Below are 72089 nucleotides of genomic sequence, written 5' to 3' on the forward strand. Positions count from 1 at the left end.
TTTTGTCACTAGGTAGTGTAGGGTCAGGGTGAGGCGACCTGGACGTGTTCACCATTAGGACTATCTCCAGGAGGGACATTGGTGTGGGTGAAGATTAGGGAGTCCCACACCGTGCGTACCTGTGCACACTACTAGTATTGTAACATTATGCTAGAGCGAGAAGAGAGACCCCTGGTGGTAGTTTTGATCTACACGTATACATTGACATCATAGGATAGCCAAGGGGGGTACCTGACAAGTTTTAAAAATTAGAGACCAAGTTAAAACTAGATTCGAGTCCATTTTCCTGGTCATTATGGTAAATAAACGTTGACTGGATTAATTATGTTTATTATAATTAGCAGCGGTTTATAAATTATACTAGAGTTGCCTTATAGGGACTAGTCGACCAATAGGACCTACCTCGACTATGACTTTTCAAAATAGAATGACCTTAGATATGACTTTAGCTAAAAAGGGGAGTGTCTGTAAGATGATAGGGGAGACTTGTTGTACCTACATTCTAGACGACACGTGACCCGCGGGTAAAGACGCAGTTGCCATTAAGAAGCTGACCGCACTGACTAAAAAGAGCTAACTTTTGGGACCAGCACTCGCCATGGATGAGCGGGTGGTAAAGGATCCTGGCACAGACGGGCGTCGCTGTTGTATGTGAACTAATGGTTATCTTTTCTGTTCTAGTCTGCTGTGTTATCCCCTGTGTCAGAGAGACCTGTGAAACGGATGCTGGAAAAGCCGCTCCCATCATGAGTTTGCTGGATGCATCCCCAGAAGGAGTGGACAAGTCCTACACCCCCTTGAAGACTCTAAAACGAACCTTCAATGCGCTCCAGTTATAGGCTCATGCGCAGAGAACTGTGAAAATGAGATAGAGAGAGTTAGAGGATAGACATTTTAAGGGGGGATTGTGATAGACATGATGATTGCTATTATAAAATGTCTATCGATTTGTATAAACCAAATGTATTTTGCTATTGTAATGACTTTTAGCTCAGGAGTTTAAAGGACACACACACAATCTAATCATGGTATTTGCTAGACAATGGATGTATGATGTTAATGTTAGCTAAGTACATAGAAGTTACACAAGAAGCCTCTAAGAGTTAAGGGCCATAGTGTTGTTGTTACGGCACTCTGCCCCCCGAGCGCCAGTTGGGGTGCCCTGATCTTCCCGCACCCCACTGTCCCTGCCTACTTGCCTCGGCCCTGGCTAACCCCAGGCGGACAACTGGGCGGCGGTCCCTGCACTGGCTAGGGACCTGGCGACTGCCTAGATGGAACTACTAACAGGGGACAGAGTGCCGACAGAAGAGGCAGGTGTAACAAACCAACAAAACTTACAAGTACAAGCAGGGCTGGAGATGGAGCTCACAGGCAGATAGACAGGACCTGGATAGCAACTAGTGCTGACTGGGACAGACCAGACTAGGGGCTAACAGGACCAACAGAAACAGGCTGAGAAAGGATAGCAGGGCTGACAGACACCTAGGGACTGGCTGAGGTAAACTGCAGACAGACTAACTAGATGAAAGCAGAACCAATAACTGGCAGTGAGCTCACATCACTGCCAGTCTCTTAACCACAAGGTTCCGCCCCCGGGCGGAGAGTGGGAGGAGGCAACTCCACCCACTGCTGTATAAGAAGAGCGGGGGAGTGCGGGCGGCACCCTACGGGTGGACACGCCCATGCCGCCGCCCACCGGCCGTCCCAAGCTGCTGGGATAACCTCGACACAGGGCTCCAGGCTGCTGGAGCCGACGCCGGAGCGACGCGCGCCGACCGCGGGACCCCGTGCCGCGCTGTATGGTAACAGTTGTGTAGATCTGTGTTCAATACTGAGTGTTTACCTAGGCCCCCTTCCACTCCCCTTCCTGAAGCTAGTTAAACAATGATTCATCACTACACGGAGCTGACTTCAGCTAGGACAAAAGTCCATACTACATCAGCACTTGGAAGAGGGTGGGCAGAGAGGTGGGAGATTCTATATGATCCGACAAATGAGAATCTTATATGTTACTGATGTAATCTGTTGCACGCCCATAAAGGGCGGTTGTCATGTGTTATAATAAAAGGCTTGAGCCTCTACACATTGTAGAGACTCTCCCAGTTTTAGACCAGCATTTGTGTCTGATTCTGGTCGACGATGTGTGCACACGATATAATTCGGAAGCGGCAAAATACCCCAAAGCCTGCTGGAGAAATCATAATCCAGAACACGGCGATGCTGCAATCATTAGCGTCACCATTCCTCTGCTATGCCTGTTGACAAGTTCACTGCAAAGCATAAAGGCAGACGCTTGGCAGTCGGGACAGGAGACGGGGGAAGACAGTATGTCACTGGATAGTCAGAGCACCCTCATGTCTATATCTCAGCGTGTTTTGGAGGAGGAGGGGGAAGAGACAGGTGGGCCCACTGCAGAGGGTACCCATGCTGCTTGCCTCTCATCTGTTCAGCGTGTATGGCCTGTGGAGGAGGAGGAGGATCCTGAAAGTGATCTTCCTAGTGAGGACAGAGTTGTGTTGCGTACAGGTACCCTGGCACACATGGCTGACTTCATGTTAGAATGCCTTTCTCGTGACCATCGCGTTAGATGCATTCTGGCCACTACGGATTACTGGGTGTACACCCTTCTCAACCCACGGTATAAGGAGAACCTTTCCACTCTCATTCCCGCAGAGGAAAGGGGTTTGAGAACTATGCAATACCACAGGGCCCTGGTGGACAAACTGATGGTAAACTTCCCATCTGACAGCGCTAGCGGCAGAAGGCGCAGTTCCGAGGGCCAAATAGCAGGGGAGGCGCGGCGATCAGGCAGCATGTTCAGCGCAGGCAGGGGAACACTCTCCAAGGCCTTTGCTAGCTTTATGGCTCCCCAGCAAGACTGCGCCACCCCTTCCCAGTCAAGGTTGAGTCAGGGGGAGCACCGTAAAAAGATGGCGAGGGAGTACGTAGCCGATCGTACCACCGTCCTCCGTGATGCCTCTGCTCCATACAACTACTGGGTGTCAAAGCTGGACACGTGGCACGAACTAGCGCTATATGCCCTGGAAGTGCTGGCATGCCCTGCTGCTAGCATCTGGTCAGAGAGGGTGTTTAGTGCAGCTGGGGGAATCATCACGGATAAGCGTACCCACCTGTCAACTGACAGTGCCGACATGCTTACACTCATAAAGATGAACAAAGCCCTGATTTCCCCAGACTTCTCTTCTCCACCGGCGGAGAGCAGCGAAACCTAAAGATTATTTTCGCTGCAACCGCAGATAAAAGCACTCTTCTCTATCACAGGGAAAACGTGGCATTTATCTTTGTCAATCTGTCTCTGACATTACTACTCCTCCTGCAAATCCTCCTCCTCAAACAACAGGTCAGCCCGCTGAATAGCCAATTTTTCTGCGGCCCAAAAGGCTCATCTACATCTACCAATCTTTTTACATTTTCTCTAAGTTTCAAAAGTATTTAGACTGTAACATGAACCAATTTTTTCAACAGGGCTGCCTCCAGGCTGTAATAAATTAAGCAACAGTGAGCTGCATCTTTCAATAAATGTTTTTGGGTTTCACCTGCCCTCTCGGTTGATAAATTTTTTAGAGGTACACTTGTACTCTTGGTACACTAATTTTTGGTGCCCACGCCTACACTCTTATCCAAGTAACTTTTCCGGCCATCGCCTAAGCTCATGGTATCCCAATGTTTCAGAGGTTGGGCTATACTATTACTACAGAAGTTTTACTGTGGTCTGCCTGCCTGCCTATACTTCTGCTACAAGAAAGTTACAGGGGTCTGTCTATACTGCTGCCACTTGAATGTTACAGGGGTCTGCCTATACTTTTGCCACGTACATCTTACAGGGGTCTTCCTATACTGCTGCCACAAGGATGTTACTGGGGTCTGCCTATGCTGCTGCCACAAGGATGTTACTGGGGTCTTCCTATACTGCTGCCACAAGGATGTTACTGGGGTGTGCGTATACTTCTGCTACAGAAATGTTACTGGGATCTGCCTATACTGCTGCTACAGAAATGTTACTGGGATCTGTCTATAGTGTTACTACAGAAATGTTACAGGGGTCTGTGTATACTTCTGCTACAAAAATGTTACTGGGATCTGTCTATAGTGTTACTACAGAAATGTTACAGGGGTTTGCATCTACTTCTGCTACAAAAATGTTACTGGGATCTGTCTATAGTGTTACTACAGAAATGTTACAGGGGTTTGCATCTACTTCTGCTACAAAAATGTTACTGGGGTCTGCCTATACTGCTGCTACATAACTGTTACTGGGGTCTACCTATACTTCTGCTACATAAATGTTACATGGGTCTGCCTATACTGCTGCTACAGAATTGATACTGGGGTCTGCCTATACAGCTGCTACAGACCTGATACTGGGGTCTGCCTATACTGCTGCTACAGAAATGTTACTGGGATCTGTCTATAGTGTTACGACAGAAATGTTACAGGGGTCTGTGTATACTTCTGCTACAAAAATGTTACTGGATCTGTCTATAGTGTTACTACAGAAATGTTACAGGGGTCTGCGTATACTTCTGCTACAAAAATGTTACTGGATCTGTCTTAGTGTTACTACAGAAATGTTACAGGGGTCTGCGTATACTTCTGCTACAAAAATGTTACTGGGTCTACCTATACTTCTGCTACATAAATGTTACAGGGGTACGCCTATACTGCTGCTACAGAATTGATACTGGGGTCTGCCTATACTGCTGCTACAGAACTGATACTGGGGTCTGCCTATACTGCTGCTACAGAACTGATACTGGGGTCTGTCTATAGTGTTACTACAGAAATGTTACAGGGGTCTGTGTATACTTCTGCTACAAAAATGTTACTGGATCTGTCTATAGTTTTACTACAGAAATGTTACATGGGTCTGCGTATACTTCTGCCACAAGGATGTTACTGGGATCTGTCTATAGTGTTACTACAGAAATGTTACAGGGGTTTGCGTATACTTCTGCTACAAAAATGTTACTGGGATCTGTCTATAGTGTTACTACAGAAATGTTACAGGGGTCTGCGTATACTTCTGCTACAAAAATGTTACTGTGGTCTGCCTATACTGCTGCTACATAACTGTTACTGGGGTCTACCTATACTTCTGCTACATAAATGTTACAGGGGTCTGCCTATACTGCTGCTACAGAATTGATACTGGGGTCTGCCTATACAGCTGCTACAGAACTGATACTGGGGTCTGCGTATACTGCTGCTACAGAAATGTTACTGGGATCTGTCTATAGTGTTACTACAGAAATATTACAGGGGTCTGCGTATACTACTGCTACAAAAATGTTACTGGGCTGTGCCTATACTTTTGCTTCATAAATGTTACAGGGGTCTGCCTATACTGCTGCTACAGAACGGATACTGGGGTCTGCCTATACTGCTGCTACAGAACTGATACTGGGGTTTGCCTATACTGCTGCTACAGAACTGATACTGGGGTCTGCCTATACTGTTGCTACAGAACTGATACTGGGGTCTGCGTATACTGCTGCTACAAAACTGATACTGGGGTTTGCTTATACTGCTGCTACAGAACTGATACTGGGGTCTGCCTATACTGTTGCTACAGAACTGATACTGGGGTCTGCGTATACTGCTGCTACAAAACTGATACTGGGGTCTGCCTATACTGCTGCTACAGAACTGATACTGGGGTCTGACTTTACTGCTGCTACAGAACTGATACTGGGTTCTGCCTTTACTGCTGCTGCAGAACTGATACTGGGGTCTGCCTATCCTGCTGCTACAGAACTGATACTGGGGTCTGCCTATACTGCTGCTACAAGAATGTTACTGTGGTTTGCCTATACTGCTGCTACAAGAATGTTACTGTGGTCTGCCTATACCTCTGCCACGTAAATGTTACAGGGGGGTCTGCGTATACTTCTGCTACCAAAATGGTACTGCGGTCTGCCTATGCTTCTGCTAATGAAATGTTACAGGGGTCTGTCTGTACTGTTACTACAGAAATGTTACAGGGGTCTCCTTAGACTTCTGCAACATAACTGGTACTGGGGTCAGCTTATACCTTTGCTACAGGAATATTACAGGGGTCTGTGTATACTATGGGTGCACTAAGTCTTCCCATTGTAGTGTTCTACCTATCTGGGCCAAAGAAAAACCCCGACTGACTAGGGCATGGAGTGTGGGCCGCGGCCAACATGTATTTCCTCTCATGTCACCTCAGCAATCCGGGGCACTGCAATGGGATTTCTTTCTGTGCCGTCTGTGGGTTCCTGCTAGCCACCCATGCTGTGGGTGCCCACAGACTTGCCACAGCGCAGTTGTACCTGCCAGACACTTTAAAAAAAAATTGAATGTCAAGGGCATGGAGTGTTGGCTGCGGCCCACATCTATTTGCTCTCACGTCATCTCAGCTATCCAGGGCACTGCAATGGGATTTCTTTCTGTACCGTCTGTGGGTTCCTGCTAGCCACCCATGCTGTGGGTGCACACAGACTTGCCATTGAGGTGTTTTACCTGTCTGTCCCCAAAACACTGACAGACTTGGGTAGGGTGCAGAGTGCAGATGGTTTACCCCTTGCGTTGTCGATGAGTTATCCGACACCCAAACAGAATGAGTCGTGTGTGGATAGATGGAGTCCCCATTGCTATGTCACTCGCAGCACCTTGGGCCGCACAAGGTGTTTGCTGTGACAGAGGCTGTCCAAGGGCCCGTTCACATACTTTCCACACCAAGTATTGCTGCATTGTGGAGATGTGTAGAAGTGCTGGGCTGGCAGCTGAGTTCCCTTTATGCCCACGTTTGCAGCTCCTGACGGAGGTGGCACAGGATTGGAATGAAGATCGAACATCAATTTCTCATTGATTCTCTACAGCATTGTGGGCTATCGCCCCCCCTTCCCCTTCCTTTTAAAGAGAGTCGCTGCCTGGCCCTACCAACCCTCTGCAGTGTGTGCCTCCAGGTCCTCCTCATGGTAGATGCACTTATAAATAGACATGAGGGTGGTGTGGCTATGAGGGCAGCTGATGGTTGCGCAGGGGCACTTTTGTGTGCGCTGCGTACGCAGGGTCATGCCGGGGGGTTGGGCAGCATGTAACCCAGGAGAAGAGGCAGCGGTGTGTCCCGCAGGCAGTGATTGTGCTTGGTTGGAGGTAGTATGGTGCTTAGCAAAGGTGTGCCTTGCTACTGAGGGTTTGTCCAAAGTAAACATTGTTAGGGGGGGGGGGGGCACTCTTGCCGCTATTGTGGCTTAATAGTGAGACCTGGGAACCTGAGATGCAGCCCTGCATGTTGCCCCTCGCCTGCCCTATCCGTGTCGTTTCCATCACTTTCGTAGGTTTTGAAGATTTGCACAAATGAAAACCTTAGCGAGCATCGGCGATATACAAAAATGCTCGAGTCGCCCATTGACTTCAATGGGGTTCGTTACTCGAAACGAACTCTCGAACATCGCGGAAAGCTCGACTTTTGGTGCTCGCTCATCTCTAGTGTACAGCCCTGTTGCAGGAAGGGTTAATTGTAATATGTATTAATAGTTATCTTATTTCTCCTTTCGTATAATGTACCCAACATAAGATCATAATAGACCTTGAGGAAACATTATTATAGCATGTATTTGGATTTTCACTCAATTTCTTCAGAAGGGTCGGTGATCCAAGGAATTATTCCATTTTCCAGATTGGAGTCAGAACGGAATTTTTTTCCCCTTAAATGAGCAAAATTGGCTTCTACCTCATTGGGTTCTTTTTTGCCTTCCTCTGGATCAACATTGGGGGGGGGGGGGGAATAAGCTTACGATGATGGACAGATGTCTGTTGGCCTTACACAATATGCTTCTATTTTCCTTTTGCACATGGAGCTGTTGGAACAGGTGTGATATTTGCCACAATGAGGGTGGTTTTAAGACACAAGTCTTCCTGTTCTCTGGGTCTCTGGCAATTCTGTCCCTAAAGCTACTCACATACCTTAAATAGCTGTCAGCTCAGTCAACACCTATCAACCCTGACTCCCCCACCCAAGTTAAGCATGTATGTATCTTCCTTGGACGTATCACCATTGAAAAAAATGTTCCCCATCCTTCTTTGAGTGACAGTGAATATTGGGAAGAGTTGGACATTACTGTACACATTGACTAGTAAGCTAATCCTGCTGAACTTGATGGGTTCATTTAACTTTTTTTAATGTGTTTTCATCATCTTTCATTTTTTTTAGATAACCTCTACTAAATCATAGAAGCAAGCTGATTTGAGAGTTTACCCAAAGTAACCACTTTACTTTTTATTTGCAACATTTCTAGATAAATCTCCCCCAAGATGCATTGCGAGGTTTGGAAATTAGGTCCATTTTATTATCTACATTTCAGAAATAGACAATATCTTTATTTGTTGTACAAGTTTAGATTTACATTTCATATAAATTACTTCTTTACTTCTAAACATTGACTGATGACCGAGTTGAGGCCTTTGGCATACTTTCCCTCTACCACATATTTCTGGAGATTTGTACAATGACATATACTGACATCAAAAGTCTTGGGACAGGAACTAATATTATGTAGGGCTGTTTCTAGCCCAGCAAAGTGCAGCAACTCGATTCCACAAGTAGATAAAAGACATTTGGAGAAATGTTGAGCCGTCTGGCAGAGGTGATGTGGTGGGTCTTCTGCTCCCATATACCACAGTAGCTAAAGAACACAGCACTGACCTGTGGGATATGTCTGCGGGACCTCCAGCAATGAATGTGGATTTGATTTATGCAGAGACAATTGTAGCAAGATGCCACCAGTCTTGATCATTAAGCACTAGTTTCCACTTTGAAAAAATTAAACCCACAGTAGACAGCAATTAGGTTTTCACATGATACTGTGGATTGAGAAATGTTAACTGCCCATACAACTTCGGAAATTGAATGTCCCATCCTCCGGAACCCACTATCATATGTCACTTGTACTCAAAAAGTCGCCTCACCATGAGCACATTGGCCAGCGTTCAGTCTCACAAGATAACACCTAACAATTTATACAGATGGGGGTGATCCCAAGCCGTCATCTCAGATAATGCCACTTCATAATCAATTTACATACTACTATCCCATGACTTTCGGCATGTCAGTGTAAAACACTAAAAAGCATCCCTGGGCAGTGACACAGATATGACAAAAACATGGGAAACTCTGCATCTTCTAGGTGGGTCTTCTTCATAATTTCGATGAATTGCTTTGCAGGTATGGCTTCAGGTAAGTCTGAAATACTGGATTTGCCTGTAAGAAAATTAAAACAGGTATATTATCAACACCCCAATATTTTTTTTTTATCTACTTTAGCCATAAAATGCAACAAAAACATTTTTGAACATCTTTTAACACCTAAAAGTCAGGATGGTAGAGCTACAAGATTTTTTGCAAACAGCAAAGCCACAGGGTGAATGCCAGTGTGCCATACTCTTAGATGCGGTTCTCATTTTAACAGGAAATGATGGCACATGCCAAAAAACTTAAATGTGGATAGTGCTTAGCACCATCCCCCTACATATACAACCCCTTTAACACTGGCCTGAGGATTACAACTTATTTCTTATCCACAGGACAGGGCATAACTTGCTGATCAATGGGAGTCTTGCCGCTGAGACCCTCACCGATCTCGAGAATCGGGGTCCTAAGTCCCCCTATACCTGTCACTGAGGGATCACTTCATGCCCGACCGTGACGTCAGAATGAATGGAGCGCTGGCCAAGCATGCACAGTAGGGTGGCCCAAAAAACTCAAAACTCAGCTACAAAGCAAGACACCCTCTAATTGTTTTCTTTTTAACAAACCTTTATTTGGGGCAATTTCAGGTTCTTATGTCTACGGCAAGGTTGTGCTCAAAGACCATGAATTTTCAGACTTTTTACTAACGACGAAGAAGAAAAACAACCATTTCCTTAAGTTGTGGAAGCAAATCACAAGGTTGTTCCAACACAGATTACTAAGAAGTCTGCTGTCCAGTCCTTAGGCGCTGACTGACAAGGATTTGTGTTGTAATTTTGATTATTTTCATACATTTTGAGGTATTTTTGGAGGAACAGTACAAATGTGTAGACTGTCAGGACAAATGCCACTGTTAATGTTTTAAAGTATACTAGATCTTTTGCAAAAGCAAATTTGTTAGTATAAATGCTGTAGCTCGTGTGACTGGAAATCTGGCGCATAAGCGCTATTTCTCATAATATACATCAGTTTTGAGCATCATCTTGCAGTTGGAATTTAAAGCTAAAACTTTACCCCAACATTAATATTAGCAGATGTAACAGATTGGGAAGTTGTCTTGCTGTATAGCTGCCACTTTATTATTTGCCATATCTCTATGGGCCACCCGAGTACACAGCCGCCGCTCCATTCATTTCAATGCAGCTGACAGAAATACCCTAGTACTTATTGCTCGGCTATCTCCTGCAGTACCATTGAAAATCAATGGAGTGGCAGCATGCTTGTACGACCATCATGGCATTCAGTCTCCTCCTCGCTGCAGTGGGTGTAGTAAGCCCACAGTGAGGAGGACGGTGGACACACGACCCCAATCAGCAGGTTATTCCCCATCATGTGGGCAGGGGATAACATGTGATTCTGGTACAACCTCTTTAAAAGAAACTAGGTGTGGAATGTGAATGTTCATCTCACTCAGATCTCACCTTCTTGTTCTCAGGGTTTTTCTGAGCCCATTCCAGCAGGCTATGATACACATTCCCATCATAAATCCCAAGGGCCGATAACAACTGTTCATCTGTGAAATCAAAAGCGTCAACCAGTAGAACTGCATCTTTCCTACAAATAGAAGGAAACGCTTTAGAGTAAAGTTTTGAAAATTCTCCTAATTTCAGTCTATTAATATCAATAGGATGCAACTCTAGTCACTGCACTTCACATGCCAACCTGCACCAAACCTTATGGTTACTCACCGGAGCTCAGCCAGGAGGCCCAGGTAAGCTGTAGTGACCACGTCCAGCTGTTTCCCTGATAGGTACCCATGTTGTAAGAAGTCACCAGCACTTGTGACTATTCCATGTAAAGCATACAGGTCACAGAGCCGCTTCAGAACGGCTTTAACGTCAGGCTGATCGGGGAGTGAATTCAGAGCCAAGATGAAAACCTTCACTGTTAAGAAGTTTGAATGAGCCTAAAAGACACATAACCACATTGGCTGGATGCACTCAATGGGAAACTAAATGTATTGTGTTATTCATTGCTTGTTGTGTAAATGCTTTGGATTGTCGATACAGAAATCCTGCAGCATTTCCATCCCTATGTGAAAATCCCCTTAGGGCAGTCATGGAGACACGAGAAAAAAATACATTTCACAATCTGGATATTGAAAAACCACATACCATACATTTATTTCTAAACACTCCTAACTGCGGAATGTTAATTAAACAACAAGAAATTAACAAATTTGTCACAAAACTGTGTACGCTAAATAAATGTTTTATATGAATGCACAAGGCGGTGAGCCCACTATAGACTTGGCTCCAATTTCTTAATTTCTTCTGCCTGCTGAGGGGAGAGAAAGGTCAGTCAAACAACCTAGACGTAGCAACAAAAGGGGTTTCACCAGCAGCACTCTATAATAGCCAGTATGGATGGGACAAAGCACCATATGCAAGAGCCACAGTACACAGGAACCTGAACTTTTGTTCCCTTAATAAAAGTACCATATAGGGAACACACACACACACAGGCCCCCCCTAGGAATAGCGACCCCTGCAGCACTGACCCAGACAGGCTCTTCAGACATAGTGGGCAATGAGCAATAATGAGGGAAGAAGTAATCTGGCTTCCAATACAGTAAGACCAGCAATGGCAGCCGCAGTGCTTCACACCCCGCGGAGTGTCACTGACAGCAGGAGGAGCCGCCTGTCCTCCACCTCAGTACTGTCAGACCCCGAGGTCACGTGGTGCACGCTGCGGCGCTCTTCTCTCCACAACATTCCCCCCGCCACGGCATGCTTTACACCTGAAGTGGTGGGCGGGGCATAGGGTTGATAGTTTCGCCGGGAACCAGCCGTCAGAGCTCACCACGCGCTGAGGAGAAGCCCCGCCCCTGCAGTGTCCGCGCGCAGCCGGCACTGAGGAGGGGAGCCGGCTGTGGTGGGCAGCTGCAACTGGTGAGGTAAGTGCTCTTCTGTGGAGGGCTCTCTTCTGCACGGGGTGTGTCTGGTCCCCCCCCTCTCTCTTCTGCGTGTGACCCCCTCTCCCGGGGTGTGGTGTGACGGGGCCCCTTATGCAGATGTGAAGGTCATGTGGCTTTTACCACTAAGGGCAGCTGCACACGACTGGGTCGGCTACTGCATGCTAGAGCCCGCAGCGTCATCCGCCCCCGTGCCCTGCCGACGCCCGCGTGTACCTGCTTCTGCCCGCAGTGTCATCCACCCCCGTGCCTGGCCGGCGTCTACGTATACCTGCTTCTGCCCGCAGCGTCATCAGCACCCTTGCCCGGCGTCTGGGTGTGCCTGCTTCTGCCCGCAGCGTCATCCGTCCCCGTGTCCGCGTGTACCTGCTTTTGCCCGCAGTATCATCCGCCCCTGTGCCCGGCCAGTGTCCGCATGTACCTGCTTCTGCCCACAGCGTAATCCGCCCCCATGCCGGGCATCTGCATGTACCTGCTTCTGCCCGCAGTGTCATCCGCCCCTGTGCCCGAGATCCGCGTGTCCCTTCTTCTGCCCGCAGCGTCATCCGTGTCTCGTGTCCACGTGTCCCTGCTTCTGCCCGCAGCGTCATCCGTGTCTCGCGTCCACGTGTCCCTGCTTCTGCCCACAGCGTCATCCGTACCCGGCGTCTGCGTGTACCTGCTTCTGCCCACAGCGTCATCCGCCCCCGGCGTCCGCGTGTACCTGCTTCTGCCCGCAGCGTCATCCGGCGTCCGCGTGTACCTGCTTCTGTCCGCAGCGTCATCTGCCCCCGTGCCTGGCATCCGCATGTAACTGCTTCTGCCTGCAGCGTCATCTGCCCCCGTGCCCGGCGTCCGCATGTCCCTGCTTCTGCCCGCAGAGTCATCCGTGCCCGGCGTCCGCGTTTCCCTGCTTCTGCCTGCAGCGTCATCTGTGCCCGGCGTCCGCATGTCCCTGCTTCTGCCCACAGCGTTATCCGTGCCTGGCGTCAGCGTATACCTGCTTCTGCTTGCAGCGTCATCCGCCCCCGTGCCCGGCGTCTGCGTGTACCTGCTTCTGTCCGCAGCGTCATCCGTCCCCGTGCCCTGCCTCAGCATGTACCTGCTTCTGGCCGCAGCGGCATCCGCCCCCGTGCCCGGCCGGCGTCTTCGTATACCTGCTCTTGGCCGCAGCGTCATCCGCCCCCGTGCCCGGCGCCCGCGTGTACCTGCTTTTGGCCGCAGCGTCATCTGCCACTGTGCCCGGCCAGCGTCCACGTGTACCTGCTCTTGGCCGCAGCATCGTCCGCCCCCATACTAGGTGTCTGCGTGTACCTGCTTCTGGCCGCAGCGGCATCCGCCCCCCTGCCCGGCCGGCGTCTTCATATACCTGCTCTTGGCCGCAGCGTCATCCGCCCCCATACCCGACGTCTGCGTGTACCTGCTTCTATCCGCAGCGTCATCCGCCCCCGTGCCCGGGGTCCGTGTGTACCTGCTTCTGGCCGCAGCGTCATCCGCCCCCGTGCCCGGCGCCCGCGTGTACCTGCTTTTGGCCACAGCATCATCTGCCACTGTGCCCGGCCAGCGTCCACGTGTACCTGCTCTTGGCCGCAGCATCATCCGCCCCCATACTAGGTGTCTGCGTGTCCCTGCTTCTGCCCACAGCGTCATCCGTGCCCGGCATCCGCGTGTACCTGCTTCTGCCCACAGCGTCATCCGCCCCCGGCGTCTGAGTGTACCTGCTTCTGCCCGCAGCGTCATTTGCCCCCGTGCCCGGCGTCCGCATGTCCCTGCTTCTGCCCACAGCGTCATCCGCCCCCGGCATCCGCGTGTACCTGCTTCTGTCCGCAGCGTCATCTGCCCTCGTGCCCAGCATCCGCATGTAACTGCTTCTGCCTGCAGCGTCATCTGCCCCCGTGCCCGGCGTCCGCATGTCCCTGCTTCTGCCCGCAGAGTCATTCGTGCCCGGCGTCCGCGTTTCCCTGCTTCTGCCTGCAGCGTCATCTGTGCCCGGCGTCCGCGTGTCCCTGCTTCTGCCCACAGCGTTATCCGTGCCTGGCATCAGCGTATACCTGCTCCTGCTCGCAGCGTCATCTGCCCCCGTGCCCCTCGTGTGCGTATACCTGCTTCTGGCCGCAGCGGCATCCTCCCCCGTGCCCGGCCGGCGTCTTCGTATACCTGCTCTTGGCCGCAGCGTCATCCGCCCCCATACCCGACGTCTGCGTGTACCTGCTTCTGTCCGCAGCGTCATCCCCCCCCCGTGCCCGGGGGCCGTGTGTACCTGCTTCTGGCCACAGCGTCATCCGCCCCCGTGCCCGGCGCCCGCGTGTACCTGCTTTTGGCCCCAGCGTCATCTGCCACTGTGCCCGGCCAGCGTCCACGTGTACCTGCTCTTGGCCGCAGCATCATCCGCCCCCATACTAGGTGTCTGCGTGTACCTGCTTCTGTCCGCAGCGGCATCCGCACCCCCTGCCCGGCGTCCGCGTGTACCTGCTTCTGCCTGCAGCATCATCCCTCCCATGCCAAGCGTCAGCGTGTACCTGCTTCTGCCCGCAGCATCATCCGCCCCTGTGCCCGGCTGGCGTCCGTGTGTACCTGCTTCTGCCCGCAGCGTCATCCATCCCCATGTCCGGCCGGCGTCCGTGTGTACCTGCTTCTGCCCGCAGCATCAACCTCCCCCGTGCCTGGCGTCCGCGTGTCCCTGCTTCTGTCCGCAGCGTCATCCACCGCCGTGCCCGGCGGCTGCGTGTCCCTGCTTCTGCCCGCAGCGTCATCCACCGCGGTGCCCGGCGGCCGCGTGTCCCTGCTTATGCCCGCAGCGTCATCCACCGCCGTGCACAGCGTCCGCGTGTCCCTGCTTCTGCCCGCAGCGTCATCCGCCCCCGTGCCCAGCGTCCGCGTGTACCTGCTTCTGGCCGCAGTGTCATCCGCGCCCGGCCGCGTCCGCATGAACCTGCTCTTGGCCGCAGCGTCATCCGCCCCCGTACCCGGCGTCTGCGTGTACCTGCTTCTGTCTGCAGCATCATCCACGCCCGGCGTCTGCGTGTACCTGCTTCTGCCCGCAGCATCATCCGCCCCTGTGCCCGTCCGGCGTCTGCGTGTACCTGCTTCTGCCCGCAGCGTCATCTGGCCCTGTGCCCGGCGTCTGTGTGTACCTGCTTCTGCCCGCAGCGTCATCCTCCCCCGTGCACTGCATCTGCGTGTACCTGCTTCTGCCCGTAGCGTCATACACCCCCATGCCCGGCCCGCGTCCGCGTGTACCTGCTTCTGCCCGCAGCGTAATCCGCCCCTGTGCCCGGCATCTGCGTGTACCTGCTTCTGCTCGCAGCGTCATCCGTGGCCGGCGTCCACATGTCCCTGCTTCTGCCCACAGCGTCATCCGTGCCCGGCGTGCACGTGTGCCTGCTTCTGCCCACAGCGTCATCCGCCGCCGACGTCCGCGTGTACCTGCTTCTGTCCGCAGCGTCATCTGCCCCCGTGCCCGGCGTCCGCATGTACCTGCTTCTGCCCGCATGGTCATCTGCCCCCGTGCCCAGCGTCCGCATGTCCCTGCTTCTGCCCACAGAGTCACCCGTGCCCTGCGTCCGCGTTTCCCTGCTTCTGCCCGCAGCGTCATCTGTGCCCGGCATCCGCGTGTCCCTGCTTCTGCCCGCAGTATCATCCGTGCCCGGCGCCCGCGTGTACCTGCTTTTGGCCGCAGCGTCATCCGCCCCCGTGCCCGGCCGGCGTCCGCGTGTACCTGCTCATGGGCGCAGCATTATCCGCCCCTTTACCAGGTGTCTGCGTGTACCTGCTTCCGTCCGCAGTGTCATCCGCCCCCCTGCCCGGCGTCTGCGTTTACCTGCTTCTGCCCGCAGCATCATCCGCCCCTGTGCCCGTCCGGCGTCTGCGTGTACCTGCTTCTGCCCGCAGCGTCATCTGGCCCTGTGCCCGGCGTTTGCGTGTACCTGCTTCTGCCCGCAGCGTCATCCTCCCCCGTGCACTGCATCTGCGTGTACCTGCTTCTGGCCGTAGCGTCATACACCCCCATGCCCGGCCCGCGTCCGCGTGTACCTGCTTCTGCCCGCAGCGTAATCCGCCCCTGTGCCCGGCAGGCGCGTGTCCCTGCTTATGCCCGCAGCGTCATCCACCGCCGTGCACAGCGTCCGCGTGTCCCTGCTTCTGCCCGCAGCGTCATCCGCCCCCGTGCCCAGCGTCCGCGTGTACCTGCTTCTGGCCGCAGCGTCATCCGCGCCCGGCCGCGTCCGCATGTACCTGCTCTTGGCCGCAGCGTCATCCGCCCCCGTACCCGGCGTCTGCGTGTACCTGCTTCTGTCTGCAGCATCATCCGCCCCCCGTGCCCGGCGTCTGCGTGTACCTGCTTCTGCCCGCAGCATCATCCGCCCCTGTGCCCGTCCGGCGTCTGCGTGTACCTGCTTCTGCCCGCAGCGTCATCTGGCCCTGTGCCCGGCGTCTGCGTGTACCTGCTTCTGCCCGCAGCGTCATCCTCCCCCGTGTACTGCATCTGCGTGTACCTGCTTCTGCCCGTAGCGTCATACACCCCCATGCCCGGCCCGCGTCCGCGTGTACCTGCTTCTGCCCGCAGCGTAATCCGCCCCTGTGCCCGGCATCTGCGTGTACCTGCTTCTGCCCACAGCGTCATCCGTGGCCGGCGTCCACATGTCCCTGCTTCTGCCCACAGCGTCATCCGTGCCCGGCGTGCACGTGTGCCTGCTTCTGCCCACAGCGTCATCCGCCACCGGCGTCCGCGTGTACCTGCTTCTGTCCGCAGCGTCATCTGCCCCCGTGCCCGGCGTCCGCATGTACCTGCTTCTGCCCGCATGGTCATCTGCCCCCGTGCCCAGCGTCCGCATGTCCCTGCTTCTGCCCACAGAGTCACCCGTGCCCTGCGTCCGCGTTTCCCTGCTTCTGCCCGCAGCGTCATCTGTGCCCGGCATCCGCGTGTCCCTGCTTCTGCCCGCAGTATCATCCGTGCCCGGCGCCCGCGTGTACCTGCTTTTGGCCGCAGCGTCATCCGCCCCCGTGCCCGGCCGGCGTCCGCGTGTACCTGCTCATGGCCGCAGCATTATCCGCCCCCGTACCAGGTGTCTGCGTGTACCTGCTTCCATCCGCAGCGTCATCCGCCCCCGTGCCCGGCGTCTGCGTTTACCTGCTTCTGCCCGCAGCATCATCCGCCTCCGTGCCTGGCCGGCGTCTGCGCGTACCTGCTTCTGCCCGCAGCGTCATCCACCCCCATGCCCAGCCGGCGTCCGTGTGTACCTGCTTCTGCCCGCAGCGTCATCCTCCCCCGTGCCTGGCGTCCCCGTGTCCCTACTTCTGCCCTCAGCGTCATCCGCCCCCGTGTCCAGCGTCCGCGTGTCCCTGCTTCTGCCCGCAGCGTCATCCGCCGCCGTGCCCGGCGTCAGCGTGTACCTGCTTCTGCTCGCAGCGTCATCCGCCCCCGTGCGCGGAACCCTTGTGTACCTGCTTCTGGCCGCAGCGTCATCTGCCCCCGTGCCCGGCACCCGCGTGTACCTGCTTCTGGCCGCAGCGTCATCCGCCCCCGTGCCCGGCCGGCGTCCGCGTGTACCTTCTCTTGGCCGCAGCGTCATCCGCCCCCGCACCCGGCGTCTGCATGTACCTGCTTCTGTCCGCAGCGTTATCCGCCCCTGTGCCCGGCGTCCGCGTGTACCTGCTTCTGCCCGCAGCATCATCCGCCCCTGTGCCCGGCCGGCGTCTGCGTGTACCTGCTTCTGCCCGCAGCGTCATCTGGCCCTGTGCCCAGTGTCTGCGTGTACCTGCTTCTGCCCGCAGCGTCATCCTCCCCCGTGCCCTGCATCTGCGTGTGCCTGCGTCCGCGTGTACCTGCTTCTGCCCGCAGCGTCATCCACCCCCGTACCCGGCGTCCGCGTGTACCTGCTTCTTTCCGCAGCATTATCCGCCCCTGTGCCCGGCCGGCGTCCACTTGTACCTGCTTCTTTCCGCAGCATCATCCGCCCCTGTGCCGGCCGGCGTCCTCTTGTACCTGATTCTTTCCGCAGCATCATCCGCCCCTGTGCCCGGCCGGCGTCCACTTGTACCTGCTTCTTTCCGCAGCATCATCCGCCCCTGTGCCGGCCGGCGTCCTCTTGTACCTGATTCTTGCCATAGGAAAAATGCAACAGCATCAGCTGGTGTAGAGAAAACAAATCAACAAGCCTTTATTCTCCCCTGGTGAGACAATGGCAACGTTTTGATCCTAAATCATATCTTTGTCAAGCCTAATTTGCGCTACTGTACGGAATTGGTCTGGTCCATAAACGGCTGTTGCATCGTTCTTGGGGGATCCAACCACAGGAGTGGTGTTTTCTTCTGTGTGCTGCTGGAACGTATTGTTATAATGTACCTGCTTCTGCCCTCAGCGTCATCCGCCCCTGTGCCCGGCCGGCTTCCGCCTGTACCTGCTTCCTACCGTCAGATGTGCGCCGTCGCTGGGTGATGACACTGGTACCTGCGACTTTCTTGCAATGTCGTTGCAGACCGGGCCGCGGGTCAGATGGCTTCCATAGACTGTGACATGGCCAAGAAAATCGTGCGAGATCGGTGCATTGCGAGACAAATCTCACAAGAGTATAAACCCCATTCTTTTGAATGGAGTCGTATGCGAGAGAGCGTCCTGCGGTGTCGCCTCTGAAGTCGGCGCGCAGCACAAACGTCTGACCCTCCCCCCCCTCAGATTGCTGCACACGCACTCTCCTATATAAGTGTACTAGCTAATTTGGTCCTGGTGTTTATCTGGTGTTCACACGGACAATCTTATGAAGTCGAGGTTACTTTAGATAAATGCGTTTTGTTTTGCTGAGATGATAACTGTCTCATATATCGTGGGGTGCAGATATGTTATTAGTTACATTACATAGGAATGGTCATGCCAAATTTCAAGTTTGTGCTGTACAAATGTGTGTTGTTAGTTACATTACATAGGGGGTCACTTACTTTTATGCATAGGATTGAAAAATCAAGTTGCAACCCTTTAAATTTCCAATATTTAGTACATAAAGAATGGTTATGGCAAATTTCACATTTGTGCGGTAAAAATTTGTGTAATTATTTGTTGCATCGGGAAGTGAGAGAATTAGCCCCTTGAGTGGCACGCCCGGAAATTTTCCGGGACGAGCTCCATTGCTCATAGCGACATAGCCCGGAAGATTTCTGGGCTATGTATCACTATGGGAGCTGCAGAGCACAATGCCACAAGCTGTGGCATTGTGCTCTGCCTGCACAGACCCACAGAGAACAAAGCAAGGGCTTTGAAAAACCAGCAGAAGATATTGCCGACATGCCGGCAATCTCCTGCTTTGTTTACAGGTTGCCATAGAGACCATCGGCTTGTCAGAAGCAAGCCGATGGTCTCTGTGGCAGGGAGAGTTTGGTGCTTGGCTGTCAGAGGACAGCTAGGTACTAGCTCTTACAGCAGAGATCAGAGAAAACCTCCAATCTCTGCTGTGTTAACCCTTTACATGCTGCAGTCTATGTGACTGCAGCATGTAAAAGGCTGTCACTGCAGCATGTAAAGGGCTGTCACCATCGGACCCCCGGAATGTGATCAGGGGGTCCTGATGGGTCCCTGTGGAAGTCCCCTAAAGGAACAAAAAAATTAAAAAAATAAAAAAAAATAATAAAAAAAAAGGAAAAAAATTATAAAAACACTTGTCTCCCTTTACTTTGTAAAAAATCAAAAATACAATCACACATGTGGTATCCATGCGTCGTAATGACCCAGAGAAGGAAGTTAATGCATTATTTAACCCCTTAATGACATGGCCCCTTTTTTTCTTTTTTCCCCATTTATTTTTTTCTTCCCCCCTGTTTAAAAAATCACAACTTGTCCCGCAGAAAACAAGCCCTCATATGGCTGTGTCAATGGAAAAATGAAAAAGTTATGGCTCTTGAGACGCAACTGCAAAATTAGTTGAAATTCAATGATTAGACCATTTTAAAAAACCTGCCCTGGTGGGCACGACAGGGTGGTAGGAAACCCGCCACTCAAGGGGTTAGATTCCGTACATAAAATTTGGACGCTTGTTCTTTCTACGACATCGGGAAGTGAGAGAATTAGATTCTGTACGTCAGTTAGTGATGGCTTTCATCTTTTATATATATATATATATATATATATATATATATATATATATATATAGATGGCAGATACGCACACCGCACTCTAAAGTCAGATTTTCTGCCGCACGCAGACTGCAGAGGGCGACACCCTTGGATCGCGGGAGCAGGTGAGTACCAAGAGTATGGGGAACGGCTACCGAAGCAGCCGGCCAGAGCCTATGGGAGAGCCAAGTAGTATTTCCATAGTTCTCATTGAAGTGAATGGGAGCCACAGGATTCCGTGTAGCAGAGCGCACTGCGCCATTTATAGAATGTCCGACATCACAGAGGCTGCATGGCTCACTGCTGCACTTCTTGTTCTTGGCTCCTGGTCACTTTCCATGGCAGCTACGGGCGCTGTACTCTCGGCTCTTGCTGACAAGTGTCAGAATAGTCACCAGGTTTTCCCTTCTTGGCCATGAAAAGCTGTAATGGGAATCCCCCTCTGACGATGCGGCCCCTCTTAGGCCTCAGGGATCGGCCATTTACATTTATTGATTTTTCATCTCCACAGAAGGGAGATGAAGGGAGGAGCACAGTGTGCACCTAGGATCAGCAGCAGCGCTTCGGCGAGGAGTTAGGGGTAAGTATATGGGTCTTAGTGGGGCACTATTACTACTGGGGCTGATATAGAGGATACTATTAGTAATGGTGTCCCCTATACCGCCCCCAGTAGTAATAGCATTACAGTGGGGTGCCACTATTGCTACCGAGGCCGCTGTTGGGTGTCACTATGAATACCGGGGCCGCTGCAGGGGAAAGGTGGGGGTTCTGTATTTCAGTAAGAACATCTTAGTAAATGCTGGAAACACACAAGAGGGATGGAATTAGAGGTTTCTGATTGACACGTGAGGAGGAAACTAAATACGGAAACGATGATGGTGGAAAGAGTAAAGAAGTACATTTATGTATTGGCAAAACATGTGTTTACTGAGCATTTAGGCTCGGTTCACACTGGGCGGATTCCAGGCGGAAATCTCGTGGTTTGGCCGCAGCGAAAACCCGCAAGATTTTCACCGGGAATCCACTGCTACAAAACCCACAGGACTTAGCTGCGGGCTTTTCCGCTACAGCCGGCTCTCCCATAGAGGAGAGCGCGTCTGCAGCGGAAGAAAGAAAAATGAACATGCTGCGGACGGCAAATCCGCGCCGCAACGCCGGCTTTGCCATGGTAGATTCGCCGTCCTGTGTGGACGGGATTTTTGCGGCAAATCCGCCCAATGTGAACCGAGCCTTACTGCTTGGTGGCCTGTGTTCTTAAATAACCCCATTATAATTTCTATCCCTCATTAGTTATTTCTTGATACCCCTTTCTAAGTAGACTGTAAAACTATAAAAACTAATAGACTCAGGCACCGTCCTCCATGGTTGTGCCTTAACATGACTTATGATTTGGGGTTAAAGATGATTTATTTAGTAAAGAAGCAGTTGTTCTCCTGGGTCTACAAGGGGTGATCTGTGGGGTACAGCCAGGATGAAATGCTTAGCAGGAATTAATAGTTTTGTGTCAATGTAGAATCTTGCTCTTCTAATCATTCAGTGATCACTGCTTACATCTGATGAAGGCTAAGCATATGGCCTTCATCATGGATATCTATAGTGGTCTTCCTATTTCCGGCTCCCTTGCTTCCCTCATCATAGCCATAGAGTTAAGGGAGGTTCCAAGGAAATATTATTGATGACCTATCAATAATAGTTGATCGGCTGGGGTGCGCCACTCGAGATCCCAGCTGATTGGGCGCCCGCTTTCAGTACTGCAATACACAGGGGTCGGAGTTGGCTCTGACCCCCGTGGAGTGGCCAGTGCTTATAGTTGTAGGCGCAGGTGTCATTGATTTTAATGAGACCCCAGCTTGCAATTAGAAGTGCTGGCCACTACACAGGGGTCGGAGCCAACTGCTTCCACTCCAACCCTTGTGCTTTGCGGCGCACCCCAGCCAATTAAATATTCGTGGCCTAACCTGAGGATAGGTCATCAATAGTATGTGCGTGGAAAACCTTGTTCCTCAGATATGCTGTGCGTGAGAGATCAGAGCCTTTCAGGTTTTACAGGCACAGCTCCAAACTTGTCTGTGCATGGCGTCTGGTATTGCAGCTCAGCCACATTGAAGTGAGTGGAGCTGAGCTGCAAAAGCAGACGTGGTGCACAGATGAGAGTGGGACTGTGTCTTGTGATCATAGGGTCCCAGGGGTCAGATCATTGCAAACGACACATTGCTGACATATTGTAGGGATAGATCACCAATATGCAAAAGTATCAACACCTTTGCAGAGACTGAAGACAGCTGTATGTAAAGGCAGGTGAGCCTAAGGCTGCCTGCAGATGGCCGGGTCAAATCCCACAGCGAGAATTCTGCCGGGACCAATGCGGAACTCGCCTCTCCTGCGGCTCCGGCTCTTAGATGTGCCGGCTGCTGGCCAGCCGACGCATGCGCGGAGCAGAACCGGGGCGCCGAGAGAGACATTTCTGTGCGGGCCTCTGCGAGATCTGCTCGCAGAAATAGAGCATGCCACGATTTTTATTCCGCGTGTATTTTCACTCGGACAAATCGGGGCCGTCTGCATAGGATTCCGTTTTGCAATGTAATCCTATGCAGGTGTCCAGGGGCGGAAATTCTGCGGAAAAATCTTGACGCAGAATTTCGGCCCGTGTGCTGGGGGCCTAAAGAATACCGGTGTGATGGATGTTACTATCAGCAGCAGTGATACATTGGAGGTTTATTCCACGCTGCTGCAAGTGGTCTGCAGAGAGGTCTCCTTCCTGAAGATCACCCCATCGAGCTGCTCTGATTGGCAGCTGTATCGGCCTCCTGGTTGGACACTGCGGCTGTCAATCACTGTTCTTGAGAAGCCCAATGGACAGAGAGGACAGAACTTCAAGAAGACACTTGGGGCAACTGGCAGCGTGGACTAATAGCTGATGATGGCTGCTGCTGACAGTAACCTCCTCCATACAAGTAGCCCTACTTCCCTGCCCCACAGCCGGCACCAGGGGATACATAGTGAACATGTATGTATACAGCTGTCATTAAACTCAATGATACAATCCGCACCTGCTCTTTCCTCTTCCCCTCCGCAGAGTGTGGCTGTCAGGGTCTCTTTCTTCTCTTGCCTAATGTAATGATGAAAAGCGGCTATGTGTGCTGCGGGAGCTGGCAGTGCTTGCAAGGCTGCTATCCCCCACAGCTGCTCCTCTGGAGGTGTCAGGCCCCTAATGACGCAGCCACCCAGTGACCCAGCCATGGCCCGCCATGGCCCGGCTGTGTACGCGTCCCAACCGAGACTCCCGACTCCCATCACAGGCTGCCTGCTGCTAGTCCAGCGTTCCCAAAAGCCCATTGTGCAAGCGCGTCATCATTGTCTCTCTGCGAGTCTGCTGCATCATGGCTGCCTGCAGCAGACTATATTACAGGCCAGCGTTTTTGTCACAGCCTGCAGTCCCCGGGCCCCGACAAAAATACCGGCCTGTAACAGGGTCGGTAAAGAAAAAAAAATACCTGCACAGGCCTGGCGGTAAAAATACCGTCCGAGTGGCAACCCTACCGCTGGGACCACTGCAGGGGGTCCCCATTACCGCGGAGGCCACTGCAGGAGGTCAGTATTACTGATGGGGTATGTTTACTCGTGGCGGAAATGCTGCAGAGTGTCCTCAGCGGAAATTTCCGTGGCAAATTCCGCAGCATTTCTGCATCCAAAAAGCAGTCAAAATCTGCACCCTGTCTAGTTTAAAACAGCCCCATCCTTGTTATAACGACGGGGTAAAATCATACGTGGTGATAAGCCCTGCCCCCTGACGTGTTGGCACTATGCCATAAATAAGTGGGTTTTGGTTTGCACTTTGGGCATTCGGTTTCTAAAAGGTTACATCACTGCTCCTGCACACTTGCGTTTTTCTTGTGCGTTTTTTCACGCGATATCACTGCGTTTTTTTTTACATAATTGTCAATGGGACTTTCAAATGTTAAAAAGGCATCGCACAAAAATCCCAAAGCACCAACTTGTGATGCGTTTTTAACATTAGAAAGTCCCATTGACAATCGCGTTAAAAAAAACGCAGCAATATCGCAGTGTTAAAAAAACGCAAGTGTGTTTGAGCCTTTACAGGGAGCCCGTCGGCTGGATCATGGTGTCCAGACTACAGGCATGATGTTATAGCGCAGGAGGCGCTGAGAGGGTTAATGTATAGTTTTATGGGAAGACATTCAGTATTATTTGTATTCATGTCAACCTCTGCACATTGTGAGCTGAACAGTCAAGTGGGCGGTCCTATCAGTGATTGACAGCTACCTCTGTATGTACAGTCATTCAGATAGTTGTCAATCACTGATAGGACCGCCCCCTGGACTATTCAGCCCACAATGTGCAGAGGTTGACATGAATAATATACAAGTTAGGCCGGCTGCACACTGGTGAGCCCGTTCCTGCTGTGGCATCCGTCTGTGACCCCGGCTGACGACCACGCAGACCTGCATTATCTGTAATGCTGATGACCACGGAGGCTCGGCGTCAGTCACGCGCAGTACAGATTTCTTTTTTCAATATTTGTATTTGCCGTGCCGTCGCTAGAAGATGGCGTGGGAACCCACAGCCCATATGTAATGCCAGTTGTGTCTGATACTGTCTGATCGGCAGCCCAATCAACTTCAATGTAGGCCGTCCGCAGCAAAATAAAGCATTCTGTGATTTTTCTTTTTTCCTGCGCTCACGGGATACGCAATTCGTATCCGCGAGTGTGAAGGAAAAAGCAAAAGTATCTACCCTTCAATGCATGCGATTTGCTGTGGATGCTCCGTACGGACGCAGACCGGGGATTCCGCAATAGTAATCCGATCGTGGGAAGCCGGCCGTAAAGCTATATATCTGCTCTATAACCGGCATGTTCGAGCTGACAGATACCATGTAAAGGAGTTGTTGCAGATAAAGGTCTCATGTCCACGGACCGCGTGTTTACCGTGTATTATGCGTGGGCCACACAGCTGCGTGATACGTGGTAAATGGAGTCCATGAAGGTCACTGGACTTTCATTGATCCATACATGTGTGCCTGTAGATACTTCATATCGATACATGAGATATAGATGGCGGCGTGGTCTATTATCCTGTACCCCCCACACCGTGATCCCTGTACATTGGTAAAGGCAGCGTATGAAATGCCGTCTATACGCAATAGTGAAACAGAGAGGGGAATAAATTCCCCCTGCATATCTATGTGATCCGCGGGTATACGCCTTGCGCCCGCAGCCATGCGCAGTCTCTTGTTAAAGAGCTGCGGGGAGACCAGTGTTTAGCGCTTCGTTGGGGGGCATGAGCCGTTATGTGATAATGGGTTCCTCCATGAGACACCTAGTCTCCTCTGCCAGACGGCCGCAGGTCTCCTACCGGCAGCTCTGGGTCTGCCCAGTGACATGGTTACAGGCTGCAGCCGTGTCCCGCACATGGGCTGCAGCAGCTTATAACGGAGCTTTATGGGGGCGGGAACACATGGATTCTGCCATTTGTTATCTCGATGACTTCAGAACTTTTCTCTGCGGTTTGGTACAACAAAACTATAAATATTTTAGGTTTCCCACTTTTTCTCCCCCAATTATTATTTTAAAAATGTTTTTGCTTCGCTGCATTCAAAGACCCAGAACTTTTATTTTTCCACCAACGAGGCTGTAAGGGATTGTGTTTTTTGTGTGACGAGCTGCAGGTTTTAGGCTGCGCTCACGGGACTGATTTTCAGCGCAGTATCCGCAGCGGACGTCCCGCTACAGATCAGCCGCGGAATGCCTGCCTCTAAAGCCGCGCCGTTTGTGGGGGTGTTATTCTGAATCCCTCTGCGGAGCGCACCCCTTCATTGAGAGGCCGTGCGTTCTGCCTTGGAGACGGCCACATAATTGACATGTTGCGGGTGTGAATTCCGTGCCGCCTGTCCGTTTCCGCACGGGTTTTGGGGAGGTTATTTCCGCGGCATTTTGCTGCTACTGTAAATGCAGTTTACCTGGCAATTCACAGCCTTAATGGTCCTGTTGTGGGGTACATGTAATATGTTGTAGAACTCGTCTTAAAGGAGTTGTCTGAGTGGTTTATAATCTAAACCTGTTCCCCATGCAGTAACTGAACTGCCCGCCATATGCTCCCCTCCCCCGCTCAGTCCTGTTATTGGGGGTCACAGGCTGCTGTAGCATACCCGAGTATTGTCCCAGACTGCAGCAGTAACCCGTGGTCACACATACGGTAATGTAGTGCCCTCTGTAGCATATCCGAGTATTGTCCTGGACTGCAGCAGTAACCCGTGGTCACACATACGGTAATGTAGTGCCCTCTGTAGCATACCCGAGTATTGTCCTGGACTGCAGCAGTAACCCGTTATCACACATACGGTAAAGTAGTGCCCGCCGTAGCATACCCGAGTATTGTCCCGGACTGCAGCAGTAACCCATAGTCACACATACGGTGATGTAGTGCCCTCTGTAGCATACCCGAGTATTGTCCTGGACTGCAGCAGTAACCCGTGGTCACACATACGGTAAAGTAGTGCCCTCCGTAGCATACCCGAGTATTGTCCCGGACTGCAGCAGTAACCCATAGTCACACATACGGTGATGTAATGCCCTCTGTAGCATACCCGAGTATTGTCCTGGACTGCAGCAGTAACCCGTGGTCACACATACGGTAATGTAGTGCCCTCTGTAGCATACCCGAGTATTGTCCTGGACTGCAGCAGTAACCCGTGGTCACACATACGGTAAAGTAGTGCCCTCCGTAGCATACCCGAGTATTGTCCCGGACTGCAGCAGTAACCCATAGTCACACATACGGTGATGTAATGCCCTCTGTAGCATACCCGAGTATTGTCCTGGACTGCAGCAGTAACCCGTGGTCACACATACGGTAATGTAGTGCCCTCTGTAGCATACCCGAGTATTGTCCTGCACTGCAGCAGTAACCCGTGGTCACACATACGGTAATGGGTTTGGTTTTATTGTGGTCTCACAGTATAATATGCAGTTGACAATAATAAGCATCCTTTCTAGTGGTTGTCCGCTAAGGCTGTTGGCGCTCATGCAGAGCGTTTACACTGATAGACTCTCCGCTGGATCGCAGGCTTCTCACTCAGCGCTTCACCTTTCTGAGCAGGGAGCATTTAGACAGAACTACAAGCGATCAGCAATGGTTTTTAGGCTGACTGAAAAGTCAGTGTGAAAGCCTGTGAATGGAAAGTGGGCGATTTTTGTGCCTTTAATCTGCACGATTATCACTCAGATTCATTCATTTGGACAAATTAGAGCAATAATTGTCCCGTGTAAATGGCCCATAACCAGGAAAAAGTTACAATAGACGAACCCCCGGGTCTCCATGGCATACACATGCAGAAGAGCCGCTGACATCGGAGCGCTGAAAAATTGTTTAAAAAAACCTCTACACAGAGTCGAATGGTTGCAGGGAGATCTAGTGGATTAAAAGAAGACGCTCGCAGGAAGGCCGTCCAATTCATGATGTGGGACAAAGAGGCCTCCAAGGCTGACCAGGACTTGTCAGAGTCGCAGTAGCACCAATGTGTAACCCCTTCCCTCCACAGGACTTAAGGGTACATCCTGGCAGCAGAGTACTTCCTGCAACTGGACATACCCTTATGTCATGTGGATAGTGCGAAATCAGAAGAGATCTTGCGCTATACGGCACTGGGAGCCGGCTGTCACCAATAGCTGGCCTCCCTCTGCAACAGCCTAGGTTGCGGCATGGGAAGGGAGCGTGCTCCTTTTGTGACATCATTGAGCTCTCGCGATGTAATCGCAGAGTGCCCGGCTGGTTGCCGGGTATCCTGTATTACCACTGCCTATGATAGCTATAACAAGCGATACGGCATTGCAAGGGAGAAGTCCTGCAATGCCTTATCATAGCGATCATCGGTGATATGATGTAAGTCCCCCAGAGGAAGACAAATGGTGTGTATATTAAAAAAAAAAAAAAAAAAAAAGATAAAAATAATGTACATTTTTTTGTGCTTTTTCTCATATTGGCATAAAAATAGAAATAAAAATTCCTCATATTTGGTATCATTGTGTCCATAACAACATGTACAATAAGTTTAACATGCTTTTTATTCTGCACGGCAAAAAGCGTAAAAAAACGCTAATTTTTAGCGTTTTACCTCACAAAAAAATGCAATAAAAGTGATCAAAAAAGCCATATGTACCTGATAATGGTGCCAATAAAAACTACAGCTGGCCTCGCAAAAAAGGAACCCTCACAGAGCTCCGTCCATGGAAAAATAAAAAAGTTATAGAACTTTGAATGCAACGATTTAGAAAAAAAAGTTTTTCCAAAAAAGGGTTTTATTGCAGAAAAGTGGAAAAACTTAAAAAAATAAGATTTTTTTTCTCGTTGTAATCTTACCGGCCCGCAGAAAAAATGTATTGTGTCATTTATGCTGCATGATTAACGCTGTAAAAAAAAACAAAAAACTATGGCAGAATTGATGTATTTTCTCTGCCTGCTATCATACGTTCAATTTTAGAATGAGACCGAGCTAAATTTTAGAATGGTAGCGATGACACGAAGGCATTATCCAGCGCCGGATAGTGTTAAGATCACATTGTCTGGAGGGGCGTGGCCTGGCCGAGCGCTGAAATGGCCGCTTAATCTCAGAGCTCCGTGAGCAAAGACTTCCTAAAGCGACAAAAAGCACTTGGATCGACTGCCAAACACCGGGAAAAGGCTGATACCGGGCTGCGAGAGGTGGTGGAGACGTGGCAAGCCGTTCGGCACCTTATACAGAAGCCTGGAAGTACTCTTCTACCCGCACGTTCTCCTGCAAGCTTTAACACCAGCGGCCCCTTTGCAAGCTCCCTACGGGCCGGAGAGAGGAGAAACGGAGCTGCCGCCCGACTCCTGTACATCCCAGGTCCTGCTACAGCGATCGGGATAAGAGGTACACTCACTGCTACCGCGCTGTGATACTCCACAAGACGTCCCACTTCCCACACAAACGTCTGGTCCCCGCGCAATCTCCTGCACACCACAGCTCCGGCGGCCCCGTCTCAGGTCACCTCAGTGCCGGGGGGAGGGGGGACAGAGCCACCGTCTGACTCCTGCACTTCCCGGGTCCCGCAGCAACGATCGAGGGGAGGGGGGCATCCACGGCTGCCGCGCTGTGTTACACCACAAGCCATCCCGCAACCCACACAGACGACTAGACCCCACGCAATCTCCTGCACCCCACAGCTCCGGCGGCCCCATCACAAGCCACCTACGTGCCGGAAGGAGGGGAGACCGATCTGCTGTCTGACTCCTGCACATCCCAGGTCCTGCTGCAGCGATCGAGACAAGAAGAAGCTACTAAGTTACATCACCTGTTTAAGGCTTTCTCCTGGAGATGTCCCGACGCAGAGGCCAGCGTCCGCATCCAAAAAGGCTGGATGATTTTTTCTCAGCGCCGACAGCCAGACAAGCCCTTGCAGCGAGCGCTGCGACTTCTCCCTCGTCCAGCGCGGGAAGCAGAAGAGAGGGCTCTCTCTCACCCCCAGCTCACAGAAGATCCCCATCAGAACTCTCATCCAGACAAACGGTGAGTGAAATTGCCGACACACCTGCTTCACACAGAAAGGCAGAAAAAAGACACAGTAGTGCCCCACAGCATGCCCACAAAATGGCGCCCGGCACTATCAAACATATCTCACAGGAGAATTCTGCACTAAATAGCCCAAATAAACACAAAATAGGGCCCCAAGATCGTTCTTCACCGGAGCGCTCACCATACATCTTAGAAAATGAGATACAAGTACCTCCTGCACATAATAAAAATGCAGAAAAAAGGAATAGCATATCCTCACATGCTGCCCACAAAATGGCGGCGGCTTCTTCTTTACTCCTGTTGGAAGACATGTCTCCCACAGTAAGCCCGCTCAAACAAAGACCCAAGATAGATGATATATTAAACAAAGAGCAACAAACCCCATCTCTAAAAGAATATATCACAGCTCTTCCTTCGTCCTCCCAACCAGCATCTGAATCATTTATTAAAGAGATGGTAATCGCTTTAAGCGACTCCCTACAACTTAACTTCAACTCCTTGAGAAAGTCCCTGAAAACCACAATAGAGGACATAGAAGAAAGAGTATCACACACAGAAAATAAAATGGGAGAATTCTCGCAGTCGCATAATGCACTAATAGATGCGCATTATGAGCTGGTAGATGAAGTTGCCCAACTAAAAACGAAAATTGCGGACATGGAGGACAGGAACAGGAGAAACGATATCAAAATCCGTGGAGTCCCGGAAAATATTATAACATCTGAGATTCCTGCCTACTTAAACCGCCTAATGGCTACTTTGCTTCCTAATGCCTCCAATCTAGATCTATCTATAGATAGAGCGCATAGATTACCGAAGCCTAGATATCTTGCCGAGTCCATCCCAAGAGATATCATCGCAAGGGTGCACTTTTTTCAGACAAAGGAAGCTTTAATGTTAGCAGCGCGGAAATCTAATCCGCTACCAGCTCCCTATGAAAATATTCATCTATTTACGGATCTATCTAAAGCCACAATGCTGGAAAGGAAGAAATTCTCTTTAATTACCATGGCTTTGCGCCAAGCAAAAATTCCTTACAGATGGGGCTTCCCGACTAAAATTCTGATAAGAAGAGACGACACTACCCACGTCTTTCTCAATCCAGAGGACGCTACCCAGATCTGCAGAAAGTGGGGCATAGCTCTCCCCTCGCCACAACACCATCAGCCTCCACCGAAAAAACCTCAAGCAGTAGACCAAGAATTACCCTACAAATGACTACCACTAAAGAAGAGGAAGTCTTCTCCTTTAAAAATAATTGGTGGCTGAGCTCGGCGTTTTCCAGGCGAACTTTTTCCCCCCACCATCATTGTACAGGTTTCTTAACCTGAGACAAATTCTACTTCGTCACTTTACATCTGGAAAGTGATTTGTTTTCTGTCTCTTTCAAATTTATATTCTGTAACGTTATAATCTGTGAAAATAATTCAGCTCTATTAAGAAAGTGTTAACATTTTGCTGTACAATAGCTAGTTTCTAGTTACTTTTTACAGTAGTAAATTTTACTTGCTCTCAGGTCCAAATAACATAGGATCTTCCACGTCTCAACTCTTTAAATCCCAAACATAACAGAAAAAAAAAAAAAAATGCCAATTAAAATTCTCTCTTTAAATGCGAACGGGTTGAATTCCCCCTTTAAACGTTCCTCTCTTTGGAGGGAAGCTGTATCTTCTAGAGCAGACATTCTATGTGTCCAGGAGACCCATCTCACTTCCCCCACTTTTCCAGTATTAACCCACAAAAAGTTCCCCAAGATCTACACAGCATGTGCCCCTAAAAAGCAAGCAGGGGTCCTAATAGCATTCAGAGATACTATCAATACCGAAATTCTCACACAAAATGCGGACTCTGCAGGTAGATACCTTATTTTGACAGGGAAGATAAACTCCAAACCTTTCACTCTAGTGAATCTATATGCACCCAACCATGCCCCACTACGTTTCCTAAATAAAATAATGAGGAAGATCAGGAAATGTGAAACGGGAACTTTAATAATATGCGGAGACTTCAACGCAGTCCCCGACAAAATACTTGACTCGTCAAGAGGACTCCTGAGATCCTCCCCCTCCCTATTACCCTGGCTACAGAAAGAGAATCTGTTTGACACATTCAGATGTCTAAATGCATCTTCGAAAGAATTCTCATTTTACTCGGCCAGATATAAGGCTTTTTCCAGAATAGACCTTATTCTAGTCAACAAAAACGCTCTCCCGTGGCTTAAAGAAGCCCAAATAGGCACAATAACCTGGTCCGACCATGCCCCAACAGAAATTTCCATAAACTTGGAAAACACACAAGAAAAAGCAAAAACATGGAGGAATAATGTATTTCTCATGAAAATTCCAAAATATTGCGAAAAGATACTAACGGACCTTAAGGGATATTTTGCAAAAAACACCACCCCGGAAGTATCCCCACTAACCATATGGAATGCTCATAAAGCATATATTAGAGGAACCCTAATCAAAATTAGCTCGCATCATAAAAAGGAAAAAAAGAAACAGTTGAATACACTTACTACACAAATAACCAATACAGAACAAATATTACAGAAATCTCCCACAGAAGACTTGCATAAAGAACTTTTTGATCTTAGGCATAAACTTAGAAGTATTTTGCTAGACAATTACGACAGAGAACAAAAATCTTCCCGAGCCACTTTCTATATTTCAAACAATAAGCCCTCCCGCATGTTAGCCAAAATAGTTAAAAAAAGAACTCAAAAATCTTTGATTCCCTACATCCTGGATCCAAAAAACAAAAAAACAAAAATTTACCATCCTACTCAAATATCAGAAGCCTTCCGACAATATTACAGTAAGCTTTATAACCTAAAAGATGATGCAGAAACACCCCAACCAACAACCCAAATAATAGACTCTTTTTTGGAAGAGATAAAGCTCCCATCCCTTTCACGGAATCAGCTTCTCCAACTAAACATTCCCATAACACCATTGGAACTCAAAGATACCATCCACTCTCTAAAACCCCAAAAAGCACCCGGACCAGATGGTTTTTCAAACGATTATTATAAGGCTTTCCACTCACCGCTCACATCACACATGGCAGAAGCATTCAACCAAGGCATACAACAACGCTTTTTTCCCCCAGAGATGTTGGAAGCAACGATTGTGACCATACCCAAAGCAGGGAAAGATCCCGTCTCACCCGCCAACTTCAGGCCCATATCGTTGCTCAACTGCGACATAAAGATTTATGCCAAAACAATAGCCTGCAGACTCCTAAAAATTCTACCCAACATAGTCCATTCGGACCAGGTCGGCTTCACTAGCGGAAGACAGGCATCGGATGCGACTAGAAGGATCATAAACCTGATCAACAAAAACACTATCACACACACTCCTTCAATTCTGGTCGCGCTTGATGCGGAAAAAGCATTTGACCGCCTCCATTGGGAATTTGCTTTTTCCACACTCAATAAATTCGGATTTAGTGGCACTATCTATAACGCAATAACTGCACTGTATACAAATCCATCCGCAAGGGTACTAGTTGACGGAACCCTATCAAATTCATTTCCCATTACCAATGGTACCCGTCAGGGTTGTCCTTTGTCACCGCTCCTGTTTACGCTGGTCATGGAACCTCTAGCTGAGCATATAAGAAGTAACCCGGACATACAAGGTATCCACGCAGGATTCCGACAACATAAAATTAGCCTATTTGCGGATGACATCTTACTTTCTCTCACTAGTCCACTACATTCTCTCAGGAAAGTCCATCACACCCTTACTAAATTCGCAAAAGCATCCTTCTACAAACTAAACATTACTAAATCCCAAATTTTAGGCATGCATATAAACGACACACTAAAACAAGATATTAGCAAAGAATTCCCGTTTCAATGGCAAACTAAAAGTATCCCGTATTTAGGAATAAAACTATGCTGTCCTATTTCAGAACTAGCAAATGCCAACTACCCCCCCCCTGCTAAAACAACTACAAAATGAACTAGACTCCTTCAGCAAACGGCCTCTATCTTGGCTGGGAAGAGTGATATCATATAAGATGATTATTTTACCCAAAATTCTTCACTTTTTCCGAACCCTACCATTACAAATTCCAAAACAAACAATTGAAAGCTTCCAGAAACAACTATCTAAGTATATTTGGCAAAATAAAAAACCAAGAATGGCATTATCCACATTATCATTAAACAAAAACCAAGGAGGATTGGGTGTCCCTAACTTGGAATCTTATCGTAAAGCCACGATCCTTAGCCAAATACCTTCCTGGCTACGGCATAACCCTAACTTAAGCTGGCCAACTTTAGAACTAGAGCACAACAGTCAAAGACCTCTATCCCTCCTTCTACATGCTCTCACTCTAACCACATTCGCCCCCAACCTTAAAAAACATCTAATATTGTCTGGACTCTCACCCCCGATGAAAGCTTCAATAGAAGCCTGGAAAGAACTCCTCCTAAAATCCGAGAGAAATTCTCCCGTTACCTACTACAACATACCCCTTAGAGCACTAGAATTTCTTATACCCAACCTTAGGCTAACTCCATGGATAAACAGTGGAATTCACTACATCTCAGATTTGTTTTCTAAGGACCATCTGTTATCCTTCCAAGATCTTAGATCTAAATTTCATATCTCAGCAACTGAAGGATATAAACATATGCAAATTGCATCGCTTCTTTACGCACAGAATATTAATTCTCTGAAAATCCCAAAAGTAGTGCTTTCAATATTAAACAACACCCAAATGAATGCAAAGACTAGATTTTTCTATGACATTTTCACTGGTATGTTGAGACCTTCCAAAAAATGCCACTTATTAAACTGGGAGAAAGATCTAGAGCTGGAAATTCCCAGAGATCAATGGCTGAAAGCCTTCAAATGGGCTGGACAAGCCTCGCGAGGGGCAAATTTGATAGAAACCCATTTAAAGGTACTCACGAGGTGGTATTTTACTCCAACTCTTCTGAAATGTAGAAAATTAGCCCTAGATGACAAGTGTTGGAGGGAATGTGGGGGGCAGGGATCCCTGCTTCATATTTTCTGGTCATGCCCACAAATAAAACCCTTTTGGAAGGAAACCTTCCAATTATTGCGAGACGTGTTCAGGGGGAACTTTCCCTTTAGCCCGAAACTGGCCCTCTTTCTGATAGACCCAGGTGGGATAGACCCCCACTCTAAAAACCTCATAGGACATATCCTATTAGGTGCAAAATATCTAATTACTAAAAAATGGAGGTCCGAAATCCCACCGAATCGCTCAGAACTTATTAATCTAATAACTGAACATAGTTCATATGAGAAAATACTTGCTTTACGCAGCGACAGGATTTCTAAATTTAATGAGACGTGGAATCCATGGTTAAGAAAATTCTCAAAATTAGAATAAAGTTCGTGTGGTCCTATGTAATATTTGCTGAGTAAGTTTCACTTACAGGCCTTGTTCCAGGCCTTCTTTAAGTTTTTGTCTATCAATATATTTTAACCTCCCCTCCCTCTGCTCCCACCCCCCCCCCACACCTCCCAACCCCCCCTCCCCCCCCTACCCCATGTGCTCCCGTATTAATACTCACCTACTTTCTTCTTTCTTTAGAAAATTAGAAAATGCTTTGTGACAAACTTCTAGCTGAGTTCTTTACTCCAACCGACTTATAATGTAATTGGATCCATATTATATGTCACTTATTGATGTGATTGTTTGTAAAGTTTAATGAACACAAATTTTCATGTAAGCAAGCTTTTCAATAAAAATTTATTGTTGAAAAAAAAAGATCACATTGTCTGGGAATAAGTTTATTTTGTATGGAATGCCCTAAGGGGATCCCCTTAATTAGTGGGTTGGATCTTATTGATTCTGCTAGGGATTCCATTAGTACAGAAAAGATTAAATCGGAGAGAGGGCCGCTCTGGTGAGTACCGTTGTCTGACGGGGATGTTTAATGGCATTTAAGAATGAATTTAGGAAAGAGATCGGACAAAAGTTACTTGGGGAGTCTGGAGATTTACCCTCCTTTGCAAGTGTTATAATAGTTGCTTTGAGGTTTTTGGGGGGAAGGTGACCTGAATGTATTGCCTGATTGAAGAAGTTCTGAATGTGCAGGAGTAGAATATGTCAAAAGGTCTTAAGATATTCATTTTCAAACCCATCTGGACCCGCAGCTTTGCCCACTTTTAGAGATTTGATGTTTCTATTTCCTGGTCTGAGATGGGATTGTTGAGACCTTGAAGTTGGGATGAGGTGAGATGCAGGGGGGAAATTTACATCAAAAAGTTTTCAACAAAGTGCTCATGAAGTTGTGGAGTGTAGCTATCATTTGAGAGGTAATACAACTTGTGGCAATATTTACTGAATTTGTCAGCGATGCCTTGGGGGATTTAGGATTCTTTTTTTTTTCCTGGGAAAGGAGAAAAGGAATTCTAGCTTTAGCCCGGACCCCCTTGACCACCTTAGCCATGAGGTATACTGGCTTTGTTATGGAAGTTGTAATATGACATTTTAGGTTTTTTTTATTGTATTTCTCGTGGTCTAACACTAGATGTACCTGTAAGGCCTCATTCACATGAGCGACAAGGTTGTGTGATTTTGTCGTGTTGCGATAATGCGACAGATCACGTGTTCGTTCAGCCCATGCTTTCCAATGGGTGAATTCACACCTACGATGTTTTGGAGTGTGCGACATCCAGACACAAAAACCTCACGGGTCCCGCGATATGCACGCGACTCATGAGGTTTTATTGCCCATGTTTCCCTATGGAGCCTTCCTCTCTGTTGCATCACACGAAAACGTGATTTTTGTGCGGTGTGATCCAACTTTGACAGTAGGGAATCCTACTATCAAAGCCCTAATCTAAGCCCTATCTGCCGCTTCTCCCCGGGTTCCCGTCACTGTTCTTCTTCTATCTCTTCTGCCTGGGGATTGAAAAATACCCACCTCCTGGAAGTGCTGCCTCTGATTGGCTGACGCTTAGCCAATCACAGCTATTTATCGAGCATTGGCACTGGAATTTTTTTTAACTGTGGCATCTGACCCAATTGCAATGCAGGAAGATGGCGCAATAACTAAGCTGGACAACAACAGTAGCAGAAGAATACTTTATTCCACAGGAGACACAAAGCATAGCAATCAGTCACAAAGGATATAAGATGATTGTTACATAGTCTGTATAAGAACTTTGTGGTTAAAATAAGGCCTAATGCCCACGCCATGACGGGCTCCGCCAGCGGAATACGGCAGCAGGGTCTGTCACAGCGCCACCCCCTCAAAGACCCCATACTCACCTCCCGGATCTGCAGTGCGAGGTATAGTGTGACGGCTGGCTACCATTGACTACAATGGAAGCCGGCCGTGCCTATTCCCACGGCAAATAGGACATGCCGCAGGTTATTTCATGCTGCGGAATTCCGCTGTAGAATTTCGCAGCGTGAACATTGAGCTGTTAGATTCAACAGAACCTAATGGCTGCAGTGTAACGCTGTGGATTTCCGCCGCGTTTTATGCGTCGGAAATCCGGCCGTGGGCATTAGCCCTAATGGTAGGCGCTTAGCCTGGCAGTTACAAATCCACTTCCCAGCTCACCCTGGGTTGACTGCCCCTCTGTACAGACTTCTAGCTAGTGGTCCAGAACCATTCCACCTTAGTAGGAACACTTCCTGAAGGTGACTTTCTCCAGGCCACATCTTACAATGACTCATCACCTAGTTCAACCGGCAAGATATCGGGGGTTTTGAAGTATCTTTATGCTTGTTAGACTCCGTTTTGGTCTTGTACACCGGTCAGTCTTAGGCTTTCAGGCACTGTTGCACATACTGCCATTACATGAGTACAGCAACCACGAGGCACATGTTGGAGACATGTTATAGTCTCAGGCTGTGGCCCTGAGGCTCCCTTTCAGTCTTTCTACGAAATATTCACAGTGTGATACCCTTTTGATTGAACACAAGAAGCAGAATTGCTGACAGGTTATATCTTCCTCTTCTCTTGTGTCGTCCTCCTCTTCTTCTCCTCTCGTGGCATCTTCTTCTCTCGTGGCGTCCTCTTCTCCTCTCGTGGTGTCCTCTTCTCTTCTCGTGGCGTCCTCTTCTCCTCTCGTGGCGTCCTCTTCTCCTCTCGTGGCGTCCTCTACTCCTCTCGTGGCGTCCTCTTCTCCTCTCGTGGCGTCCTCTACTCCTCTCGTGGCGTCCTCTACTCCTCTCGTGGCATCCTCTTCTCCTCTCGTGGCGTCCTCTTCTCCTCTCGTGGCGTCCTCTTCTCCTCTCGTGGCGTCCTCTTCTCCTCTCGTGGCATTCTCTTCTCCTCTCGTGGCGTCCTCTTCTCCTCTCATGGCGTCCTCTTCTCCTCTCGTGGCGTCCTCTTCTCCTCTCGTGGCGTCCTCTTCTCCTCTCGTGGCGTCCTCTTCTCTTCTCGTGGCGTCCTCTTCTCCTCTCGTGCCGTCCTCTTCTCCTCTCGTGCCGTCCTCTTCTATATGGGGATGTGTAGCAATCCACAACAGGGAATTTTTGGTCAATTTTGTTATGCTTTGTTTTTTAAAAATAAAAATTGTATGGGACACTGGGTGGTGGTGGAATTAGCAAGGAGAAGGGATTGTGGCTAGGTTTTGACTATAGCTTGACTACTCCTTCAACTGTATTATACTGTATTGTCCGATGCAACTTATAAAATATTTTTGAACCATATCTTTTTCTTCTCTCACACAGATCTTGCCTTGGTGACCATGAAAGGACTGCTGTGACCCCCAAAATACAGCAGCCCCTTCATACACATGATCAGTGAGAATGCCAGCGGTCTGACAGCACCAATTACATACTTACGGCATATCCAGGCTATATGTGAGTGTTACTTCACCGGACCCCTGTAAACTAGATTTTACGATCAGAAATAGAAAAAAATGACTCAGACCAAGGGTAGTAAGTTAAATAATGGAACATTTATTTTTATTCTATGTGTTTTGGTTGTTACCTCCCATCACTCACGAAGAGGGAACAGCAACACGCAGGACAGGAAAAATCCCCAGTGGAGGAAACCTGCAGGGAAACCATGGCTGCTGTACTGCCCTTCCTCTGGGCATACTAAGGGAGGTAACACTATAACGTGTGTAAAGTGAAGGCTTGTCACTATTTATGGTGACTGCGTGTGACTATTTATGGTGACTGCGTGTGACTATCTATGGTGACTGCGTGTGACTATCTATGGTGACTGCGTGTGGCTGACTATTTACGGTGACTGCATGTGACTATCTACGGTGTGTAATGATGATGATTATTGAATGTGTTGATGGCTGTACGGTGTGTGTATGTGCACATGTATGGGTATGAGCCATCAATGTGTGAGACAGTGTCTGTGGGCATGCGTGTGACTATACAAAAGATACTCATCTTCATCAGTCGCAGCCGATGTCTGGGTCCTCCTCTGCTTGGCAGAATTTTCTCAAGGATGGATACCGGCGGAGGGTCTTACAGAGGATGCAGTCTGGATGCTTGAACCGTGTGTCGCTGATGAAGTCTTCCTCGTCCATCCTGAATATTGGAATAGCCAAGCTGTGATCCGGCTGCCGCTCTCTTGTCCATGCACAATGGGAAGGGCCCTCTGCCATCACCTAGAATGAAACAGTGTATCAATATCATTAGCACTACTGACTCTTCATCAAAGACCGGAGTATTTTATATGATTTCTACTAACCAGATCACAGGTAGTTCGGTCCACCCAAGCTCTAAATCCCATCCGGCGGAGCAGCTGGTCCTGATGCTGGAAGAGTACTTCTGTATTCTCCATCCAGGTGTTTCCTAGGGCCCAGGGGTAGATCTGCCACCGAAACGGGAATTCCTCTTCCATCTGATTGGCTAAGAACCTGGCAGAAAAGATTAAACGAGATGATAGAACGAGTCAAAACCGTGTAGAGCGGATTATCTATATAAGAAGGAGAGACCTGGAGAAAAGGGGAGAGCTAATGAACACTAGCGTTAGTAATGTTACCGGATCCTGGAATCCTCTCCGAATTTCACTCGGACTCTCCTGTTACTTGTTTACTATTCATTTTTATATTTACAGATCTGGTATAATAAAAGCAACTTACAGAGCTGGGAAGAAGTTCTTTCGATATTCCTCGGTACGGAGTCCGGCTCTCCTGAAGTACACGAGGACCATCTCCAGGAGGTACTGGTGGGAGGAGAAGGACAGTTAGAGGCTGCGACTACTAACAAGTAAAGGATATAATAACTACTCTGGATGAGTAAATCTCATTGTCACATCTAATAAGGACTATTATGTCACCAGGTTATACAGTGCGGTGTGTCTCCAGGCCTATTACACTAGCGTAAGTCCCTATATGTATATATGGTGAATATTCTGTAATATTACCTTGTCAGATATCTTCAAACATCCATCACAGGCGAGGAACAGCCAATGATATTTATCCTCTAGAAAAAAAAAGAAAATGATCAATTTGTTTAGTGACTACAGTAAAGTTACATAATTTAACCTGATTCAACACTACAACCATTGGAAAGGCCCAATGTGTCTTACCGAGGACATTGAGGAACGCTGCCATCTCCTGCGGTTGGGCCCGGTCATCCCTCCTCCTCTTCGGAGGGTCTTCCTCTTCCCTTAGAATGATCACTCTCATCCTTCAAATTTGATACAGACCCTTCAATCTGAGCATAATATCATGTATTTTTGCATTTTCATTTACATAAAGTCATCTTTTCAAGAATAAAAAAAATACTAAACTATTATAATATACATTACCATTCTCTTTTATTTACTAATCTATAGTCAGTTATATTACTTCTTGTATAGACCATGATCCGTGACTATCAACATGCTGCTGTGGAACAATTCCCCAGCACTAAAAATGTAATCTTATACCTTCATAAATCTAAGCTTTTTTAGTTTGTTAAAATTTTATCATTTAAAAAGAGATCCCTTTTCCTCTTCCATCCTCTGTCGTCTCGTCTGAACAGGGTACGTAGTATCCAAGCTACGGCGTCCATGATCCTTAACAGGGGAAATAAAAAGGGTTTATTAGGACAAACCCTTCCAGTGTAACTGCATTACACATGTAAATCCCAGTGCAGTCCCTATAGACCTGTCATTACATTATGTGTATGTGTCCCTATAGACCAGTCATTACATTATGTGTATGTGTCCCTATAGAGCTGTCAGTACATTATATGTATGTGTCCCTCCCCGTACAGTAACTGAGCCCTAGAAAGGGCTTCATAGCTTACCTGGAGGTCACGTTGTCTCTTCTACATAGAAAAGAAGAAATAAAGTGTCAAAGATTTGGAAGGGGGGGGGGCGTGGCCTGCGACCAGCATGGAGAGTCGCAAGTGAGAGGAGCTCCCCAGAGGGGACATCAAAATCCGCTTATAATCCTGGCCTGACCAGAACTAGAACACCTCAAACAACACCAAGGGGTTCCTAATCCCCTACAGATAAGCCGGACCGCAGCTGGGGTCGATTGCAGCCTCCTGGCACCCATAATAGAGCTGCGGACTGTGGCGGGAGCGAGACGGTGCCAACGCCCTGCCACTTTCCCGCGCTCTGCACATAGCCTAACCCGCCGCCGCATCTTGCCGCCCGGCTACGCCGAGACTTCTGCGGGCTGCCCTCTCCCATTTGCCATCCAGCGGGAGACTCCTCTGAAACCCGGAGCTGACTGCACCGCTCCACTCAAGCCGGGGTCCCCCTACGCTATCCCCAGGCCGCGGAGGCCTGCACCTGATCGTAAGTCGGGTGGGGGCAACCCCCCTTACTGAAACCGCCAACCATACCCCTGCAGAGAAGGACACCCCGCTTACCCTGCATCCGAAGCCGGACCACCGCCACGAGACCTGCGCGGGAGCCACGAACCATCTGCCGGCTCCGACCACCCCGACACCGATTACCTGCGACTTCCTGGCGGCCGTTCCGATCCAGGTCTGATCTCGCGAGCTGGGGCTCGCTGCCCGTTCCCCGTCGGTGAGTGGCTGTTCCCGGCTGGATCCACGACGGGACAGTACGCTCCCCCTGCCCCGCCTGGAGCCGCTACAACGATGCCGAGCACCTGCCCCCTCTGAGAGACGCCGCAGAACATCTTTGGGCCTGCGCGGCTGCTCCGGGACCCGACGGAGGCTGCGATCTGCTGGAGCCACCGCACTGCAGCCCCTGCCGCTACACAGCAGCGACACCCGGCACCTCGCGGCGTGCCGTCCGCGGAGCTGCGCACCGACCCGATACCGGCCCCGCAGGCCGAGGACCTCTCCTCCTACCTCCGGTGCGGGCTGTGGCTGGCCCAGCCGCCTCTGACGGCTCACTCCCAGCGGCTCATCTCCGGTTTACCCTGCCACCACCGGACCACGGTGCCCGGGACTCTACACCCGAAGGGATTTCCTTCCCGGGTCCGGCCCTGCGGAGCCGGCGACAAACTGTAAGTTACCCACAAGGGGCTGAGGGACAACACCCAGGACTAACCATATAGACCCTCCACAGTCGCAGGCTTTGGCTAGGCGGCCAACGACAAAACCACCCTACCGCCTAAGATAACTGAGGGGCCGACTACCCTAATATTCTCCTACGAGCGGACTGGGTTGGACTAGACCAACAAAACAAGGGGCACCGCGGCAGACACTGACCTACCTCAGACCCTAAACCACATCGGCGGGGGCGGCCTGCTGTGCCCTGCAGCCGACGAACCGCCGCATTTGACTGCCGCAGCCCCCTGCCCCTTATACAGCGGCCTGACCTAGGCCAGAGATAATTGGGCGCTACCACGGTCCAGACGACCGAACACTCTCCTCTCAACAGCCCATAATAATACAAAGATACAGACCACTGATCTCTACAAGAATACACCGACACCATCTATACTACAGCGACAACCTTCATAACCCGCCGCGCCAATCTAACGAATTCTATCATGAGTACACGCGCTAAAGGCGGCACCGAAAAGTTAAAGGAATTCTCCCGCACTGAATCCCCTGATCACACCCCGCGTGCAACGCGACCCACACAGACGAAACAGTCTGAAAATGAAACAAGGCAAAACCCAGAACCCACCATGCGCCAACTTCTAGATGCGATCAACACTTGCAAAACCTCTCTTACTAACAAAATAGAGGAGATCAAATCCGACGTCTCCCTGTTAAGACAATACTTGCATAATATGCGTGACAGAATACGGGAGATGGAGGACCACGTCTCCAACGCAGAAGATTCACTGCGCCCACTAACTACAGCGCTCAAAAAGGCAACAAGAGCAATAGAATTCTGTCAGTCCCAAACAGATGACTTAGAAAATCGCTCGCGCCGTAACAACCTACGCATAATAGGCCTACCCGAAAAATCAGAGGGCTCTCACCTGGAAACATTCGCTGAGACTTGGTGAAAACGTTACTGGGAGACGACACCTCTACCCATTTTACAGTAGAAAGAGCCCATCGAGTCCCTACGAAACCACCACACCCGGGAGCCCCCCCCCCCGCCCCTTTATAGTAAGGATCCTAAACTGCAGAGACCGAGATGCGGCATTGCGCCAAGCCAGACTAAAGGGCCCATTAAAGTACAATAATACAGCGATTTCCATATTTCCCGACTTCTCTGCCGAACTACAAAAACAGAGAGTCACCTTCACAGAAGTGAAGCGGAAATTCAAAGAAAGACAAATCCCCTACTCAATGGCATACCCAGCTCACCTACGAATAGTAGCCCAGGGAAAAACGGTCTTCCTCCAATCTCCCGCAGAGGCCCTGGAGTGGCTAGATATGCATTCTGAAACACCAAGAGGATGAATGACCCCATCATACTTAGCAACAGGACTTTAAACGTTGCTGCAACCCAAGTTCTCGGCGCCCCCTCGATGCATAGGCGGTGTGAAACATGGCCGAGGCAACCTTAAGTTACTTCTGAGACCCGGCGGTCAGCCTTAAAGGGGTTGTCCCGCGGCAGCAAGTGGGTCTATACACTTCTGTATGGCCATATTAATGCATTTTGTAATGTACATTGTGCATTAATTATGAGCCATACAGAAGTTATAAGAAGTTTTTCACTTACCTGCTCCGTTGCTAGCGTCCTCGTTTCCATGGAGCCGACTAATTTTCGCCGTCTAATGGCCAAATTAGCCGCGCTTGCGCAGTCCGGGTCTTCTGCTTTTCTGAATGGGGCTCCGTGTAGCTCCGCCCCGTCACGTGCCGATTCCAGCCAATCAGGAGGCTGGAATCGGCAATGGACCGCACAGAAGCCCTGCGGTCCACCGAGTGAGAAGATCCCCGCGGCCATCTTCATCAGGTAAGTAAGAAGTCACCGGAGCGCAGGGATTCAGGTAAGCACTCTCCGGTGTTCTTTTTTAACCCCTGCATCGGGGTTGTCTCGCGCCGAACGGGGGGGGGGGGGGGGGGTTGAAAAAAAAAAAACCCCGTTTCGGCGCGGGACAACCCCTTTAAACCTTAAAGGCCACCAAGAGACTCCCCCCAACAGCATAACATCTGCTACTTCTAATTAGATTGTAGCTAAATCGTTTCCCTTTTTCTTTGGTTTTCTATTTTTTTCCCTTCTCTTTTCCCTTGTCTCTTTATCCTCCCTCTTTCCTAACTCTTTTATTCTGTTGTTCTTTGGCACCCGCGTCACAATTTTAAAGAGATGTCAAAGATTAATGGTTCAAACTGTTGTATTCTGTTCTGCATTAATGTTTTTTACAAGCAGGCGCTAACACAACCCCTCCCCTCACACCCACCAACGCCCTACCTCCTCCCCCACCCAAAGGGCACAGACATGATAGCTAAACCTTACACCCACGTAAGCAATGACATCCCTAAAATGTCTTAGCTGGAATGTTCGGGGGCTCGGCACAGCACTTAAGCGAAGGACAGTGTTCTCATACATTAAACAAATAAACCCACACATCAGCTTACAAGAGACCCATCTCATCAGGGACAAGGCAGACACCCTCTCAAAACCATGGATCCAGTGGACCGCCCGCTCCTTCCACACCTCCTTCTCCAGGGGCGTCTTGGTACTAATTCACAAGTCGCTACGCTGGAACCCAATTGTCACCCGCAGGGACCCCGAAGGAAGATTCATATTTGTATACGGAGAAATAGACTCCAAACCATATGTCATCCTATCCATCTACAACCCACCTCACAACAATCTTCACCTTCTGCAGACCGCCATAGCGTTTGCACATCATTACCCGTTGGCAGGAGTGATCTGCCTAGGTGACTTTAACATGATAATGGACCCTACTAAAGACAAATTCCATACACCCCTCTCTAACCCCACTCCCACTTTAAATTCCCCTCTGAGACAACTAGTCGAAAGCGTCGGATGGGTTGACCTCGGGCGACTCTATCACCCCGAAACACGAGAATATACCTGCCACTCACCGGGCTACAACGCGTTGACAAGAATCGATTAAATATTCAGTTCCATGGAACTGGCAGTATACCTCTAAAACATAACACACTGCCCGAGAGGCATCTCTGACCACAGCTCTATACTGTTAACCCTAAAATTCCCTCAACTCAGTATAAAGCCCACTTGGAAACTGCACCCATTCTGGCTTAAGCTCATTGGACCGGATGACCAGACACCCTTCCACATCTCTCTATTCCTAGATGCCCATAGCGACAATACCCATCCCGCCTTGAAGTGGGACACTCTTAAGGCCTATATCAGAGGATTCCTTAAGTCGGCCATCTCATATATTAAAAAATCAACATCTCAGGCCGATAAAGAGATAGAAAATCAGACCCTAGAAGCCGAAAAAATATATATATCTTCCCCCACAGAAGCTAATAAAATAGCCTGGCTCAGTCTATCCCGACTCTATAGACACCAAATACATGCTAAAGCCAAACGCCAACTCTTCTTCTCCAAACACTACTTTGAGCTAGGAAACCAATCTAGTCACTTACTCGCCAATCTTATCAAGCGTGAAAACCAAACAAACACGATCCTCAAGATCAAAAATCAACGGGGAATGGAGTTCACTGATGCCCCGTCTATCACAAATTGCTTTAAAGAATTCTACGCGAACTTGTATACCTCTTCCTCTCATAACACGGTGGCAGACATCTTGGACTACCTAAAAGACTTAAATTTCCCAACCCTCTCTGAAGAGCAGGTTGACCTCCTAGAAGCCCCTATTACTTTGGAAGAGATTCAACTAATAATCCAAGACATGGCTCTCAATAAATCACCAGGACCCGATGGTCTCCCAATAGAGACATACCGCAAATACAACGAACAACTAGGCCCACAACTCCTTGAGGTACTAAACCAAGCACAGTTAGACAAAATACTCCCACCTTCATTCTATAAAGCCTCCATAGTAGTGATCCTGAAACCTGAGAAGGACCCTACAGACTGTATCTCTTACCGGCCTATATCACTGGTAAATACAGATTACAAGATCCTAACCAAAATCCTAGCCACCAGACTAAATCAGGTGATCCTTTCCATCATACACCCCGACCAGACGGGCTTCATGCCAGGAAAGTCCACGACCATAAATATCCGTAGAGTCCAAACAGCTATCCAACTAGGTAAGCAATATAACATGCCCTGGGCTCTGGTCTCACTTGACATGGCAAAAGCTTTCGATTCTGTGGAGTGGGCTTTTCAAGAAGCCTGTCTGATCCGCTTTGGATTCGGACCTAACTTTCAACAATGGGTCAAAACTGTATACAAGTCCCCAAGCGCAAATGTAATCGTCAATGGCATCCCATCGATGGAATTCCAATTGGCAAGAGGCACCCGACAGGGATGCCCTCTATCCCCGGCCTTATTTGCCATAGCCATTGAAGCACTGGCAATTCGATTAAGAAGCGCCCCCAGCGTGACCGGCATTAAATGGGCAGACCTTGAAAGCAAACTGGGACTATACGCAGATGACACAATCCTATTCTTATCGAACCCATCAAACTCCTTTGCCCAAGCTATGACACACATAGATAAATTCTCCCATTTCTCCGGACTATATGTCAACTGGTCCAAATTAACAATCCTCTACACAGAGACTGGCCCAAAAAATGACCCCTGCGTTGCAAGATATGGACTAAAACCAGTCTCAACATTCAAATACCTGGGGATGCTCATGTCATATGACCATAACAATGCAATAGCAGATAACATAAACCCACTCTTAGACAACATAAAACATAGACTGAAACGATGGGCTAAGCTACCACTTTCTGTTGCTGGGCGCATAAATCTCATTAAAATGGTCATCCAACCCAAATGTCTATACATATTACAGCATATGCCAGTGAGTGTCCCCAAACGCTTTTTCAAGTCCCTAAATTCCCTAATTATAACATTTATCTGGAACTCCTCCCGTTCCAAACGGAGCCGATCAACCTTACAAAGACCCAAAGAACAAGCCGGAATGGCCCTTCCGGACCTCCGGCTCTATTACCTGGCAGGGCAACTGCGAAATATCAGAGCCTGGGTCCTAGACAAAGAACTACCCATAGCAGACAAACAACTAGCTAAACAAGTAACATGACATAATCTCCTGAATTTTTTAGAATTCCTGGAATGCACTAAACCCACTGAATTAACCCCGCTTCATAAACTGGCTCTCAGCGTATGGAAAGAAGCAAAGACACTGCAGAATTACCAGGGTGTGATACCAGAACTTCCTCTTTGGAATAACCCCGGCCTTACCGCACTACAGTCCATCCCAGACCCAAAGTACTGGACAACCCAGGGGGTACACACACTAAAAGACATATACATAGACGGAACACTCCCCACATTCACGCAACTGCACGATAAGCTGCAGGCCTCGTACCTCCAACTATTCAGATTCTTCCAACTAAGACATGCTCTGAACTCTCAATTCCCTCCCACCTTGACCCGCATATCCAAGTTCCCCACAATAGGCATCCTCAAATCCCAAGGACCCAAAGGCCTAATATCAGCCCTATATACACATCTCCTTTCAGCAAAAATAGACCTCGGCCCACCCCCAGCATATGACAAATGGAGACTCACCATCACATCCCTTACACCTGAAGAGTGGCAGGACATCTCTGAATCCCATCTATCAGTGTCACCGGCCGTAAACAACAAGCTAATCCAATTATACATCATACATCAAGCCTACCTTACTCCCAACCGTCTGCATAAAATGCGAAATACCACCTCAGATTCATGCCAAAGATGCCACCAACCGAAAGCGGACTTCTAGCATCTGATTTGGGAGTGCCACTTCGTTAACGAGTTCTGGTCAAAAGTGACAGACCTCGTGAACTCACTTTTACGGCCCCCATTATCCATCGACCTGGACCCTAAGGTGGCGCTATTTGGTTTGCTGGAGGAGGAGATGTGGCCATACTACACTCGCGTTTTTCTTGAGAGAGCGCTGTTCCTAGCCTGTAAAGAGAGAGCCATAAAATGGATGGCAACAGAGCCCCCCTCAATCCCACACTGGATCCAAACTGTAAATACTGTAACCTCATATGAAAAAATCATACACCAAAACAGAGGCTGTCCGACTAAATTCCGAAAAGTATGGGGAGCCTGGCTAGACTCTCACTCTACTTTGACCACTGATTGAAATCTAAACCTACCCTATACTGACCCCCCCCCCTCCCTCCCCGATCCCAACACCCCCCCCACCCCACCCCACTCATAAGTGCCTGAAAACTTGTAACTTTCCATTTTCAGGATCCGGAACAAAGAAGAACAGGACCTGAGTTTATTGTTGTTTTCATAAGTTCAAAAGTTTATTGTTACAAACGTATAATCAAATACCTTAAGAAATACAGTAACAAAATCCGTGTTAAATCGAACCAGGACTCTAACTGTATCCATATCACTATGTATCGTATAAATTTCTTTTCATTTTGTATTTCACAAATTGCCTATCAATAAATAAAACGAATTTAAAAAAAGATTATGTACAGATGGGACAAATTGTATCTTGAGTGTGATAGCAGTTTTTGAAGCTGCATTTCTCCGACAGAAATCTCGCAGAATTTCCGTGTGGTCATTCCGCGAGATTTTGGTCCTGTGTGAGCCCAGCCTAAGAGTCTAGCTAAAAAGTAGCCCATCTGTATATTATCTGTACTTAAAAAAAGTTTCATGCAAGTTTCCAAATAAGACTGGGATCCAAATTGAATGGGTCTTCTATTAAAGTAAGTGGAGCAAATAAAGACCATTTTAAAGGGCAAAAAAAAAGTGTCAAAGATTTAAGTTAATACAATAAAAAAAAATGAACGCTGCTCTATATTTATTGCTTATCACCCAAATATATCTATATTTATTCATAGATACGATTCCAAGAGAAGAGAGCAGCGCTGTGTGAGACGGTCCGGGCAGCGGAGGGATCCAGAGGCACAAGCTCCAGCCCATCTTCATATATTTATTTATTTTATTTTTTTTACACTAAAAGGAATGATTTTTCAGGGAAGTGCTTATATTTAAAGCTCTTCCCTGAAAATCACTTCAGGGATGCCAGCAGACCATTGCCTTCAATGGAGCCGCCGGCAGCAACTGCGGCTCCATTGAAGGCCATGCGTTCAAGACCTGTGGTGCACGCATGTCCTATCTTTACAGGCGCATGCCTATAAAACGCGAACATGTGAACACACCATAGGGAATTCAGTGGTTGTAACAGATGCGTGTTTTGTGCGCACATATGCACGCACATAAACGCGCTCGTTTGAATTCACCCTAAAAAGAAACAATTGTAGAGCTGATGATTTCTCTCACTGCTATCATAAAAAAATTAATAAAAGTTTTACAATAAAGTCTATGTACCCAAAAATGGAACCAATAAAACTACAGTTCGCCGCTCAAAAAACAAGCCCTCATACGGCCGTGCCGACGGAAAAGTAAAGTTATGGCTTTTGAAATGTGGAGATAAAAATCTCCCAAAAATCGTTTTATCCTTATGCCCAAAATAGGCCATGTCCTTAAAGGGGTTGTCCCGCGCCGAAACGGGTTTTTTTTTTTTTTCAATAGCCCCCCCGTTCGGCGCGAGACAAACCCGATGCAGGGATAAAAAAAAACAAACAGATAGTACTTACCCGAATCCCCGCGGTCCGGCGTCTTCATACTTACCTTGTGAAGATGGCCGCCGGGATCTTCACCCTCGGTGGACCGCAGGGCTTCTGTGCGGTCCATTGCCGATTCCAGCCTCCTGATTGGCTGGAATCGGCACACGTGACGGGGCGGAGCTACGAGGAGCCGCTCTCTGGCACGAGCGGCCCCATTCAGCAAAGGAGAAGACCGGACTGCGCAAGCGCGTCTAATCGGGCGATTAGACGCTGAAGATTAGACGGCACCATGGAGACGGGGACGCTAGCAACGGAACAGGTAAGTGAATAACTTCTGTATGGCTCATAATTAATGCACAATGTACATTACAAAGTGCATTAATATGGCCATACAGAAGTGTATACCCCCACTTTGTTTCGCGGGACAACCCCTTTAAGGGGTTAATCAAAGTAAAGCCATGGAAATATTTCATCATAGTAGTAAAGTATAAAGTCAGTAATATAAATGAATGTTTCATGTATACAGAATTCTAGTAATAGGCATAGTAGTCTGGTATGTAAGGCCAATAAACCGAAGAATGAGGAATAAACGGCTACTAATTGTGTAGAAAAATACTTCTTTAGGCTAATTTATTTCATAATATAAAAAAAACAACAGAGAGAAACAAGAATGTGGGAATAACTGCCAAACTACTGTCCATCCAAATATATATATAGCCAGACACACAGTATATATGTTTTTGGTGGTGGCTGTGCATGTGTCTTGGGGCTTTTAGCACCCCCCCTGGCTGTTTGTGCTAAATCCCCGGTCACTTCAAAGGGATTATCTCCCCAAAATAATGTATCACCTATCCATAGGACACATGATAAATGGATGATTGGTGTGGGTCCAACCACTGGGACCCCCAGTGTTTGTGAGAATGGCACATCCCAAGCCTCACTAAGTGAATGGAGAAGTGATTGCTCTATTTACTTAGTGAGACTTTGGGTCTGCATTATCATAATCCCTGGGGGTAGTAATCGCTAAAGTGAATGGCGATTTAGCAAGAACACGCACATATATGTTAAATAGAATGCACATGTGTTGGGAATACTGCAACAAATTCATCATAGATACATAATACTAAAACACAGAAAGAGCAAATACATCCAGTAGTACAAATAAAGTGTACAAAATAGATTACATAGAGAAGCAGAAGTACAAACTCGTGTCTAAATGTATTCAGAATCCTCCAAATATCCAAGTTACTCCAAAACCCCCATTATACAATTATGACGATACTAAAATTACTACTTTTTTAGGTTTTTCTACTTTTACTCAATTAAAACCCTTTTGGGGATTTTTTTTCTTTTCCATTGTTGCATTCAGCGTCCCATAATGTTATTTTTTCATGGACGTCGCTCTGTCAGGGCTGTTTTTTGTGTGAAGAGCTGTACTTTTTTGCATTTTGCGGTACTTACTGCTTTTTTAATCACTTTTACAGCGTTTTTTTGGGAGGTAAAATTAACAAAATAAGCCTTTTGCCTCAATGTTTTTATTTTCTTATGGTTTTTGCCATGCAGAATAAATAGTGTGTTCAGTTTATTGTACGGGTCGTTAAAGATGATTCAAAATGTTTGGCTTTAATTTTTACAAAAATTTAAAAAGTGGAAAGTTGTTTTTTTTTAACACCTTTTATGTCCCTGTAGGGAACTTGAATCATAAAAGCTCTGATCTCCATGAGAATGCATTCCATGCCCTCCATGAGTAGCACTGCTTGTATAAGGTTACCTGTACATGCTATAGATCTCCGTAAAGATATGGTGATTTCCACTGATTCCCAGCTGCCCTCTGTACAAGTCCATGTGCCGCCTGGCATTGACGGCAATCACCAGAAGTCCACATGCTTTTCTGCAGCGTCTATGGGCAACCTCCGATATTTTCACTGGACTAACTAGAAATTGTTTTCTTCTTTTGCCTACCTTTGCATAGTTGCATTAATTAACCCCTTCCCGTCACAGGGCATAACTGTATGTCCTGGCAGAGAGGTACTCAACACAACAGGACGTACAGTAACGCCCTGGGGATAGCACAAGATCATAAGAGATTTTGCGCAGTCCAGCAGCGGGAGTCGGCTGTCACCGATAGCCAGCCTGCCACTGCAACAGCGGGGTCGCATCGGGACAGTGACACCAGCCCCCCCGCTGTTAAAACCCCTTTCCATGTAAAGGGTCCACAGTGGGAGAGCGCTCCCTCCGTGACGTCATCGGACTCTCGTGATGTAATTGCGGAGAGCCCGACAGGTTGCCATGGCAACAAAATGCCAAATACAGGCGGCCTGCATTGCCAGTGTCTATGATTGCTAATACCAGCGATAAGGCATTGCAGGACAGAAGTCCTGCAATGCCTTATGATAGTGATCATAGGTGCTAATGTACAAATCCCCTACAGAGACATAAACAGTATAAAAAAAGATAAAAATAATGTAAAAAAGAAAAATGTAAAAAAAAAACAACTTGTGCTTTTTCCCACATTAGCACAAAAAAACAACATATTTCGTTTCTGTAATGGCGCATACAATAAATTGAACACTCTTTTTATCTGCATGCTCAAAAGCTTAAAATAAACAAACTAAAAAACTAAGGTAAAATGCTTTTTTTTTCTTTCATTTTCCTGCCCCAAAAAAGTGATCATAAAAGCCGTGTGTACCCTAAAATGGTACCAAAAAAAACTACAGCTCGTCTCACAATCAATTAGCTCACAGAGTTCCGTCCATGAAAAAATAAAAAAGTTATAGGACTTTGAATGCAGCGATTTAAAAAATAATAACAAAGAAAAAAAGGTGTTTTATTGTGGAAAAGTAAAAAAAATAAGACTTTTGTTCTCATTGTAACCGTACCGACCCGCAGCAAACATTTATGGTGCGATTTATGCTGCATGATTAACGCTGTAAAATTAAAATATGTGACAGAATTGATGTTTTTCTCTTCCTGCTGTCATAAAAGTTTTACAATATAGTCCTATGTACTGAAAAATGGCACCAATGCATACTACAGCTCGCCACGCAAAAAATAAGCCCTCATACGGCCACGTCAACGGAAAAAGAAGATTTGATAGAAAAAAGAATGTGTAGAAGGTTTTCTTTTCCAATGATAAATAATATGGAAGTCAGACTATGGAACATTAAAAAATGTGTGAATATACTCTTTTAGGGTGCACTTACAGCATATTACAGCGGAACAGCGTGTCAAGAAGTAGATAACACTCCGTCACACAGGGCAAAGATAATCATATTACACTGCAGCATGTTCCCCTGTAAAACACGGGCAGAGCTAGGCTGATCGCAGCCGGCATCAGTTCAATGACTATGACAAGTGCCAGCTGCAACCAGCGTTTGCCTGCCTGGGTAGATAGATATGAGATAGATATTTAACTTTTGCCTCCAATCCCAACAACCCTTTGAAGTAGGAGCATGGTTTAGCATCTGGTACACTTAAAGGGATTGTGCCACAATTACAAGTTAGCCCCTCCCACAGAAAACGTTCCCTTACCGCTCCCAATAAAACCCTTGTTTTACCGCTACCGCTGTCTCTGAGAGCATTTCTCATGCCATGCAAACTTATTTCTTGCTACTCCCATGAGGTGACCAATGGCAGACTAGAATGCAGGTAGTTTGTTTTCCTGCTGGGGCCCCAGTTACAACCCAATCACTAAACAATCATTAAAATCTGTAAATCAATTGATTCCGTTGCGGAGCTCCTAGAACCTTCCGTGCCGGCTGGGAGTTGCAGTTTTCCAAACTAACTCTCAGTAAAATGTATAGGTCTGCAGCTGGCAGGATATGCTGCGAGTTGTAGTGTAATAGATAACCACAAATAGACACCTGTCGGAAATGTCCCAACAGCTTAAGACTTTGGCCGCCTGCAGACGGGCGGAATTTCCGCCCCTGGAAGCTGCCATAGGATTGCGTTAACAAACGCAATCCTAGGCAAATGGCCGTGATTTGGCCATGCAAAATCTTGCCTGGCAAACAAATCGCGGCATGCTCTATTTCTGTGCGGGGCTCACAGAAACATCACTCCCTGGCCACCAGCTCTACTCTGCACATGTGCCCGCTGCCCAGGAGCCGGCACATGAAAGAGCCAGGGCCGCGGGAGAGGTGAGTGCCCGCGCTGCTCTCTGCAGCCGCTCAGATCACATGTATGCCGGGGGCTAAGGCATGTCTAGGCATCACTTGTTCTCCCTGCACAGCTCTGAGGCTTTTCAGCAGGCGGGAATTAAAAATGCAGGGAGAACAAGTGGCCACGCCTGAGCCACGGCAGCTGCAGACAGGTGAGTATATATTTTTTACTACAGCTAGGAATGATTTTTCAGGGAAGGGCTTATATTTAAAGCCCTTCCCTAAAAATCACTGCAGGGGTTGCCGGCAGGGAATTGCTTTCAACGAGGCCACCGGCAGCAGCAGTGTTGAGAGCAAGGCTCTTAACCCAAGATTTTGCTCCTAAATCAAAGCAAAAATTCGGGAGAGAGCCTGCTCTCAAGTCAAAAAGCTTGTGAGCTGAGGCACTCTTAACCCAACGTATCACTGTATAAATATGCATGCCTCTTCGGATGTATTTCATTTAAACCTGAAGAAGAACCCCATGTTGGTTCGGAAGCTCGCTATAATATTGTGTATTTTTGTTAGCCATTAAAAGGTATCATATCTACAAGATTACTTGGTTTCTCTTGCTGGAAACAATCACATTTGGCTCTACTGGCTAACACTGTATTAAACCCTTGTTTTCATTATACATAATGACTAGAGATGAGCGAGCGTACTCGGAAAAGCACTACTCGCTCGAGTAATTTGCTTTATCCGAGTATCGCTGTGCTCGGGTCTGAAGATTCGGCACGGAGCGGGGAGCTGCAGGGGAGAGCGGGGAGGAACGGAGGTAAGATCTTTCTCTCCCGCCCGCTCTCCCCTGCTCCCCGCTGCCACTCACCTGTCAGCCGCAGCGGCAACCGAATCTTCAGACCCGAGCACAGCGATACTCGGATAAAGCACATTACTCGAGCGAGTAGTGCTTTTCCGAGTACGCTCGCTCATCTCTAATAATGACACATTACACGGATTATCATGTGGTGTTTGATAGCGATATATTTTGTGGTGTATAATAGTGATATATTATGTGGTGTATAATACTGATATATTATGTGGAGTATTAATTCTTGTATGGTAGTAATATATTTTCTTAGACATATAACAACATACTTGCTGCACACAATAGTTCATTTTCTGATGACACATTTCCTTATGATTTTTCCTTATTTGCATGTTATTCCTGTTTGAATCTTATAGAAATATTGTAGAATGTTGAAATAAAGTTGACTTCCTTATCTTTCACCTTATCTCACCTATAAAGGTCAGTTTCAGGTTGAAGGGAAGGTAAACTGGCCAATATAAATATGTATTTTATATTTTATGGTGTACTGGTTTTAAGATCATGTAGAAATATAATAACTCATTCAGCTCACTGCAGCAATATATTATATGGTGTATGATAAGGATTAGAGATGAGCGAGCATACTGGGTAATCTAAATTACTCGAGCGAGTATTGGCATTCTCGTGTAACTGCCTGCGCGTCCGAAAAGATTTGGGGGGCCACGGGGGGTTGGGGAGACCTCTCTCTCCGCCACCACGCAACCCCCCGCCGCCCCCCGAATTGGACGAGCAGGCAGTTACTTGAAAATGCCAATACTCGCTCGAGTAATTTCCCTTACCCAGTATGCTCGCTCATCTCTAATAAGGATGTATAATTTATGTATATTATTGTAGCACGCTAGTGATATATTTTATGTATATTATGGGGAGTATGATAGTGATATCTTATGTGGTGCATTATGTCATATATGATAATGACATATTATGTGGTATATGATATTAATCCTTTCCAATCCACTGTCTGACGTCTGAAGACATTCTGATTGAAGGCTGAACAACTTCGATGTTGGAAGACGTCCGGCAGGGTATTCTTACTGTATATTACTGGCCACTCTGTTGTCGGGGGCCTCTCCAGCATGTCCTATACCGCAGTACTGGCTCTAGCCAGCAGATGGTGCCATTGTATAATGGCAAAAAGAGAGAGCTCCCTAGGAAACCCTGAATCTAAAATTGGATTGCAAAGGGTTAATATTATATGTGGTGGTTGAAAGTGTTACATTATGTAGTGTATGATAATGATACGTTATGTGGTGTCTTATGTGGTGTATGATAGTTATTAGAGATGAGTGAGCACACTCGTCCGAGCTTGATGCTCATTCGAGCATTAGGGTGTTCGAGATGCTTGTTACTCAAGACAAGCACCACGCGGTAATCGAGTCAATTCCATTTCCTTCCCCGCATGTTTAGCGCCATTTTTTAGCCAATAGCCATGCAGGGAAGGCATTACTACTTCCTCCTGTGATGTGCCAGCCCTATCCCACCCCCCTGCAGTGAGTGGCTGGTGAGATCAAGTGACCGCCGAGTACTTAAAGCGGTCCCGCCTGTGGCTCGCCTCAGACACACACTGGGAGAGATTAGGGAAAGTGCTGCTGCTTATTCAGGGATAGTGTTAGTGTAGGATCCTGTCCTCAAGAACCCCAACGGTCCTTCTTAGGGCCACATCTGACCGTGTGCATTACTGTGTGGCTGGCTGGGAGCAGTTTTGCACAATTTTTTTTTTTTTTTAATCTCGGGCTGTGCAGGCCATTACAGCTATAGCATTCTAAGTCTGCAGTCTGTAATACAGAGTATAGGAAAAGTGCTGCTGAGAAAGGGACAGTAGTAGTGTAGGATCCTGTCTACAAGAACCCCAAGGATCCTTCTTAGGGCTACCTCTGACCGTCTGAATTTTACAGGGTTTCTGGTGGGAGTTGTAGTGCATCAATATTGCACAGCTAGCCCCGTTTGCAGCCTTCCGTATAATTTTTTTCTGGCTGGCGTTTGCGTTACAATACCGCTCTCAGCGTGAAAGTGTGTGCCAATAATTCCATAATTTTTTACACCGCTCTGTGTCTGCAGTGAATTTGACGCACAGCGTATGGCCAACACAGCCACTGATAGAGGGAAAGTCATATACACACTATATAGCCTATATTCTCCCCCCCCCCCAAAAGCTCCTTCGTTGGGCTACCTCTGACCGTCTGCATTTTACAGCGTGTCTGGTGGGAGTTGTAGTGCATCACTATTGCACAGCTAGGCCTGTTTGCAGCCTTCCGTATTCTTTGTTTCTGCCTGGAGTTAGCGTTACAATACCGCTCTCAGCGTGAAAGTGTACGCAAATAATTTCATAATTATTTACACCACTCTGTGTCTGCTCTATTCGTAATCCACCATACTGATGGGTAGGGGTAGGGCTAGAGGACGTGGACGAGGACGCGGAGGTCCAAGGGAGGGTGTGGGCACAGGCAGAGTTCCTGGTCCAGGTGAATCGCAGCCGGCTGCTGCGGGATTAGGAGAGGCAAGTTTCTGGGGTCCCCAGCTTCATATCACAAGTTATGGGTCCACGTGGTAGACCTTTATTACAAACAGAGCAGTGTGAGCAGGTCCTGTCGTGGATGGCAGAAAATGCATCCAGCAATGTATCGACCACCCAGTCTTCTACGCAGTCCACTGCTGCAACTCTGAATCCTTTGGCTGCTGCTCCTTCTTCCTCCCAGCCTCCTCACTCCATGAAAATGACACATTCTGATGAGCGGGCAGACTCCCAGGAGCTGTTCTCGGGTCCCTGCCTTGAGTGGGAAAAAACGGTTCCTCTCTCACCTGAGGAGTTTGTCGTGACCGATGCCCAACCTTTAGATAGTTCCCGGGGTCCGGGTGAGGAGGCTGGAGACTTCCGGCAACTGTCTCAAGAGCTTTCAGTGGGTGAGGAAGACGATGATGATGAGACACAGTTGTCTATCAGTGAGGTAGTAGTCAGAGTCTGAGGGAGGAGCGCACAGAGGATTCGGAAGAAGAACAGCTGGACGATGAGGTGACTGACCCCACCTGGTTTGATAAGCCAACTGAGGACAGGCCTTCAGAGGGGGAGGCAAGTGCAGCAGCAGGAGAGGTTGGAAGAGCCAGTGGGGTGGCCAGGGGTAGAGGCAGGGCCAGAGCGAAGAATCCCCCAACTGTGCCACCTCCTCTAAACCCTCTCTCTCTCCTCCGCCTCCTACGCAACCTCTACCTCTCAATTAAGAAATGTGAGCAGCATGTTACCAGCAGTCGGTGTGGCGTGGCGCGGCAGCACAGCGGTGGCCAAGCGTCAGCGGGACGTGCTGAAACTACTCATCCTAGGTGACAGGAGGCACATGGCCCCCGAACTGTTTAAGGGTCTGACAGAGCAGACCGACCTCTGGCTTTCGCCACTGAGCCTCCAACCGGGCATAGTCGTGTGTGACAACGGCCGTAACCTGGTGGCGGCTCTGCAGCTCGGCAGCCTCACACACGTGCCATACCTGGCCCACTTCTTCAATCTGGTGGTTCAGCGGTTTCTGAAAAACTACCCGCACTTGTCTGACCCGCTCAGCAAGTCTGCGCACATTTCCGCAAGTCCACCACGGACGCTGCCACCCTGCGGACCCTGCAACATCGGTTTAATCTGCCAGAGCACCAACTGCTGTGCGACGTGCCCACACAGTGGAATTCTACGCTGCACATGTTGGCCATGCTGTATGAGCAGCGTAGAGCAATAGTGGAATACCAACTCCAACATGGGTGGCGTAGTGGTAGTCAGCCTCCCCAATTCTTTACCGAGGAGTGGGCCTGAATGGCAGACATCTGCCAGGTCCTCGGAAACTTTGAGGAGTCTAGCCAGATGATGAGCAGCAACGCTGCAATCATTAGCGTAACCATCCCGCTGCTATGCCTGCTGAGGAGTTCGCTGCAAAGCATAAAAGCCGACGCTTTGCGGATGGAACAGGAGACGGGGGATGACAGTATATTGCTTGATAGTCAGAGCACCCTCATGTCTATATCTCAGCGTGTTATGGAGGGGGAGGAGCAGGAGGAGAAGGAAGGGAAAGAGACAGCTAGGCACACTGCAGAGGGTACCCATGCTGCTTGCCTCTCATGTGTTCAGTGTGTATGGCCTGTGGAGGAGGAGGATCCTGAAAGTCATCTTGCTAGTGAAGACAGCCATGTCCTGCGTACTGGCACCCTGGCACACATGGCTGACTTCATGTTAGGCTGCCTTTCTCGTGACCCTCGCATTAGATGCATTTTGGCCAACACGGATTACTGGGTGTACACCCTTCTCGACCCATGGTGCAAAGAGCACCTTACCACTCTCATTCCCAAAGAGGTATGAGAGTGATGCAATACCACAGGGCCCTGGTGAAAAAAGTGATGCTAAACTTCCCATCTAACAGCACTAGTGGCAGAAGGCGCAGTTCCGAGGGCCAAGTAGCAGAGGAAGCGCGCAGATCAGGCAGCATGTTCAGCGCAGGCAGGGGAACACTCTCTAAGGCCTTTGCCAGCTTTATGGGTCCCCAGCAAGACTGCATCACCACTCCCCAGTCGAGGCTGAGCCGGAGGTCGCAGTGTAAAAAGATGGTGAGGGAGTACGTAGCCGATCGTACCACTGTTCTCTGTGATGCCTCTGTTCCATTCAACTATTGGGTGTCAAAGCTGGACACGTGGCATGAATTTGCGCTCTATGCCCTGGAGGTGCTAGCTTGCCTTGCTGCTAGCGTCTTGTCAGAGGGGGTGTTTAGTGCAACTGGGGGAATCATCACGGATAAGCGTACCCGCCTGTCAACTGCCAGTGCTGACATGCTTACACTCATAAAGATGAACAAAGCCTGGATTTCCCAGACTTCTCTTCTCCACCTAAAGATTCTTTTCGCTGCAATCGCAGATAAAAGCATGCTTCTCTATCACTGGAAAAAAGGGGCATTTAGCTTTGTCAATCTGTCTCTGATATTAGTCCTCCTACTCCTCCTCCTGAAACATCTTGTCATCACGCTGAACTGCCAATTTTTCTGTGGCCCAAAAGGCTCATCTAACAATTTTTCCCCAATTTTTCACAGTTTCAAAAGTATTGATACTTTAACATGAACCAATTTTTTGAACACGATTGCTTCCAGGCTGTGTTACAAATTAAGCAATAGCGAGCTGTATCTTCAAAAAAATATTTATGGGTTTCACCTGCACTCTCGGTTGAGCAATTTTTAAGGGGTACATTGGTACTCTTGGTACACTAATTTTTCTGGCCCTCGCCTATACTATTAGCTAACTAATTTTTCCGGCCTTCGCCTACAGTCATGGTACCCCAATTTTCAGGCGTTCGCCTATACTCTTGCTACAGAAATGTTACAGGGGTCTGCCTATACTGCTGCTACATAAATGTTGCTGGGGTCCGCCTAAACTTCTGCTACATACATGTTACTGGGCTCTGCCTTAACTTCAGCTACATACATGTTACTGGGGTCTGCCTAAACTTCGGCTACAGAAATGTTACAGGGGTCTTCCTATACTGCTGCTACAAAAATGTTACAGGGGTCTGCCTATACTGCTGCTACAAAAATGTTACAGGGGTCTGCCTATACTGCTGCTATAAAAATGTTACTGGGGTCTGCCTATACTTCTGCTACAGAAATGTTACCGGGTCTGCCTATATTTCTGCCACATAAATGTTACAGGGGTCTGCCTATACTTCTGCCAGATAAATGTTGCAGGGGTCTGCCTATACTTCTGCTACAGAAATGTTACTGGTGTCTGTCTATACTGTTACTACAGAAATGTTACAGGGGGCTGCCTATACTTCTGCTACAAAAATGTTACTGGGGTCTGTCTGTACTGTTACTACAGAAATGTTAATGGGGTCTGTCTATACTGTTACTACAGAAATGTTACAGAGGTCTGCCTATACTTCTGCCAGATAAATGTTACAGGGGTCTACCTATACTTCTGCCTGATAGATGTTACAGGGGTCTGCCTATAAATCTGCTACAGAAATGTTACAGGGGTCTGCCTATACTTCTACAAAAATGTTAATGGGGTCTGTCTATACTGTTACTACAGAAATATTACTGGGGTCTGCCTATACTTCTGCTACAGAAATGTTACTGGGGTCTGCCTAAACTTCGGCTACATAAATGTTGCAGGGGTCTGCCTATACTTCTGCTACATAAATGTTACAGGGGTCTGCCTATACTTCTGTTACAGAAATGTTACAGGGGTCTGCCTATACTTCTGCCAGATAAATGTTATTGGGGTCTGTCTATACAGTTACTGCAGAAATCTAACTGCGGTCTGCCTATACTTCTGCTACAGAAATGTTACAGGGGTCTGCCTATACTTCTGCCACATAAATGTTACAGGGGTCTGCCTATACTGCTGCTACAAAAATGTTACAGGGGTCTGCCTATACTGCTGCTACAGAAATGTTACTGGGGTCTGCCTAAACTTCGGCTACATAAATGTTGCAGGGGTCTGCCTATATTTCTGCTACAGAAATGTTACAGGGGTCTGCCTATAATTCTGCCACATAAATGTTACAGGGGTCTGCGTTTACTTCTGCCAGATAAATGTTACTGGGGTCTGTCTATACTGTTACTACAGAAATCTAACTGGGGTCTGTCTATACTGCTGCTACAAAAATGTTACTCGGGTCTGTCTATACTGTTACTACAGAAATGTTACTGGGGTCTGCCTATACTTCTGCTACAAAAATGTTACTGGGGTCTGTCTATACTGTTACTACAGAAATATTACTGGGGTCTGCTTATACCTCTGCTACAGAAATGTTACTGGGGTCTGCCTAAACTTCGGCTACATAAATGTTGCAGGGGTCTGCCTATATTTCTGCTACAGAAATGTTACAGGGGTCTGCCTATAATTCTGCCACATAAATGTTACAGGGGTCTGCGTTTACTTCTGCCAGATAAATGTTACTGGGGTCTGTCTATACTGTTACTACAGAAATCTAACTGGGGTCTGTCTATACTTCTGCTACAGAAATGTTACAGGGGTCTGCCTATACTTCTGCCACATAAATGTTACAGGGGTCTGCCTATTCTTCTGCCACATAAATGTTACAGGGGTCTGCCTATACTGCTGCTACAAAAATGTTACAGGGGTCTGCCTATACTTCTGCTACAGAAATGTTACTGGGGTCTGGCTATACTGTTACTACAGAAATGTTACTGGGGTCTGCCTATACTTCTGCTACAGAAATGTTACAGGGTCTGCCTATACTTCTGCTACAAAAATGTTACTGGGGTCTGTCTATAATGTTACTACAGAAATGTTAATGAGGTCTGTCTATACTGTTACTACAGAAATGTTACTGAGGTCTGCCTATACTTCTGCTCCAGAAATTTTACTGGGGTCTATCTATACATTTACTACAGAAATGCTACAGGGGTCTGCCTATACTCGTGCTACGGGAATGTTACTAGGATCTGTTTATACCTTTGCTACAGGAATGTTACAGGGGTCTGTCTATACTATGGGTGCACTAAGTCTTCCCATTGAGGTGTTTTACCTATCTGGCACAAATAATACAGTGACTGACTAGGCCAGAATTGTGGGCTGAGACCAAGTTGCTAGGCGGGGTCAAACTCTCCCATGGTTGGGCACTCTGAATTCTTCCTGTGTAATACCATCTTTGTGGACCTACAGCGTAGGCGAGCTCAAGGAACTCAAAGACTTCCCCTTGCAGTGCTATCTGTTCTGGGACACATGGAATTACCATTGCTATGTAACTCAGGGCACCTTGGGTCACACAAGGTGGAGGCTGGGACCGAGCCTGACCCTGGGCCTGCTAACGTGCTTCCCACACAGGCTACAGCGGGTCCTGGTCATGGTTTCTTGGCCTTGTAAGGCCACCTCCTCCTCCTGCTTGGGGTGAGGGGATCAGCACTGGGCATCATGTATTTTCTCCCGTGTTACCACAGTTATCTGAGACAATGACTTGGGCCAAGGAAGAGCAGCGTTACTGCATTAATGAGACGTTCACAGCTGTACTAGCATCGGAGTCTGCTCTATGCCCATGATTGCTGAGGGTGTGTGCAGAGGCCTATGTCCTCGGTGCAGTGCAAGTCTGCCATCTTTGGGCACTGTCATTTCTACATGTCTATTACTGTCTTTGGGTTCCTTCAGCTCGCCTATGCTGTGGGTGCACAAAGACTTGCCATAGCGGTGTTTGACCTGTCTGCCACAAATACACTAACTGACTTGGGTAGGGTGCAGAGTGCAGATGGCTTTCCCCTTGCTGTGTCGATTAACCCCTTCCCGCTCCTGGACGTACCTGGTACGTCATGGTAGCGGGATACTTCCCGCAACATGACGTACCTGGTACGTCCTGGAGATAGCACGGAATCACAGCCGGCGTCCCGCTCCAACAGCGGGGGGACATCGGAGATGCGCCCGCCACTGTTAACCCCTTCCCTGCCGCGATCTAAGTAGATCTAGTAGATCTAAGTAGATCGCGGCAGGGAAAGAGTTCACAGAGGGATCGCGATCCCTGTGTGTCTCCGGCCGGAACTCGCGATGTTATCGCGAGAGCCCGGCCTGTCACCATGGCAACAGGACGCCAGACACTGGCGTCCTGTATTGCCTGTGCCTATAATCGCTGTACAAGCGATAAGGCATGGCAGAGCAGTAGCTTTGCCATGCCTTATGACAGCGATCATAGGCACAGTGATGTAAGTCCCTCAGAGGGACTCAAATAGTATAAAAAAAAGAAAAGAAAAGTGTAAAAAAAAGAAAAATGTAAAAAAAAAAAATGTAAAAACCCCCTTTTTTATGCTTTTTCTAATATTAGCATAAAAAAAGGGAAAAAAACTAAAACCCCACATATTGGATATTGACGCGTCCGTAACGACATGTACAAAAAGTTGAACACGCTTTTTATTTTGTACGACAAAAAGCGTAAAAAAACCCGCTAAAAAACAGAGGCAAAATGCTAATTTTTAGCATTTTGCCTCACAAAAAATGCAATAAAAGTGATCAAAAAAGCCGTACATTTCCCAAAATGATACCAATAAAAACTACAGCTCGTCTCGCAAAAAATAAGCCCTTAAAGAGCTCCGTACATAGAAAAATAAAAAAGTTACATGACTTTGAATACAGCTATAGAGAAAAAAAAAAGATTTCCAAAAAAAGGGGGTTTTATTGCAAAAAAGTGTAAAAACCTAAAAAAAATATAACAATTTTGGTATCGTTGTTACCATACCGACCCGCAGAAAAAATTTAGTGTGTCATTTATGCTGCATGATTAATGCTGTAAAAAAAAAATAAAAATCTATGGCAGAATTGATGCGTTTTCTCTCCCTGTTATCATTTAAAAAAAAAAAAAATTTTACGATATTGTCTATATACCCAAAAGTGGCACCGATAAAACTACCGATCGCCACGCAAAAAACAAGCCCTTATACGGCCGCGTCCACGGAAAAATAAAAAAGTTATGGCTTTTGAAAAATGGAGATGGAAAAATACCAAAAAATCGCTTGGTCCTCAACGCCAAAATAGGCCGTGTCATTAAGGGGTTAAGCTATCCGACACCTGCACAGAATGAATAGTGTGTGGGCACATGGATTTTCCCATTGCTATGTCAGTCGCGGCACCTTGGGTCACAAAAGGTGTTTGCTGGGGCTGAGCCTGACCAAGCGCCCGCTCACATACTTCCCACACAGGCTACAGCGGGTCCTGGTCATGGTTTCTTGGCCTTGTAAGGCCACCCCCTCCTCCTGCTTGGGGTCAGGGGTTCAGCACTGGGCATCATGTATTTTCTCTGGTGTTACCACAATTCTCTGAGAAACTCATTTGCGCCAAAGGAGAGGAGCATTGCTGCATTAATGAGACGTTCACAGATGTACTAGCATCGAAGTCCGCTTCATGCTCGCGATTGCTGAGGGTGCGGGCTGAGGCCTATGTCCTCGTCGCAGTGAAAGTCTGCCATGTTTGGGCGCTCTGATTTCTTTATGGTTCATGTTTTGGGTCGCCCAAGACCCACCTATGTTGTGGGTGCAAACAGACTCCCCATAGCCGTGTTTTACCTGTCTGGCACAAAGTCACTGACTGACTTGGGTAGCGTGCAGAGTGCAGATGGCTTTCCCCTTTGCATTGTCGATGAGGTATCCGGCACCCAAACAGAATGACTAGTGTGTGGACACATGGCTTCCCCATTGCTATGTCACTCGCGGCACCTTGGGCCACACAAGGTGTGTGCTAGGACCGAGCCTGACCAAGGGCCTGCTTACATACTTCCCACACAGGCTACAGCGGGTCCTGCATGCTGCCCCAGCCCTGCCCTATCCGTTTCTGTGGTGTTTCCATGACTTTCGGATGTTTTCTGGTTTTTCACAAGTGAAGACCTATCCGGAGCATCGGTCATATACAAAAATGCTCGAATCCCCCATTGACTTCAATGGGGTTCGTTACTCGAAATGAACTCTCGAGCATCACGGGAAGTTCGACTCGAGCAACGAGCACACGAGCATTTTGGTACTCGCTCATCTCTAATAGTTACTTATTATGTAGAGCATTACGTAGTGTGTGAGAGTAATATAACATGTGGAATCTTATGTGGTATATGATAGTGATTAGAGATGAGCGAACGTACTCGGTAAGGCCGATTTCGCAATCGAGCACAACGATTTTCGAGTACTTCACTACTCGGGTGAAAAGATTCGGGGGGCGCCGTGGGTGAGCGGGGGGTAGCAGAGGGGAGTGGGGGGGAGAGGGAGAAAGAGCTCCCCCCTGTTCCGCACTGCTACCCCCCGCTCCACCAAGTCACGCCCGGCGACCCCCGAATCTTTTCACCCGAGTAGTGAAGTACTCAAAAATCACGGTGCTCGATTGCGAAATCGGCCTTACCAAGTACGTTCGCTCATCTCTAATAGTGATATATTAAATGGTATTTGATAGTGATTTATTATGTGGTATATGAAAGTGATATATTATGTAGAGTGTTAGGTGGTGTATAACAATGATATATTACACAGAGAATTATGTGGTGTATGACCGTGATATATTATTTGGAGTGTTATGTTTTTCATGATAGTGATTTATTATGTGCTGTAAAGAGATAAGCGAGCACCAAAATGCTCGGGTGCTCTTTGCTCGAGTCAAACTTTCTGCGATGCTCGAGAGTTCGTTTCGACTAACGAACCCCATTGAAGTCAATGGGCGACTCAAGCATTTTTGTATATGACTAGAGTTGAGTGAACATACTCTGGTGAGCATGATGCTCGTTCGAGTATTCGCGTACTTGATGGTGCTCGTTACTCAAACGAGCATCAAATCGCTTTCGACTCCGCCCCAGCTTTTGGCTCCTCCCCGCTGTCACGTGCCAGTTTTGGCCCCTCCCTGCCGCGACACAGGGCGCGTCATTTGAAAATTTTTGGTCTGGCAGGAAGGGGGGAGAGAGAGAGATGAACCAAGTAAGAAACAAAAAAAAAGCTCGGGACCCTGGGTTCCACATACAAAAATGCTCGAGTCTCCCATTGTAGCCAATGGGGTTCGTTACTCGAGTAGAGCTCTCGAATTTTATGAAAAGCTCGACTCGAATAACGCGGACCCGAGCATTTGAGTGCTCGCTCATCTCTATATATGACCCATGCTCCACTAAGGTTTTCATTTGTGAAAATCTGGAAAACCTACGAAAGTGATGAAAACGACACAGAAATGGATAGGGCAGGCAAAGGGCAACATGCAGGGCTGCATCTCAGGTTCCAAGGTCTCACTATTAAGCCACAGTAGCGGCAAGAGTGACCCCCTAATAATTTTTACTTAGGACAAACCCTCATTAGCAAGGCACACCTTAGCTAAGCACCACACTACTTCAACCAAGCACAATCACTGCCTGCGGACACACCACTGTCTCTTGTCCTGGGTTACATGCTGCCCAACCCCCCCGCACGACCCTGCGTCCGCAGCGCGCACAAAAGTGTCCCTGCGCAGCCTTCAGCTACCCTCATGCCACACGCTGGCTTCATAGCCACACCACCCTCATGTCTATTTATAAGTGCGTCTGCGATGAGGAGGAACCGGAGGCACACACTGCAGAGGGTTGGCAGGGCCAGGTAGCGACCCTCTGTAAAAGGGGGGGGGGGGAATAGCCCACAATGCTGTAGAGAATCAATGAGAACTTGACGTTTGATCTTCATTCCAATCCTGTGACACCTCTGTCAGGAGCTGCAAACGTGGGCATAAAGGGCACTGCCAGCCCAGCACTTCTACACATCTCCACAATGCAGCAATACTCTGTGTGGGAAGTATGTGAGCGGGCCCTGGGTCAGCATCTGTCCCAGCAAACACCTTGTGTGGCCCAAGGTGCTGCGAGTGACATACCAATGGGGAATCCATGTGTCCAAACACTACTCATTCTGTTTGGGTGTCGGATAACTCATCGACAACGCAAGGGGTAAACCAGCGACAGACAGGTAAAACACCTCTATGGCAAGTCTGTGTGCACCCACAGCATGGGTGGCTCCCAGGAACCCACCGACAGTACATAAAGAAATCCCATTGCAGTGCCCCGGATAGCTGTGGTAATGTGAGAGAAAATACATGTTGGCTGCGGCCCACACTCCATGCCCTAGTCAGTCTGTTTTTTTTTCATAATGCCAGGCCGGTACAACTCCGCTATGGGATGTCTGTGTGCACCCACATCATGGGTGGTTCCCAGGAACCCACAGACGGTACATAAAGAAATCCCATTGCAGTGCCCCGGATAGCTGAGGTAACGTGAGAGAAAATACATGTTGGCTTCGGCCCACACTCCATGCCCAAGTCAGTCTAGGTTTTTTCATAGTGCCAGGCAGGTACAACTCCGCTATGGGAAGTCTGTGTGCACCCAGAGCATGGGTGGCTCCCAGGAACCCACCAACGGTACATAAAGAAATCCCATTCAGTGCCCCAGATAGCTGAGGTAACGTGAGAGAAAATACATGTTGGCTTCGGCCCACACTCCATGCCCTTGCAAGTCTGTTTTTATTTTTTAAAGTGCCAGGCAGGTACAACACCGCTATGGGAAGTCTGTTTGCACCCACAGCATGGGTGGGTCCTAGTAACCCAGAGAAGGTTCATAAAGAAATCCCATTGCAGTGCCCCGGATAGCTGTGGTAACGTGAGAGAAAAAACATGTTGGCCTCGGCCGACAATCCATGCCCTAGTCAGTCAGGGTTTTTTTTGGGTCCAGATAGGTAGAACACCGTGATGGGAAGACTTAGTGTACCCATAGTATACACAGACCCCTGTAATGTTCCTGTAGCAAAGGTAAAAGCTGATCGCAGTAACAGTTATGTTGTAGAAGTCTAGGGAGACCCCAGTAACATTTCTGTAGTAACAGTATAGACAGACCCCAGTAACATTTCATTAGCAGAAGTATAGGCAGACCCCAGTAACATTTTAGTAGCAGAAGTATACGCAGACCCCATAGTAACATTTGTGTAGCAGCAGTATATGCAGACCTCTGTAACATTTCAGTAGAAGCAGTATAGGCAGAGCCCAGTATTTGTAACATTTCAGTAGTAACAGTATAGACAGACCACAGTAACATTTCTGTAGTAACAGTATAGGCAGACCCCTGTAACATTTGTGTTGCAGCAGTACAGGCAGACCCCCGTAACATTTCAGTAGCAGGAGTATAGGCAGAGCCCAGTAACATTTCTGTAGTAACAGTATAGGCAGACCCCAGTAACATTTAGTAGCAGCAGTATAGGCAGACCCCTGTAACATTTACATGGTAGCAGTATAGGTAGACCCCTGTAACATTTCTGTAGCAGCAGTATGGGCAGACCCGTGTAACATTTGTGTAGCAGCAGTATAGGCAGACCTGTGTAACATTTCTGTAGCAGCAGTATAGGCAGACCTGTGTAACATTTCTGTAGCAGCAGTATAAGCAGACTCCTGTAACATTTATGCAGCAGAAACATAGGCAGACCCCAGTACCATTTTTGTAGCAGCAGTATAGGCAGACCCCAGTAACATTTCTGTAGAAGTAAAGGCAGACCCCAGTAACATTTCTGTCGTAACAGTATAGACAGATTCCAGTAACATTTTTGTAGCAGAAGTATCGGCAGACCCCAGTAACATCCTTGTGGCAGCAGTATAGGCAGACCAATGTAAAATTTACGTGGCAGCAGTAAAGACAGACCCCTGTAACATTTACGAGGCAGAAGTATACGCAGACCCCAGTAACATCCTTGTGGCAGCAGTATAAACAAATCCCTGTAAAATTTACGTGGCAGCAGTATAGGCAGACCCCAGTAACATTTTTGTAGCAGAAGTATACGCAGACCCCTGTAACATTTCTGTAGTAACAGTATAGACAGATCCCAGTAACATTTCTGTAGCAGAAGTATAGGCAGACGCCTGTAACATTTACGTGGCAGCAGTATAGGCAGACCCCTGTAACATCCTTGTGGCAGCAGTATAGGCAGACCCCTGTAAAATTTACGTAGCAGCAGTATACGTAGACCCTAGTAACATCCTTGTGGCAGCAGTATAGGCAGAACCCTGTAACATTTACGTGGCAGAAGTATAGGCAGACCCCTGCAACATTTAAGTGGCAACAGTATAGGCAGACCCCTGTAACATTCTTGTAGCAGAAGTATACGCAGGCAGACCCCAGTAAAATTTCTGTAGTAATAGTATAGGCCAACCTCTGAAACATTGGGGTACCATGAGCGTAGGCGAAGGCCGGAAAAAATAGTTGGATAAGAGTGTAGGCGTGGGCCCCAAAAATTAGTGTACCAAGAGTACAAGTGTACCTCTGAAAAATGTATCAACCGAGAGGGCAGGTGAAACCCATAAATATTTTTTGAAAGATACAGCTCACTGTTACTTAATTTGTAACAGAGCCTGTAGGCAGTCCTGTTGAAAAAATTGGTTCATGTTAAAGTATTATTACTTTTGAAACTTTGAAAAATTGTAAAAACATTGGTAGATGAGACTTTTGGGCCGCAGAAAAATTGGCCGTTCAGCGCGATGACATGTTCTTTCTGGAGGAGAAGTAGCAGGAGATGGACTAATGTCAGATACAGATTGACAAAGCTAAATACGCCGTTTTTCTCGTGATAGAGAAGAGTGCTTTTATCTGCGGTTGCTCTCCACCGGTGGAGAAGAGAAGTCTGGGGAAATCCAGGCTTTGTTCATCTTTATGAGTGTAAGCATGGCAGCACTGGCAGTTGACAGGCAGGTACACTTGTCCGTGATGATTCCCCAGCTGCACTAAACACCTTCTCTGATAAGACGCTAGCGGCAGGGCAAGCCAGCATCTCCAGGGCATACAGCGCAAGTTCGTGCCACGTGTCCAGCTTTGACACCCAATAGTTGTATGGAGCAGAGGCATCACAGAGGATGGTGGTACGATTAGCTACGTACTCCCTCAGGAACTTTTTACAGTGCTCCCTCCGACTTAGCCTTGACTGGGGAGTGGTGACGCAGACTTGCTGGGGAGCCATAAAGCTGGTAAAGGCCTTGGAGAGTATTCCCCTGCTGCCTGATCTCCATGCCTCTCCTGCTACTTGGCCCTCGGAACTGCACCTTCTGCCACTAGTGCTGTCAGATGGGAAGTTTACCATCAGTTTGTCCACCAGGGCCCTGTGGTATTGCATCACTCTCGAACCCCTTTCCTCTTCGGGAATGAGAGTGGAAAGGTTCTCCTTATACCGTGGGCTGAGAAGGGTGTACACCCAGTAATCCGTAGTGGCCAGAATGCGTCTAACACGAGGGTCACGAGAAAGGCAGCCTAACATGAAGTCAGCCATGTGTGCCAGGGTACCAGTACGCAACACATCGCTGTCCTCACTAGGAAGATCACTTTCAGGATCCTCTTCCTCCACAGGCCATACACGCTGAACAGATGGGAGGCAAGCAGCATCAGTACCCTCTGCAGTGGGCCCAGCTGTCTCTTCCCCCTCCTCCTCCTGCTCCTCCCCCTCCTCCTCCTCCTCCAAAACGCGCTACGATATAGATATGAGGGTGCTCTGACTATCAAGCGACATACTCTCTTCCCCCATCTCCTGTTCCGACCGCAAAGCGTCAGCCTTTATGCTTTGCAGCGAACTTCTCAGCAGGCATAGCAGAGGAATGGTAACCCTAATGATTGCAGCATCGCCGCTCACCATCTGGCTAGACTCCTCAAAGTTTCCAAGGACCTGGCAGATATCTGCCATCCAGGCCCACTCCTCTGTAAAGAATTGAGGAGGCTGACTCCCACTACGCCGCCCATGTTGGAGTTGGTATTCCACTATTGCTCTACGCTGCTCATACAGCCTGGTCAACATGTACAGCGTAGAATTCCACTGTGTGGGCACGTCGCACAGCAGTTGGTGCTCTGGCAGATTAAACAGATGTTGCAGGGTGGCAGCATCCGTGGTGGACTTGCGGAAATGTGCGCAGACGCGGCGCACCTTGCCGAGGAGGTCTTGACAAGTGCAGGTAGTTTTTCAGAAACCGCTGAACCACCAAATTGAAGACGTGGGCCAGGCATGGCACGTGTGTGAGGCTGCAGAGCCGCCATCAGGTTACGGCCATTGTCACACACGACCATGCCGGGTTGGAGGCTCAGCGGCGAAAGCCAGAGGTCGGTTTGCTCTGTCAGACCCTGCAACAGTTCGGGGGCCATGTGCCTCCTGCCACCTAGGCTGAGGAGTTTCAGCATGTCCTGCTGACGCTTGCCCACAGCTGTGCTGGCGCGCCACTCCGACTGCTGGCGATGTGCTGCTCAGATTTCTTAATTGAGAGGTAAAGGGAGAGGGTTTAGAGGAGGTGGCATAGACCGCCGCAGATACCAGCACCGAGGAAGGACCCGCTATTCTGGGTGTGGGTGGGACGTGTGCGGTCCCAGGCTCTGACTCGGTCCCAGCCTCCACCAAATTCACCAAATGTGCCGTCAGGGAGATATAGTGGCCCTGCCTTCCAGTACTTGTCCACGTGTCCATGGTTAAGTGGACCTTCCCAGTAACCGCATTGGTGAGGGTTCGATTGAGATTGCGGGAGAGGTGCTGGTGTAGGGCTGGGATGGCACACTGGGAAAAATAGTGGCGACTGGGGACCGAGTAGCGTGGGACCGCCGCCGCCATCATGTGTTTGAAAGCCTCCGTTACCACAAGCCTGTGTGGCAGCATCTCCAGGCTGATCAATTTGGCAATGTGCGGGTGCGTGGCGGCGTATTTGCGCTTTTGCTGCAACGCTAGCGACAGCTGGACGCTGCGCTGAGAGACATTGCTGGATGGGGTCGAGGACAGCGGAGGTGAGGGTATGGGTGCAGGCCAGGAGGCGCTCGTGCCTGTGTCCTGAGAGGGGGGTTGGATCTGAGTGGCAGGTTGGGGCACAGGGGGAGAGGCAGTTGTGCTACCCGGAGACGGTGAACGGCCTTCGTCCCACCTTGTGGGG

At 48.4% G+C, this 72089-nt stretch overlaps 2 long non-coding RNA genes across 2 annotated transcripts; both read left to right on the forward strand.

The window, feature by feature from the left end:
- The first annotated feature begins 12095 nt into the window (after positions 1 to 12095).
- LOC136593659 (uncharacterized) lies at positions 12096 to 38878 on the forward strand. Its single transcript, XR_010788278.1, has 3 exons — positions 12096 to 12134; positions 38469 to 38600; positions 38749 to 38878. It is a non-coding gene; the product is annotated as an uncharacterized lncRNA (long non-coding RNA).
- Positions 38879 to 39809: 931 nt separating this feature from the next.
- LOC136593666 (uncharacterized) lies at positions 39810 to 49104 on the forward strand. The gene is made up of 3 exons (XR_010788281.1): positions 39810 to 39971; positions 40045 to 40084; positions 49026 to 49104. It is a non-coding gene; the product is annotated as an uncharacterized lncRNA (long non-coding RNA).
- The last annotated feature ends 22985 nt before the right edge of the window (positions 49105 to 72089 follow it).

Source organism: Eleutherodactylus coqui, unplaced genomic scaffold, assembly GCF_035609145.1.
Source record: "Eleutherodactylus coqui strain aEleCoq1 unplaced genomic scaffold, aEleCoq1.hap1 HAP1_SCAFFOLD_34, whole genome shotgun sequence".
NCBI classification, from domain to species: Eukaryota; Metazoa; Chordata; class Amphibia; order Anura; family Eleutherodactylidae; genus Eleutherodactylus; species Eleutherodactylus coqui.